The 60,802-nt window shown below is 37.1% G+C and overlaps 5 protein-coding genes across 11 annotated transcripts; 1 reads left to right on the top strand and 4 right to left on the bottom strand.

Moving 5' to 3' along the window:
• Positions 1-418: 418 nt before the first annotated feature.
• Positions 419-1,034, bottom strand: LOC131954983 (phospholipid scramblase 2; the record flags this gene model as incomplete). Its single annotated transcript, XM_059318852.1, is given in 2 exon segments — positions 419-496; positions 927-1,034. Coding segments are annotated over 2 exon segments (178 nt in total), but the record flags the coding sequence as incomplete, so codon positions are not given.
• A 4,167-nt stretch (positions 1,035-5,201) lies between these two features.
• LOC131954995 (phospholipid scramblase 1-like) lies at positions 5,202-13,744 on the bottom strand. Its single transcript, XM_059318868.1, has 9 exons — positions 13,732-13,744; positions 13,324-13,437; positions 12,240-12,317; positions 11,312-11,388; positions 10,212-10,342; positions 7,407-7,521; positions 6,714-6,816; positions 6,206-6,264; positions 5,202-5,764 (listed from the first exon to the last, which is right to left on the bottom strand). The coding sequence occupies exons 1-9, from the start codon at positions 13,742-13,744 to the stop codon at positions 5,720-5,722; spliced, it is 735 nt and encodes a 244-aa protein (XP_059174851.1). The 3' UTR covers positions 5,202-5,719.
• Positions 13,745-16,009: 2,265 nt separating this feature from the next.
• On the bottom strand, positions 16,010-21,783 carry LOC131954998 (heat shock 70 kDa protein 12A-like). The gene is made up of 5 exons (XM_059318874.1): positions 21,465-21,783; positions 20,834-20,997; positions 19,521-19,742; positions 18,966-19,140; positions 16,010-18,279 (listed from the first exon to the last, which is right to left on the bottom strand). Exons 1-5 carry the CDS (start codon positions 21,724-21,726, stop codon positions 17,225-17,227), a joined length of 1,878 nt encoding a protein of 625 aa, XP_059174857.1. The 5' UTR covers positions 21,727-21,783; the 3' UTR covers positions 16,010-17,224.
• Positions 21,784-26,270: 4,487 nt separating this feature from the next.
• On the top strand, positions 26,271-34,192 carry LOC131955000 (uncharacterized). Its single transcript, XM_059318876.1, has 8 exons — positions 26,271-26,513; positions 29,139-29,357; positions 29,793-30,052; positions 30,805-30,955; positions 31,715-31,798; positions 32,481-32,561; positions 32,894-33,010; positions 33,630-34,192. Exons 1-8 carry the CDS (start codon positions 26,391-26,393, stop codon positions 33,915-33,917), a joined length of 1,323 nt encoding a protein of 440 aa, XP_059174859.1. The 5' UTR covers positions 26,271-26,390; the 3' UTR covers positions 33,918-34,192.
• Positions 34,193-35,065: 873 nt separating this feature from the next.
• LOC131954982 (thymosin beta) lies at positions 35,066-55,101 on the bottom strand. 7 transcript variants are annotated; one of them, XM_059318844.1, is made up of 11 exons: positions 54,889-55,101; positions 49,728-49,876; positions 48,360-48,473; positions 46,006-46,119; positions 44,242-44,355; positions 43,873-43,986; positions 42,682-42,795; positions 41,271-41,384; positions 39,442-39,555; positions 37,020-37,133; positions 35,066-36,817 (listed from the first exon to the last, which is right to left on the bottom strand). In XM_059318844.1, exons 2-11 carry the CDS (start codon positions 49,840-49,842, stop codon positions 36,786-36,788), a joined length of 1,059 nt encoding a protein of 352 aa, XP_059174827.1. In that variant the 5' UTR covers positions 49,843-49,876; positions 54,889-55,101; the 3' UTR covers positions 35,066-36,785. The 7 variants fall into 7 exon arrangements, with proteins under 7 accessions (XP_059174827.1, XP_059174831.1, XP_059174830.1 ...); XM_059318848.1 differs by lacking the exon at positions 41,271-41,384; XM_059318847.1 differs by lacking the exon at positions 42,682-42,795 and having other exon boundaries at positions 54,889-55,100.
• Positions 55,102-60,802: the final 5,701 nt, after the last annotated feature.

Raw genomic sequence — 60,802 nt, forward strand, 5'->3', positions numbered from 1 at the left:
AACACCATGACATAGGCAGATATACACTACAACACCATCACATAGACATATTCACCACAACACCATCACATAGACATATTCACCACAACACCATCACATAGACATATTCACCACAACACCATCACATAGACATATTCACCACAACACCATCACATAGACATATTCACCACAACACCATCACATAGACATATTCACCACAACACCATCACCCTCGAAACTATCGCCTCAAGATATATTACCAACACCATTACATTAAAAATGTAGCTTAGCTGTTTCTCGGTTCTGTCTATGATGCCCTAACCCCCCTCCCCCACCATTTAAAAAACCGCAATCTTTCATTATTAGGCAATCAGGAAAACGCACCCCAACGCAACACCACTGCAGAAAGTAGCCTATATATAATTAAACCATTCTTTACTTTCGAATGCGTAGTAACATATTTCGTTGGCCTTGTTGTAGATGGTGTAAGCGTTCTCTGTTTCAAAGCCAAAGACAACTGTGGAAATATAAAAATGTTTAACAATGATACTGTGGGTATAAAATTTAGAAATTTATTCTTTGTTTTATTTATTTTCTTTGTTAAAAGAGGACTTTAAAAACTAGAATGTTCGGTACTTTCTGTGTAGTTGGGTACAAGTAGAGCTTTTTAAAACCCACACACCTCATCGGCGAGGTGAACTCTTCTTCACCTTTCATATAATCTCAAAATTTTTCTTGATCCCCATCACTTTAATTTTTTTTTAAAAACTTTCTTGTAAATTTAGGCTAGATAGCAGCCAATTTCATCTTACAACAAGGACCGTCCTTGCAAGGAGTTACAATAATAAATGACTCCACTTTCAAATAACTCTATAGTTCTTAAAACAGAGTCAGCTCTTTAACAGTGTTACTATAAATAAACGGTCACGTGCCGAGCCAGTACTCACCCTCCAACAACTCGACCTCTTGTTTGACGATGACCTCGTCTAGCAGGGTCAGGTACTCCAGTCCCGGGGGACAGGACGGTAGGGGCGCCACTGTCGGCATCCAATTTTTGTGCACTGTAAGATAGACCGCATGTAGTGCAGACCACAGCTTTTAAGACATTCCACAGTTTTTAAGACATACCACAACATGTAAGATAGATAACAATATGTAAGGTAAATCACAGTATGTAAGGTACATACAAATATGTAAGGTAGATAACAACATGTAAGATAGATAACAACATGTAAGATAGACCAAATTTAATTTTGTTAGACCACAACATGTAAGAAAAGACGGACAACGTCACAGATGTATAAGAGCATTGAACTGATCGACAGGGCATTACAATAACGATATGCCTTTACAACAGGGTATTGAACACATATCCACGACAGCGCTTAAATGTGACTCCAAGCCCTTCAACAGGGCACTGAGCTGTCCACTGTATCACGACATTTCACAAGAAACTGCCCAACTTTTCACCCTACTGTTAATGTTATCTCTCTGGCTTAAGAACAACGATTGAATCAGTTACGTCCATATAGGATCAGCACTGGTGTTTCTAGGCTAAAACGGTTAGACTCCAAGATCAGGTAGGAGAGCACTCCATTTCTCCATTAACGGTTAGCCTCCATTTCTCTATGAACACGATCGTGTCCTTCTGACGCGCGTTGGTTTTGTTCATAAAGACAAAGATAAATGTCGCATAAATAAACAATGCACTTGGTATCTCTTGGTATCTTAGAACTAGACTAATGAGTTGGGGGTTGGTCGTGTGTGTTGGGGGGGGGGGGGGGGGGAGGTGTCGACAAACGCCGACATGCAATTAGTACCGATATTGTTGGTGTGGGGGTGGGGGGTCGGCAAATGCGTACATGTAATTAGTGCCAATGAAGGTTGGTGTGTGTGAGGGAGGTGTGTAGGGGAGGGGGGTGGGGTAGAGTAAGGCGTACATGTAGAGAGTGCTGATGAGGGTTTGAGATGCTCAGACCCTGGCTGCTCCACAACTGCTTGTGTCGGAGACTCTTTAACATGGTCTACGTTTGAAGACTTCTCGGACTCTTCCGGTTTCCGGGGCTGGTCAGGTTTCCGAGACTGGTCAGATTTCCGGGGCTGTTCAGGTTTCCGGGGCTGTTCAGGTTTCCGGGGCTGTTCAGGTTTCCGGGGCTGGTCAGATTTCCGGATGTGGTCGGATTTTTCGGCCATTTACTAAAAACAAGTTGAAATATTCCGTTTTAAATAGTTACCTAGTCAAGTGAGACCGGGGAAGGCGGGACTTTCTTGTTTTTTTATAAAACTACTTCAAATAAAAGGGGGAAAATGCATGTAGTTATACACAACATTAACATACTGTGATCTCACATACATATACCGTGGTAAGATACACACATTATTTATTCCATATAAACTTGTAAGTATGTGTATATATTTTTTTCTGGATGTATTTAATTTTTGTACCCTTCACCCCATACACGGATTAACACATAAGTTATTACGATTCTCAACTAAACCGTTTTCCTCAGGCATATTTTGCAACGTTAATCTAAGTTAATGTTACTTCCCCCCCCCCCCTCCACGGTTATTGCTTTAAACTTGGATCAGATAATACTAACGATTTTTGTCTATAGTCGGTTATAAATACAGCTGGATGTAGCATGTTTTCTTTATCATTAGCAGGTTTACGTCATGGTGTCACCCCCCCCCCCCTCCACCCGTGTCGGGATTTGTCCACTTTGCTCTTAGAAGACTCACTCTAATTAATCATTTAATTAAGTGGAATTATCAATTTTCTGTATATATTTTGCTGCTTTTTGCCTGGGTGCCACCCCCCTAAATGGTGTCACCCGGTGCGATCCGCACCCCCCGCCCCTCCCTCGCGACGCCTCTGATATATATATATATATATATATATATATATATATATATATATATATATATATATATATATATATATATATATATATATCGCAGGTGTGTTGAATACCTGTGAGGTTAGCTGTGGACATGACTCCATATAGCATGGCATTATTTAGTTCCGACCGGGAATAAGATGACTCTAAACTTTCCAGTCTTGACTTACGTAGAAAACTAATCGTATACATGACATGAACTCTTATCCATATCTCTTGTATTGGTGATAATCTCACCTCAGAACAATTTTTATCGTAGCCCTTAGCCTGAAACAAATTATGAAATATGTTCGTAGCTCAAATCTTCCCCTAAATTAAAACGCAGACTAATTCAATATACGGCAATGTGAGTTGAGCTAATTAATCAGCCATATAACTTAAACATTTTATCTTTCTTATATGAAATTTAAACCTAACCCTTTAGTAAGCTTAGTTTCCGTGCAGCCTGATCCTCTCGGAACCCGTAAAGCCACCCTGGCTAATACGGGTGAAAAGAGGCCAGGAACTAAAAGGGGTCTCCAAGGCCCTCCGGCAGACATTTTGACCTGAAGCTGCGGCCTCCACGTGGCCACGGAAGGGTGCCCTACCCGGGTAGCTAACGGCAGCTAGGGATTTTTAGTCTGTGCATCCGTGCCGGCCGGCGTCCCCTGGCCGACACTTGGATGCCAGTCCGGAGAGCCTGGTACGTCTGACTCCCAAGACCCCCACATGGTGGAGCCGGGAGATTTGCCCGCATTGGACGGGTGAATCTCCGTTGCTGGCTCCAAATAGCGTGAGGGTGGAGAGATGCAAGACTGCCGGGAACCAAAAAGGGTCTGTTCGCGATCCCCAACCAGACGGTTTGACTTTAAGCTGCGGCCTTCACACGGCTTCGGACGAACTCCACTAGTCGGACCAAACCCATGACCCCCCCTAGTGAGTGCGGGATGGCTGGTGGTAGTGAACAGCAGCTAGAGGGTTTTCGATCTGGTCGAGTGGAACTGCTGTATGCGTTTGGCTCTTTCCGAAGAGCCTGGTACGTCGGTCTCCCAAGTCCCCTACATAATAGCGTGGGGGAGGAGAGGTGCAAGACTACCGGGAACCAAAAGAGCCCGCCGCCAGATCTCTCTTTTGACTTTAAGCGGCGGCCTTAACGAGGCTTCGGAATAATGCCACTGGTCCCACCAAACCCATGTTAAGTGGATGCGGAATGGCTGGTGGCAGATAACAGCAGCTAGAGGGTTTTGATCTGACGGAATGCCCCCCACGATCAAGCTGGGTACCAGGCGGTAGGACGACGTCCCGCGTCTGGTGGGTGGGAAGGAAAGCCCGGTGAGAACCGACGGAAGTAGCGACCGATGTGTGGGAAACACTGATGATCGGGGTTTGCCACACTGAGGCCTGCCTGGCTAATGGAAGTGAACCTTCTGAGCCGGTTTCCGTATAAGGAAGGAAGTAAGCTTAGTATTAAAAATATGGGGACAATCTCAAATGGTAAGATCTAACTTTACCTATTACTAGATCTACATTACTAGAAAGATAAGAACACCACTGCGCCCGTTCTGCAAAAATTAAAACTATTTTTCTAAATCCATTAAGTTCCTTATAAATCGCTTATAACAAAACTTACCTCTGATGAAAACTATACATATTTACAGTCCATTTAAATTGAAATTGTTTTGGTTTGATTGCTGGCTAAATGGAATTAAATTATTGTGCGGTATGCCTAGAATTGATGCAAAAAGGTGCGCTTTACTCAATACACAGCACCATAAGCTAAAGAGGAAAAGTGGAAGTCAAATAGCTGGTATTGAAAGTTGCTTGGACAATTTCTTTCGTTTTAGCCACTTTCAGATTGAAATAAATGCAACGACCAATGAGACTCATTTATGGCAATCGTCTCATTGTTCGTGTCGGATCAATTGGTCTGACATTTGACGCTTTTAGACTTGCTATACAAATATGGTAGAAGTGGCGTCACTTGGGCGATCATTTTTGTAGTTGTTTTAAACCTTTTCTGTATTTACAGCCCCCCCCCCCCCTCCCCACGAAGAAAGTCTACCGCCCCCCCCCCCCCCCCGACCGAAATGGAATTTATATAGAAAACATACTTTTACCAGTGTCCCCCCTCCCCCTCCGGAAATTGTTGACCGCCCGTCCCACCCCCAAAAATATCAAGTGCCCCCCCTCCCATAGAAAAAAGTCTGGAAGAAACACTGAACCTGTTCTGTATTTACAGTCTACATCAGCAATATAAACAACATGGTATGAGAACCCTCGGTTATGAAAAAACCAAACAACAACAAAAGCGACAGATTGTGAAAACCCATTAAATGTTATATTTCTTTAATGTTCTTCAAATAATGAAATATGAAGTCTTTGATGATCTTTTCCAGATAAGCCCCGCCACTAATGCAATGTACGGGTGAAAAATTAAGCTCCGCCACTTTTTGCGAGCTCTAATTTAATGTACGCACGCAACTTTGACCTATTTCTGATGTTGACATTTGAATATTTAAACGCACGCCATAAACACAACTATTTATCAGCACCCAGGGTTTGCGTTTATGTGTTTGTATTTATGTTAGGGTTAGAAACTAAAATTGCGCGTTTCACATCCAGTTTCAAAAAAATTATCTTTTAATGGTGGCGGGGATTAACTTTTTGGCGGTTTTTTAACTGTAAAAAAATACATCTGTAAATACTATTTACAAAACAAATGGCTTAAATGTATGATGTCATATAAATGTGAGTAAATAAACTTGTAGCTGTGTTGGGAGAATGTTGCTGTAGTGAGTACATCGTTGCAAGACGTTGTGCGACGTTTAAACACCAGCAGGTCGCTAACACAAGCAGTCGAGTTATTATTTGTCCTTTTTTTTTGGAGGGTCTTCGAAGAACATAAAATCCTGTGGGAAGAAAGATACGACATTTAGTCTTTTAGACAGTAGAGATGTATACAGTTTGACAACTGTTGTTGAAGTATGGTCCAGCTATATGGTAGATAGCTAACTAGCACACATATATAGCTAACTAGCACACATATTAGCTAAGTAGCACACACATATATAGCTAACTAGCACACATATATAGCTAAGTAGCACACATCCATAGCTAACTAACACACATATATAGCTAACAAGCACTCATATATAGCTAATTAACACACATATATAGCTAGCATACATTCAGCTTTTGAATTTATGTTTGAATAAGTTGACAGAAATAGCCAACATATTTTTCCTGTGTGCGGAAATATATTTGCGCAATTTTCGTGCACGTTTTTATCGATGCCACCCCCCCCCCCCCCCCCCCCCACCTCCCCGGTAATTCCACATACAACAACTTACAATCAAAAATACGCATCCAATCAAAGTCGCCTTTAACCTGACATCCAAATCAATTGGAACTGTGGGAGAGAGAGAGAGAGATAAGAATTTCCGTTACAAGATTATACATGAGCATTCGCGTGCTATGGAGTGGGTAAGGTAGGAAATAACCTCAAAAAAACCCATTGATTTAGGTAGCAAGAAAACAAATTTATTATCTCGTTTTAAATTTTATTTTGGCTTATATAAAAATAAATTAGAAAATAAGTTACCGTTATCTACTTGACTGCGGGATGTGCTAAAAAAAACTGACACGTCCCTCGGTGTAGGGTTAATATCCTGTCATGCCGTTTGTCGACATGCCACGCCGCGTGACACACATACTCACATGTCACGTCGCGTGACACACATACTCACATGTCACTCCTAATGACACACATACTCACATGTCACGCCATGTGACACACTCACATGTCACGACACGTGACACCCATTCTCACATGTCACGCCACGTGACACACATACTCACATGTCACGCCGAATGTGTCAGCATCACTGAAGGCCTCCTTGGCGAAATCCCCGCGATATTTCGAAATGGCGCCAATCTGGGTGCCATCCTGTACGCTCCTCACCTACGAGAGATGAAAAATGTAATTACAGCCTTCAGAAAAACGAACGTCCATAAAGAAAATAATTAACTGTTTGAAATTTAATTAGTCATCTATTTAAATTAAATTGTATGTCACATTGCATTGTCATCATCTCTTGACCCACGTGCCAAGTTTGAAAGAAATCGACCTGTTTCTGTGTTCGAAATTTCTCTCGCAAGTTTCGAAGTCATGAAGCAGAGTAAAAAGCATGACCGAGGAAACAAGTCAAACAAAAGTTTTTTAAAAACTAAGATGAGAATTATCTCGAAATATATAGTCCCAGATTAAGTTTACCCGAATCAAATTGAAATCACTCCACTTTGGCAGACAAAATTAGCTTCATACCATGAATAAATCGCCGAGTATTATTCATAAGATATTCACTTTTCAATTTACCAACATAAAAATTTAAATTGTTTTCGAGTTATACAACTTTAAAAAATAATATATATAATATAATATACAAAGTCAAATTGTTTTTACACATTCTTCGCCGGATTTCTTTTTAATTTACTTTAATCTTGAAACACACATACTTTCTGTTTAAAAGCCCTTAAAGGCACACAACTCACCTTGAACTGAATCGACTTGCAGCATAAAGTAAACTGGCAGAAGGGGCCGCAAATCTCAAACTGGGGGTTCGAGTTCTGGTCCATGATGATGAAGTGGGGTCGACAACATGAGCACCTAAACACAAACAAACCGACAACATGAGCACCTAAACACAAACAACCGACAGCATGAGCACCTATACACAAACAAACCCACAGCATGAACACCTAAACACAAACAAACAAACCGACAGGATGAGCACCTAAACACAAACAAACCGACAGCATGAGCACCTAAACACAAACAAACCGACAGCATGAACACCTAAACACAAACAAACCGACAGCATGAGCACCTAAACACAAACACACAAACCGACAGCATGAACACCTAAACACAAACAAACCGACAGCATGAGCACCTAAACACAAACACACAAACCGACAGCATGAACACCTAAACACAAACAAACAAACCGACATCATGAGCACCTAAACACAAACAAACCGACAGCATGAGCACCTAAACACAAAAAAACAAACCGACAGCATGAACACCTAAACACAAACAAACCGACAGCATGAGCACCTATACACAAACACACAAACCGACAGCATGAGAACCTAAACACAAACAAACCGACAGCATGAGCACCTAAACACAAACAAACCGACAGCATGAGCACCTATACACAAACACACAAACCGACAGCATGAGAACCTAAACACAAACAAACACACCGACAGCATGAGCACCTAAACACAAACAAACCGACAACATGAGCACCTATACACAAACACACAAACCGACAGCATGAGAACCTAAACACAAACAAACCGACAGCATGAGCACCTAAACACAAACAAACCGACAGCATGAGCACCTATACACAAACACACAAACCGACATCATGAGCACCTAAACACAAACAAACAAACCGACAGCATGAGCACCTAAACACAAACAAACTGACAACATGAGCACCTAAACACAAACACACAAACCGACAGCATGAACACCTAAACACAAACAAACCGACAGGATGAGCACCTAAACACAAACAAACCGACAGCATGAGCACCTAAACACAAACAAACCGACATCATGAGCACCTAAACACAAACAAACCAACAGCATGAGCACCTAAACACAAACAAACCGACAGCATGAGCACCTAAACACAAACAAACTGACAACATGAGCACCTAAACACAAACAAACAAACCGACATCATGAGCACCTAAACACAAACAAACAAACCGACATCATGAGCACCTAAACACAAACAAACTGACAACATGAGCACCTAAACACAAACAAACAAACCGACATCATGAGCACCTAAACACAAACAAACAAACGACATCATGAGCACCTAAACACAAACAAACTGACAACATGTGCACCTAAACACAAACAAACCGACAGGATGAGCACCTAAACACAAACAAACAAACCGACATCATGAGCACCTAAACACAAACAAACAGACGGCATGAGCACCTAAACACAAACAAACAAACCGACAGCATGAACACCTAAACACAAACAAACCGACAGCATGAGCACCTAAACACAAACAAACCGACAGCATGAGCACCTAAACACAAACAAACCGACATCATGAGTACCTAAACACAAACAAACACACCAACAGCATGAGCACCTAAACACAAACAAACCGACAGCATGAGCACCTAAACACAAACAAACTGACAACATGAGCACCTAAACACAAACAAACAAACCGACAACATGAGCACCTAAACACAAACAAACCGACAGCATGAGCACCTAAACACAAACAAACTGACAACATGAGCACCTAAACACAAACAAACCGACATCATGAGCACCTAAACACAAACAAACAAACGACATCATGAGCACCTAAACACAAACAAACTGACATCATGAGCACCTAAACACAAACAAACCGACAGCATGAGCACCTAAACACAAACAAACCGACAGCATGAGCACCTAAACACAAACAAACAAACGACATCATGAGGACCTAAACACAAACAAACCGACAACATGAGCACCTAAACACAAACACACCATAAACTTTAACCGACAAAGGTGACAGTCACACGCCTAAATATAAATGTATGTGTCTGGGCATACAACGTTGGATCTTGTCTCTTACCCTTACAACATACGAATGTTACGTAATGTACATGTTTTAAGTCAAGTTCGCTTTCAAACTTGACTATCTGTGCGGCAAGTAAAGGAAAGTTCACCTGTTTCTGTGACCTCGACCTCGACCTCGACCTATAAAGGGATAGTATGGTCAGCACTAGGCCCAGATTTGAACCCGGATTCGAACTCGAGGCTTTCTGGTTAGTAATCGTTTGCGCTACCATTCGTCTTAAATTTATCATCAGCAAACTTTATGAATGTGTTGGGTAGATTACATCTAACGTCATGGTATCTTGACCATGACCTTCGAGTAAACAACAATGGCGGTGTTTTTATAGTTTCGTTTCGTGTAGTTAATCGCATCGTTTCTACAGACGTAGATTATATCATTTTTATTATTATTACCCTTTATATTGACGACACTAAACCAGAGGCGTAGCGACCCTACCCGGCGCCCGGGGACAAACTTTTTGATATGCACCCCCCCCCCCCCCTCAAACTAACTTTCAATTTCCACCCCCCTCAACCTTTCAATTTATTATTCCAACCCATTTTGGCGCCCCTAAGCTTGGCGCCCGGGGACATAAGTTCCCCCCGCCCCCCCCCCCCCCCTCGCTACGCTACTGCACTAAACTTACTATTAACGTCCTTGAACTTTATATTGACGGCCCTGACCTTACCTCTGACGAGCCTTCCCTAGGCGAGTTCCATCTAGTGCTGTGACCTGTACCTCATCCTGACAGATGCTGCACCAGGCAACACACGAGCCGCACTTGAGGCATTTGTAGGGCCGATATATCGTGAAGACAGTCTAGGACATACAACATACAACATTTGTAGGGCCGGTATATCGTGAAGACAGTCTAGGACATACAACATACAACATTTGTAGGGCCGGTATATCGTGAAGACAGTCTAGGACATACAACTTACATTTGTAGGGCCGGTATATCGTGAAGACAGTCTAGGACATACAACATACAACATTTGTAGAGCCGATATATCGTGAAGACAGTCTAGGACATACAACATACAACATTTGTAGGGCCGGTATATCGTGAAGACAGTCTAGGACATACAACATTTGTAGGGTCGGTATATCGTGAAGACAGTCTACAACATACAACATTTGTAGGGCCGGTATATCGTGAAGACAGTCTAGGACATACAACATTTGTAGGGTCGGTATATCGTGAAGACAGTCTACAACATACAACATTTGTAGGGCCGGTATATCGTGAAGACAGTCTAGGACATACAACATTTGTAGGGCCGGTATATCGTGAAGACAGTCTAAGACATACAACATACAACATTTGTAGGGCCGGTATATCGTGAAGAAAGTCTAGGACATACAACATTTGTAGGGCCGGTATATCGTGAAGACAGTCTAGGGCATACAACATACAACATTTGTAGGGCCGGTATATCGTAAAGACAGTCCAGGACAAAACCTAAACATCATTTGTCCTCAAACACCTTCAATTAAAGCATGTAAGTCAACCACTATCACGCAACACCGCAATGTAACGATCCACCATTAATTAACACACACGTTTACAACCTACACTCAATCAACATTCACACAGCTGAATGAACAACCAGCAATGTACATCGCCTGATGACCAGCCCTCACACAACACCAACACAGCCAGCTGACCAAGACACACCCCCCCCCCACACACACACCCCATCACACCTTGTGTGACACTGCGTCATTTAACATTCACACAGCTAACTTGTCAGAAGGACCACGATCTGTCTAGAAGACCCAATATACCTTTTGAAAATTATCCTGCACAATGATTTCAAAACAGCGATTCGGCCCGCACCATTGTCGAGCGCAACAGTTAGACTCTGAGAAAGAAATGTTTCAAATCTTTGACTCTAATCTTAAATATACTATTGACATCCTTTTTTCTTCTGTTAATTTTTTTGGTCCTCAGACATTATCACCTAGACATAGCCACAACACCATCACTTACGTATTATATGTACAACATCATCATTTACATATTATATGTACAACATCATCATTTACATATTATATGTACAACATCATCATTTACATATTATATGTACAACATCATCATTTACATATTATATGTAAAACATCATCATTTACATATTATATGTACAAAATCACCATTTACATATTACATGTACAACATCATCATTTACATAATATATTCACAACAACATACATTACACACTATATTCACAACGACATCAATTACATATTATATCGACAAGACCATCACTTACACATTATATTCTCAACAACATTGATATTATAAAATAACATCAAATTCACCTTAGTGTACTCTCTACAACACCATCACCTAAATATATTAAACACCATTACTTACAAAGTATATCCATATCACCATCATGTACATAGTATATCGACAACACCATTACTTACACAGTATATTCACAACACCATCGATAACATATAATAACAAAAACTTCACCTACAACACCATCACCTAAACATATATTTAAAACACCATTACTTTCAGTGACGTAGCAAGGTGCGATTATTCCTGTAATGCCCAACCCCGTCTTCTACCAACTTAAAAAATTTCTTTAAATCGGATGCCTTTTCTGATTACACCAATATGTCTTGATGTCATGTTCGGCCATTACCAACCGCACCCCCTTGCTACGCCACTGCAGGAAATGTGTAAAGCTACACCAATATTTACTTTCGAATGCGTAGTAACATTTTTGGTTGGCCTTGTTATAGATAGTGTAAGAGTTCTCAGTCTCGAACTGGAGCATAACTGGAAGAAAAAATATTCATTGGAAGTTTCATTGAAAACAAATTCTGTTCTTAATCAACAAATTAAAAATCCCAATGGAACGATGGATCAAGGACATAATAAATCAATAGAGCATATTATTCCAAGGGGGGGGGGGGGGGAGATCAGTCCTTAACACCTATAAGGACATACACTGTGAGTTAAGGATATAAAAAAATAGTTTCAGTGAAAGCTTTGGTTAAGAGTGAAAAATTACAATGGAACTTAGGGTTCCTGGGTTGGGAGATAAGTTTTTATTAGATATGTGTTAGGGGGTTGGCCCTTTCTTCACTTGGCTTTGTTAAGGCCTGTAGGACTCCTTCAGTTTAAAACGCAACGACACAATGCCAAGTTCAAATAATACCACAGTTTATTTAAATATAGGCACACATCAAACTATTCCTTACTCTACTGTCCTACACTTTACTCCCACTCTCTCACTCTACCCTAGCTAAAATCCAAGTTCAACTTCACTATCCCTCAACAGTATCTATCTCCACCTGTTTTCTAAGACTGGACCTGAACCAACACACAAGACTGACCAACACCGCTATCTTTTCCCAGCGGCGCTAACTCCGGCCAACTCTTAACAATTGGTCAGCTGACCGTCGCACGTGACTCATCATCTAGCATCTCATTGGCTCCTACCTCAACTGCTTGACCTAAAGCTATTTCTTAACTGCTACATTTTTTTTTCTATGTTCTTTTTCTAACCTTGCCTAACTTTACGTCATCACATTTTTAAAAAAAATTATGTCCTTAACGTATAAGTAGATTAACATTTTTCAATAGAACCAGGGGGTTAAGGAGATTTAAAAATTGCAAAAGAAACAGAGGGTTAAGCAAACAAGCGATATATTAATTTTTTTTTTTTTTTTAAATTGAAAACAAATGTGTTCACACAAAGCGAGAGTCTCCTCATCTAAACTTGCTCGTATATTCATGTATAAAACAAATGGTTGGGGTGACACTTCCAGCCAGTACTCACTCTCCAACAACTCGACCTCTTGTTGAACGATCACCTCGTCTAGCAGGGTCAGGTACTCCAGTCCCGGGGGACACGTCGGTTGGGGCGCCACTGTCGGCATCCAAAGGGCGTACCCTGGAACATAGACATAGACCGCATATAAAACAGGCTATAGTGTTTAAGACATTCTACAACATGTAAGACAGACTACAACATGTAAGACAGACTACAACATGTAAGACAGACTACAACATGTAAAACAGACTACAACATGTAAGACAGATTACAACATGTAAGACAGACTACAACATGTAAGATAACATGTAAGACAGACTACAACATGTAAGACAAACTACAACATGTAAGACAGACTACAACATGTAAGATAGGTCGTACCACGTCACAGATGCATAAGGGCATTGCACTGACCATACACTCTCATGACAGGGCATTACAATAATGATATGCCTTCACAACAGGGCATTGAACACGTTCTATCCACGACAGCGCTTAAAGGTGACTCCATGCTCACTCAACCGGGCACTGAACACGGTATGGAGTTTATGGCCTTTGGGTAACTGGGCCCAATATAGCGTGCCTAGAATTAGTGATGACGGGGTTTTGGTTGGCCCAACATAGAATTACCTGGGATTAGTAACCGTGGAGTTTTGGTCAGCCCAATATAGTACCTGGAATTAGTAACCGTCGAGTTTTGGTCAGCTCAATACAATACCTGGAATTAGTAACCGTGGAGTTTTGGTCAGCCCAATATAGTACCTGGAATTAGTAACCGTGGAGTTTTGGTCAGCCCAATATAGTACCTGGAACTGCTGACGGTGGGGGGTCAGGTTGACCCGATGGCTGCTCCACTACTGCTTGAGGATCCGTCTCTTTAACCCTGGACTCATCTGAAGACGCTGAAGACTTATCAGATTTCTGGGACTGGTCAGATTTTCGGGACTGGTCAGATACTTTAGACATTCACTGGAAATAAGTTCGAACGTTTATTTCCAAATATCAATCTAGTTTGGTGTAGTGGGGGTGGAGGTACATTTTTGTATATTTTTTTAGCGCAATTTCCATTCTGGAGAATTGCGTTTATTAACTCGTCATTTCTGGGAATGGATGGATGGATGAATGTATGGATGAATGTGTGTCCGGGCTTTAAGTCGTATCTCCTCCTCAACGAAGCAATATCGATGACTAGTTACAAAAGCAATTATGTTAAGCAAGTTACAAGAATGAGCATAGGCCATAAAAATTCCGGGTTTCTTTCATGTATTTCCCGGAAAAGCCAAAAAACCTCGAAAAAAATCAGTTTTTGGCCCATATCTCGGCAACCAAGCCACTTAGCGACTTGAAACATATACCAATCGATTCCTGTCATAATTTAGAACAATATTGCCGAAAAAAGTTTTCAAAAATATCCTCTCGTTCGGTCACAAATTTTAAAATTACATAAACACCTACAAACCGATCGTTCTTCTAGCTTGAATGCACCCCAACATTATACGTCAGAGCTATTTTTAGATAACATAAGGAAATTGCGCACAAATGTCACTAGACTTTTTTAATTAACTTGTTTATAAAAGCTCTACACAAATTAAAAGGCAAAAAAAAAACCAGTCTAAATAAAATCTAATGTGTCGTATTTTAAAATACAAAATTGCAAGTAGGGATAATTAATTGACTACAATTATCTGACTTTAATGGTCTACATTCCTTATAATAAAGTTAAACCAAACCCATTAGTCATCTTAGCATTATCATTTTGGTGACAATATCAAGTGATAAGATGTCTAACTTCAAAACAAAGATAAGAACGCCACTACGCCTATACTTTAAAACTGTTTTTCTATACAAAGTTGCATAGATCTACAACAGTAAATGATGCCTAAGACCATGCTTACCTTTGATTACAACTTAAAATATTTAAAGAAAATTTACACTTGATGTTTTGCAATTGTACTGGTTTTATCGTAAAAATAATTTATTGTGCGATAAGGCTAGAGTTGATGCAAAGTGGTGCGCTACATACAAAGTGGTGCGCTATACACAATACACGACACAACCAGCTGAATAGGGGAAATAGAATCTTTCACCATCAACCAATCTATATTACACGTTTGTTTGTATGAGTTAATAAATAACAAGGGTCGCATAGTCTTTCTTATGACAGGCAACGCAGTTTTAAATTAAAATTTATCTTTGTTTTGTTAGATTTTCAGTTGTCTAGGTCTGTTCTTAAGGGTACAATGTAATGCTAGAATTATGAACTGACAAAATGAAGTAATCTGTTCTGCCTTTGAAAAAATCGTTGATTTATCGTATTAGCCTATTTATGTAGAGTATTGTAGAGTTTCAAACAAACAGATGAACTTTGCACAACACAAACTAATATCCCATTATACCGATCTCACCCTATATAGTCTTTAACCCCAAATGAATCCCTGTACTTAGACCCAAACGTAAGTCCTTTTTTAGGACATCCATTTATCACGTCCATGCGGATAGGAGGGGGCGGGCATAGAGGAGTCGAGTTTTGTGGATACTTGCAGAAGAAAAATTTGACAAAAACATTTTTTTTTATCAATAGCGTCTAGCCAAACTTGTTTGCATTGAAACAAATCAAATTACACGTTTTACTACACATTTGAAAACAAAAAAGTGAATATAATTTAAAAAGCAAAACAAAAATCTTGGAAGATATTTTTTTACTGGTTTGTGTATTCATTACTTAACACACAACAAACTAAATACATTTTCAGCCATTTAAATTCATCAATAATCGTACAATATTCATGTTTCAGCTTTTAAAGCCTGAACACGATATATAAACATAAAAAATATTAACCAGAATTCCAATAGATGTTTTGGTGATTTGTGGTTATACTAAACTATCAGGATAACAAATATTTTAATATATATTCCTTTTAGTTACTGTAGTTTTTTTTATTTATTACGAAAGAAAAAGAAACTCATACACAATAAAGCAATTATGTTAATTTGAAAGTCATTAGATCATCAACAGGATAATTAGCACAACCGTTGAGGAAGTCTCAAGAAAAATGTGAAAAAAATGTAATTGTACAAAAATAGAATTTTTACATTTTTTTTTACAACTTCCGGGTATTGTACCGTCATGCGCGTAGAGGGGTGAGCTTGGTGAAACAGTGACATCATTCAACTCGACGAGAGTCAACTACTGTCTATAAGCGTACATTGAAAGCTAAGGTGCTCTTACTTTAGCCAAGCCTGTTGCCAAATTAAAACCGTTTGCTAAGTAAAACAAAGCGTGTGTGAGTGTGTGTATGTGTGTATTTACAATAGTATGATAATCATGATTTAATTATTAAGACAAGCACAAGAAGTCTTGAGACAAAATAGCGAAAAAAGGCTGAGCACTTTTGTGGATGTTTGCACGTATTATAGAACACAAATGGGCGGGTTATTTAGTTTTGTACTTTTACATGGCGTCGCGTGATACACAGCCTTTTATTTTATTTTCACTAGAATGTTTGCGGTAGACTGATTCAAGGTAAAGTTCCCTTTCAAACCTGACGGTCTACGGGACAAGAGTAGAATTGCAAGTCTCGTTTGATATCGAAACTAGACTTGAAAGCCCCATAATCTCGATACATCGGTCCCCTATTATTTGAATATACACAAAACCCACATTAAAGAACATTCCCTTGCATATGTAATGAAAACAGATTCGCACATAAAATGCTTCAATCGTCCACACAGAAAAAAACTCATTTGTTGATTCAGTATATTATATAGAGCACATTTGTACATGTTATTTTTTTTTTATCAATGGGCACTGTTAAGTCACGTGACGTTCATGTTTTTGTTATCTCACGTGACGATAAACACGTGACATCATGACAACGATTTGGCTGAGCTATTTATAGACTGGCCGCTAGGTCGAGAGGAAGTCGATGTAGGTCTCGTGCCGCGTGGTACTCGTGTGGTCGTACCCAACGACCTTGATCTCCGTGCCCCCAAAGATGACCTCAAGGTCAACGGCCCGGTCACGCCCTCCCGTGGGGTCGGGCATCTCCACGACCAGGAACCCGCACTTCTCCACCCCGGGCTCGTCCGTGTACTGCACCTTCTTGCAGGTGGAGCGGAAGAACTCGAAGATGATCCCTTTCTGGTTGTTGATGATGGGCGTGTACGTCTCGCGCCAGATCTCGTTGTGACCTATGACCTCCCCGGCCTCGGCCCACGTCTGAAAAATATTCTTACACAGGTCCATTCCGTCCGAGTTAACGCGAAGGTCCTCCCGGTGCACGCCGTCATCGAACGGGAGATAACTCCCAACGCCGTAGGTAAACCGGCAGATTCTCTGACAGATGGCGCTAGGGTCGTGACCGAAAGCCACGGCGCCTTTCACAACCGCTAAACTTGCTTCCTCTGGGACTAGAATAGTCACCCGCTCGCCGAATTTCTCCCGCATGGCCGTCTGCAGACGAGACGATTCCGCGAAGCCGCCGACCAGAAATATATTATGCAAGTCTTTACATTTCGGCTTATGCAGCAGAGACTGAACGTGATCGTTGATCTGGTCCAACGCGTCTTTAAACAAAGCGTTGACTTTAGCAGACGACAGAACAAGTTTACCGGAGGAGAATTTGATATCGCTGCTTCCTTTCTCGGCGGAGAAGTTTTTTATCGCCTGCTGCACGGAGACGCCGTTGTGCTTGTAGTTGCAGAAGTTGTAAGGCAGGGACACGCGAATACTCTCGCACTCCCCGCGTTTCTTGATCTCAAAGTCTTGCAACAGTTCGACGAAGTCCTTGGGGTATTCCTTCAAGAAGGAGGCGATAAACTCCTCCCCGAAGATGGTTTCCAGGAGATTGTGGAACTGTCTGTCAATGATGGTCCCGCCCCAAGCCCCGCCTGTGGCCCGGAACAGCTCACGTATGCGGCCATCTTTGCGGATCTTGTGGGCCACACAGTCGATGGTTCCACCTGGAGATAGGCAAAGTACGTGAGGTAAATGAGGTAGATGAGGTAGATGAGGTAGGTGAGATTGATGATGTAGATGTAGGTAGGTAAGGTAGGTGAGGTAGGTGAGGTAGGTGAGGTAGGTGAGGTAGGTGAGGTAGAGAACGTGAGGTAAATAAGGTAGGTGAAGTAGATGAAGTAAATGAGGTAGGTGAGGTAGGTGAAGTAGATGAGGTAGGTGAGATAGATGAGGTAGGTGAGTTAGACGATATAGGAAAGGTAAATGAGGTAGGTGAAGTAGATGAGGTACATGAGGTAGGTAAGATAGGTGAGGTAGACGATATAGGAAAGGAAGATAAGGTATTTGAGATAGGTAAGGTAGGTGAGATAGATGAGGTAGATGAGTTAGACGATATAGGAAAGTTAGATGAGGTAGATGAGGTAGGTGAGATAGATGAGGTAGATAAGGTACACATTCTACCACATATTCATACCATTCGAATACAGACCACATATGCCCATAGATATCAAACATATCTCCTCATATATATAACACATGTATACCACATGTACCATATATATCTCATATATATATATATATATATATATATATATATATATATATATATATATATATATATACCACAAATGTATGCCACATATATATACCTCATATGTATACCACAAATGTATACCACACATATATATACCTCCAGCGTCAACCACCAAGTATTTTGTTCCAGGCTCGAAACTGGGTTTGGACAGAGCAGAATCCTTGTAGCCTACAAAATCTGTAGCCGGAAGATTCCGGCAGTGTAGAGAAGCAGCTTCAGGCTCGAGGGCTATGACCAGCTGTTCGCTGTTGGGCTTGTCGATGAGTCCACCCTAAGAAATATTCAACATTTTTTCAATCAAAGGGTACTAATTACTGAGTCCAATCAACTCTAATTAGTAATCAACTAAAATCGGGAAAGTAAAGCTTATTGGGAATGGAGCTGACCATAGGATTACTTCACACGTAAAGCTCAAAAACCAAATACGCTCTACTTGATCTACTCTAGGGACAGTCAGGTCTAAAAGAGCCATTCATTATTTGTTTGTTTTTAATCCTGCTAATATTAATAAACAGAAATTAAAATTGTAAAAAAAAAAAAGTAAACAGAACTTAAAATGTCAAATTGCATAAATTTTTGAGAGGCCCTTAAGCTGTGGCCTTGTTAACCCCATGTTCAAGTCGGCACCGCGCCTCTATCTAATGAACTCACTTTATGAGCAGCCTCGCGCATGAACTGTTTGGCGTTTTCGTCCCAGATGGCCGGCACGGTGAGCACCCACCGGACGGTGTCGGGGTGGGGGTCGTACCCCAGGTGTGTGCCGATGGCCCGCAGCAGGTGTTTCTTCATGAAGGTCAGGGAGTGGGCGAACACGTCCACGGCCGGCTGGGTTTTCCCGTTGGCGTCCGTGATGGTGATGTCTGTGGTCAGTTGCTGGACGGGGAAAGTTGATTTTTTTTAATAAGGGAAGATTTTAAGGTGAAAGTTGATTTTTAAAAAGGGAAAGTTGATTTTAAGGTGAAAGTTGATTTTTAAAAAGGGAAAGTTGATTTTAAGGTGAAAGTTGATTTTTAAAAAGGGAAAGTTGATTTTAAGGTGAAAGTTGATTTTTAAAAAGGGAAAGTTGATTTTAAGGAGAAATGCGATTTTTTTAAAAGGAAAGTTGATTTTAAGGTGAAAGTTGATTTTTAAATAGGGAAAGTTGATTTTAAGGTGAAAGTTGATTTTTTAAAAAGGGAAAGTTGATTTTAAGGTGAAAGTTGATTTTTTAAAAGGAAAAGATTATTTTAACGTGAAAGTTGATTTTTAAAAAGGAAAATGTGATTTAAAGGTGAAAGTTGATTTTTAAAAAGGGAAAGTTGATTTTAAGGTGAAAGTTGATTTTTAAAAAGGAAAAGATGATTTTAAGGTGAAAGTTGATTTTTAAAAAGGAAAAGATGATTTTAGGGTGAAAGTTGATTTTTAAAAAGGGAAAGTAGATTTCTAAAAAAAATAAGAAAGGGGAAGTTGATATTTTTAAAGTTAGGATAGGAAAGATGATTTTTAAAAATTAGGAAAAGTTGATTTTAGTAAATAAGAAAGGTAAAGGCAATTTTAAGATAAACTGCGGAAGCTCTGGAAAGCGGTTACTGCTAGAAATAGATTTTCAGAAAGGAGAAATAATATTATGTAAGGATATTTTTTTTTTAGATATAGATCTAGTAGTAAGTTTCAGAAAAGTTTCTTTTTAACTAGGTTTTTGTATATGAATGTTTAATATATAGTGTAGTCAGTTGCTGAAATTTGAACTTTTACCAATAAAAAAAAATTCTGTGCATAATTTATTATGTTCATTTTGTTTTATTTTAAGCAGACCTAAATTTTAAACCGCTTATGAAAATTTTTATTTTTTAAAATTATCTGTAAGACATAAGTGTTCTCTCAACTCAATAAACGTTTTAAAATTCTCGTTTAAATCTCGTTTAAATCTCGTTTAAATCTCGTTTAGATCTCGCCTGATGTACTAAAACAACGAACGTGTGTACCTTGTTGTTGTACAACTTCATCTTGAACCGGTCGAAGTAGTAGCAGGTGCAAGCCTCGTCTTCAGACAGCTCGTTGTATTTGGAGACAGCCTCGAACCCGAACGCCTCAAACTGACCGTCAGATTTCAGCAGAAGGCAGGTTGGCGTCTTGTGTAGCAGGAACCCTGATATGCGTGGAGTGGGTGGGGTTAGAGGAGAAGTTAAATGACTTTTTTTTTTTTTTTTTTTTTTTTTGTAAACGCATTAGTGTGGTTTGTGAAAATCAGTTTTGATTAAATAGAAACCTCTGTCTCTCTATTGACAGAGAAGTTAAATGATGCAGTTGAATAAATTTCTAGGAGATTGAACAATCAGTCTGAAATTTTCTTAATTGATGAATCATATTTGCAAAAGTTGAACAAGAAAAAACTTGTCTTTCAATTTTACATTTTTTAATTTTTTAAAAATATACAAAACAAAATTTCAAGTTATGCTTTACAAAGATTTTTGAAAATTTTTCTAGCTTATAAGCACTAAGTTTGCAATTAAAACCTGCAGTTTTTACATATACATGTATTTTACTAAAATAAAGATACTTTAAGACGAGTTATTTCCCTTTAGTTTGCTCAGGGTAATAAACCGAATTACCTACCTTGAGTCTGCCCCCAGTTTTTATTGACATGGATGGCCTGTTTGTTGGAAGCGAAGCTGTACGCGTACCCGCTGAACGTCGTACCGAAGTCGATGGCGGCGACGATTTGGTAGTCTGCCACGTCCTCGCCATCGTTGTCCAGTCTGGTGGACGCCATGGTCATCCCGGCGTCGGTTGCCGGCCCTTGGTCGTCTGCTGAGTGGGCGGGCTTGCTTTTCTTGGGCGACTGTTTTCTGGCGACAGAGTTCGATTCTGCCATCATTCAATCACTCCGCCGTCAGGTCTGTGGTTTTAAATTTCCAGCCCAACACAAAAGAGATGAGTCCTAACAAAATAAAAATAATCAATAAATAACTGGTGAAACTAGAGTTGTGTCCCCTGAGCTACACAGAAAATTATAAACAATATAGAGACGATAAACGAATCAACTTGTTCAAAATACCGACAATCTCTGAACGAAACCCACCTTTGTCTAACTCTAATTCAAAATTGCTTTAACTTGATCTGGGATATTGAGCTGAGCCTATCATAATTATTGTTTCGCAACATATATAGTCATAACTTTTATATTTAAAAATGCAAAATCAGTACGTCAAAAATGATGGCAAATCGATTGCACTACACAAACATCAGTATTTTCTTTTTGTTTTTAGCCCCATGAAACAGGAATCGGGAAATTTGTTTGTCGTCTGTGTGTGGTACTGAATACATGAGACTATGATAAGAAACAAATTGTCCCAAGTTTTTCAGAACCACAAAATTAAATAACACAATTCAAATAGCAATAGAGTTTGTGAATCCCAAGGACATGATCGAGTTGTCGAACTTCTCTGAAGCAGGAGATTAATCAAGCGGTACTCCTACCCGTGTTCTTAAGAACTCATGACTTAACGCAATGCCACTGCTTCTCCTTAGGATAAAGCCTACCAGATTATCTGAAAGTGAATGGTTGCTCTCCTACCAAATAATGAATAACCCCTATAGGATAAAGGATAAAACTAATAGTAACACTTAGTTCAGTAGAATGCTACTATACTTAGGCCGATATCAGGTCGCTATACCATTAGATCAATAAAATATCACTGTAACATTAGGCCGATAAAACTCACTATAGCCTTATACTCATAGAAGTTTGTTATACCATTAGGCCGATAGAAGGCCGCTATAATATTAGGCCGATAGAAAGCCACTATACTTTATTTCAGTAACTACTGAAATAAAACTTACTTAAAATAATGATTGAGAATGATGTTCGCTCACCCATACGGAAAGCACGTTTTATGCTTGCTTGTTCTGATAAAGTTTCATTATTAGAGTAAGTGTATAATGCACTGTTTTCGTTAGGCTGGAGTTGGTATCAACTAAAATAACACGTTGTACTAGCTATCTATCGTGTGATAAAGCTAAGAACACTATTCACATTGGCAAAAATTGTACGAAAATATTTTTTGTCACAAAATAAAATTACAAAAGTATTCTTAAACTTACCAAATTTGTTATTTTATTTTTTTCAAATAAAGCCCAACAAAATCACAAGCCTATTTATACAAGACCCGCGCAGATTATACTTTTATCTTAGATCAGCTTAAAGCTTTGTCATGGTGCCATAAACCTTTATAGCTCAAATCTTCGGGAATTCCGAGTCATTTTATGACTTGAGGAAACAATTCCTAAGAAATTTTGATATTAATCTATCTTGTTACTATATTTAGACTCTACGTGTTGACCCCTTACGTAATCAATATATGCGTATGTCACGAGTAAATCACTCTGATCTTCACAACGTGGAACTATATTTAGATACGACTTACGGTAAACTTGCGGTACACAGCCGAAATTTCCGACAGCAATTTGCTGTGTTGCCGCGCTCGCTTGCAAGCGTCACAGGTTAGAACCGTCTCCGGCAGCACAGCCCTGGCAGACGACACATGGACCCTCACATCGATCAGGAACCGGAACGTGTCCCCCACACAGCCGTCCAGCACCGCGGACCCACACTACAACGGCCGTGGGATGTCGGCGTGCCGGGTAAGGCGACCTCGATCGATTCTCTTCCTTCTAGCGGCGCCCGTGTCATGGCCATCGCACGATGCCGGTTCCGTGTATGGGATTCAAATATCGATCCGTGCTGGGAGGATCACGTGACCTTCTCGGTGTGTTTCGTTCCTGGGTTTCTTTGTGTCCTTAACAATCAATACTAGCGTCAAAACACGGTTAGTTTCGTTTTTATAGACATTGGCTGAATTATGGCCAACATTCCATTGTTCTTGGTATTGTATATATATATATATATATATATATATATATATATATATATATATATATATATATATATATATATATATATATATATATATATATATATATATATATATATATATATATATATATATATATATATATATATATATATATATATATATATATATATATCTTCTTAGTTCTTTAATTTTTTAAACTTACTGACAAGACAAAGTATACCAGGAAATATAAAGCTTAAAATGTCCAAACGTAATGGATACGTCTTTTCAGCCTGTGCACCGAACCCAATAGGCAACTACCCATGCATGCCACCGATGACTAACACAAACGACCCCCCCCCCACACACACACACACCCCTACCCGTAAATCTGAGTCACGTGACAATCCCAGAGTCGATCGATGCCCGTACAGAGAAATGTCCCCGTGCTGGGGTGCGCGTGCTAGGGTTTGAGGGTGAGTAAGAGGGGATTGCTCACACGTTGTGCATGCACGTCTCGGCCTCAGAGTGTTTTGTTCCCGGGTCTCCAGCCTCGACACATCCAACCAGCGGGTACGTCCTAATTCTGCATCTTTGTATTTAGTTCTCTCTCCTTACTTACCTTCAAAATAGAATTAGCTACAAATATTTTAGACGCATGTAATTGATTTAATTAGCGATAACATGTACGCATGTAATAAAACACGCGATGATTAGATATCTAATTCGGTATTTAATTTAATGTATTTCTTTCATTTAAAACGTCTAGTTTTTTTGTTATTTTTTTTTTAATTATTCATTTGCACGTCAAAAAGAAGCCACAATTTTTTCACCCCGTCCAAAATAAACTAGTTTCACATTTGTATGAAAGTTGAAATAACTTCAGCTTTGGAAAATGTATTTAAAACTTTGTAAAAAAAAATAGAAATAAATGATGTTAGTGGTTACTGTTGTATTTATATTATCTCTTATGTTGTACCTTAAAATTTTTGATTGGTTTTTTATTTAATTTTTTTGCCCGATTACCTCCAAAAAATTATAAGTACATTTTTTTAACGTATTGTTTTTATATTACTTGTTGAATTTTTTGCCATACATTTCGGTGTTTTTTTTTACTAGTGGCCAGATTTAATTTTTTAGCAAACCAAATTTTAAAATATGAAATTTTTTAATTCTAAAAAAAAGGAAACATGCAATATGTTCTGCAATTTAAGTGTATTTTTCGAAGAAAGTAATTTGATACCGTTTTTTTTTTACGAAAATTGGCGATGAAACTATGTGAAGGAATTAGTGTAAAAATGAAAAACTACTGTATAGCTATTGTGTGGTCTGTGTAATAATCTCACGACAGCTGTCTAATGTGTGTGTGTCAAGGTGTTTGACTGACAATGTTGGCTAACAATGATGTTGCCGTAACAAAGATGTCTTCCTCAATGCAACAGCACTTTTTTACTTTCTCGTATATACGAAGTATAGAGAAAGTATTGTAATCGTGCACAAAAATCATTTGAAATTTTAACAATTTTCACCGTATTATACCTCAGTCCTTCATCACATCCGAAGTATAGAGGACTTATTTTAATCGGGCAAAAATTATCAATCCAGATTTATCAAAATTAAGAGGTTTTATGCGTAATCCAGTCTGAAAAACTGGGCCTTGCAATTCTGTCCGTATGTCTCTGTGTGTGTGTGTGTGTCTGTCCGTGTGTAAACACGATAACTTGAGTACCGTTACAGCTAGGTTGATGAAATTTCATATATAAGTATTTTATCAAAATCGTAGATCCGTATCAACTTTTGAGCGATTTCCGATAACCGGAAGTGGTACTTTTTCTACTTTGAATTTTTCAAAAGCCTATAACTTGAGTACTATTTCAGATAGATAAATGAAATTTCACATGTAAGTAAAAGATCTAATTCTCTACCTTCTGTTAAATTTTGAGTAATTTCCGTTGACCGGAAGTAGTAATTTACGCTACTTCCGATTTCTCAAAAAACTAATGTAAATTTTTAAAGTACTAATAATATTGCGCACTATTATGCATTTCTTTATTTGGCGTTCACTTGGTGTGCAATTCTTTTGTCTACGAGATTTTATTCTATTTTTAAAACTTTAAGTATTTAAAATGGATTAAAAATCATGTCTATAGCCCGAGTTCCCTTCCCTTTTGTTTTATATAAGAATATTCGAGAAAGTTTAGGGGAGATCACTCCCGGTTTATTTTCCTCTTTTTTTTTTACGGTCAGAAAAATGTCTAAATTGTCGTCAGGCAAATTTTAGCATATTTTATATTTATCTATCATCTTTTTAAACATCCAAAATAAATCCCGCATTAATGCTCGTAAACGCATTCCCACGCAGTTCATCATCTTTAAAGTCTGAACCCCCTGTCCATCCGCCGCCCCCTTCACCCCCCCCCCCCCCCGCCCTTTTTTTTCCAGGTTGTTGCGTCATTTATGAACAACTGTTTACAAGTCTATTTATATCAATTTTTCTTGACCCAAAAAATCAACCTTTTTTTTTACTTTTTTTTTGTAACTGCAGATACTCCAAACACCGACTGAGCACCGCGGCCGTCTTGATCGTGATGGTCGTGTGTGTAAGTCAACAGGAACAGCAACTCTCCAAGCTCCTACAGTCCCGCCGCCCCCGCCGCTACACGGAAGAATAGGCCAGGTACAAACCATGTCGGGCGAGACTAAGAAGGACATCCGGACAGAGGCCAGAAACTTTAGTGCCAGCTTGACCAACGTTTTCCTGCTCAAGAGGCGCGACCCACAGTCCAAGAACTTGCTGGAAAAGGCACAGGTACTGAGATAATTTGCCAAAAAAAAAAACAAAAAAACATACGTTTTAAAACACAAAAACGATCAGCTAATACTATTAGCTGATCGTTTTTGTGTTTTAAAACTACATTTTTGTGTGAAGTTTTAAAGATACATTATAGTTTAAGTTCACAACTGCACCGATACTACTGCAATCCATGCAACTGACCATGCAATCGTCAATATTTTGTAACAAGGTCAATGTTTTGTAACACAGTCAATGTTTTGTAACACAGTCAATGTTTTATAACATAATCAATTATTCTTAACGTCATTTTTTTACAGCCAATACAATGCTCTCAGTGTAATTGATAATACCAAGTCTATATAATGTATCAATGAAAATGTAATATCCATGTAAGAATATAACATCTCGGTGTAGTTGTGCCACTCTGGATAAAGTACCTTTATCTTCCTGCTTCGCCCCTATACTTCACAGACTTCACCATTGTATATACTACACCATTGTATACACTGCACCATGGTATAAACTTCACCATTGTATATACTACACTATTGTATATACTACACCATTGTATATACTACAGAGGCGTAGCGAAGGGGGGCGGGGGGGGGGGGGGGGGACATATGTCCCCGGGCACCGACCTTAGGGGCGCCAAAATGGGTTGGAAAAATAAAATAAATTGAAAGCTTGAGGGGGGTGCAAATCAAATCTTGAGGGGGGTGCAAATCGAAAGTTTGAGGGGGGTGCAAATCGAAAGCTTGAGGGGGGTGCAAATAGAAAGTTTGTCCCCGGGCGCCGGGAAGGGTCGCTACGCCTCTGATATACTATACCATTGTATATACTACACCATTGTATATACTACACTACTGTATATACTACACGATTGCATATATATATACTACACTATTGTATATTATACCACACCATTATATATACCACACCATTATATATACCACACCAGTGTATACACAACACCATTGTATATACTACACTACTGTATATACGACACCATTATATATACCACACCATTATATATACCACACCATTGTATATACCACACCATTATATATACCACACCATTATATATACCACACCATTATATATACCACACCATTATATATACCACACCATTATATATACCACACCATTATATATACCACACCATTATATATACCACACCATTATATATACCACACCATTATATATACCACACCATTATATATACCACACCATTATATATACCACACCATTATATATACCACACCATTATATATACCACACCATTATATATACCACACCATTATATATACCACACCATTATATATACCACACCATTATATATACCACACCATTATATATACCACACCATTGTATATACCACACCATTATATATACCACACCATTATATATACCACACCATTATATATACCACACCATTATATATACCACACCATTATATATACCACACCATTATATATACCACACCATTATATATACCACACCATTATATATACCACACCATTATATATACCACACCATTATATATACCACACCATTATATATACCACACCATTGTATATACCACACCATTGTATATACCACACCATTATATATACCACACCATTATATATACCACACCATTGTATATACCACACCATTATATATACCACACCATTGTATATACCACACCATTGTATATACCACACCATTGTATATACCACACCATTATATATACCACACCATTATATATACCACACCATTGTATATACCACACCATTGTATATACCACACCATTGTATATACCACACCATTGTATATACCACACCATTGTATATACCACACCATTGTATATACCACACCATTGTATATACCACACCATTGTATATACCACACCATTGTATATACCACACCATTGTATATACCACACCATTGTATATACCACACCATTGTATATACCACACCATTGTATATACCACACCATTGTATATACCACACCATTGTATATACCACACCATTGTATATACCACACCATTGTATATACCACACCATTGTATATACCACACCATTGTATATACCACACCATTGTATATACCACACCATTGTATATACCACACCATTGTATATACCACACCATTGTATATACCACACCATTGTATATACCACACCATTGTATATACCACACCATTGTATATACCACACCATTGTATATACCACACCATTGTATATACCACACCATTGTATATACCACACCATTGTATATACCACACCATTGTATATACCACACCATTGTATATACCACACCATTGTATATACCACACCATTGTATATACCACACCATTGTATATACCACACCATTGTATATACCACACCATTGTATATACCACACCATTGTATATACCACACCATTGTATATACCACACCATTATATATACCACACCATTATATATACCACACCATTGTATATACCACACCATTGTATATACCACACCATTATATATACCACACCATTATATATACCACACCATTATATATACCACACCATTGTATATACCACACCATTATATATACCACACCATTATATATACCACACCATTATATATACCACACCATTGTATATACTATACCATTATACCTCCCATCCAGCAACTGATAGAGGGACTGCTAGCGGAGACCCCGCGTCCAGTGCCGGCCACACCCCCACCCAGAGCGACCCGTGGAGGGGCGGGGATGGGTCAGCTGTGGGTCAAGCTGGACGAGCTGAAGCGAGAGAACGACGACCTCAAACGACAACGTGCTAGATCGTCGGACGAAAAAGCCGGTTCGCCTAAATCACCAAAGTCACCGAAATTTCAAGCACCGACAGTAAGTTTTCATTTTAAATAGCATTAATTTTTACTCTTTTACAATTTTTGGTGGATTTTTGGGCAAAGTTACATTCAAATTTCGGAAGCATTTCTTTTCAAATTTACTAACTAGTCTGTTACTGAAAAGTATTGTAAAAAAAAAAACACAAAAACAAGAAGAAAAAAACTTAATAATAAATAAATAAAAAAAGAAAAGCTTATAAGAAAAACAAGGGGCAAGAGCACTATTACTAGTCGCTAAGCATACTGATAACCCAAATACCTTAATATAACTATAACCCTTATAAAATGACAATTAAATACATATTTAATTTATAATAATCTAGGGCTTTATGATAGTAAGCTACTGATTTCTTTTAATGAAAAACAAAATGTTAAATGTCGAATTTTTTCGCAAAAAAAAATAAAAACAATGCCCAAATTTTGTCACCAGCCTGGTCAGATTGAGGCCGTGACCTCTGACCTACAGCGAGCTCGGGCCGAGAACGAGACTCTGAAGAGCCAAATCGAAAAGCTGCAGAAAACACTGAAAGAACACCAGACCGTGAACTCTAACCTCAGGGACGACTGCAAGAGGTCAAAGGCCGCGCTAGAGGCTGCGCAGAAGTCGGCCATGAAGGCGCGGGAAGACACGAAGAAAATGGAAGCCAGCCTGCAGACGATTAAAGCTGAAAACGATATCTTAAAGCAGAAGTGAGTTTTCTTGTGCATCAGATTATTCTGCCTTATTTGAAACACTCGAGGGTCTCATGGTTTAATTTTTTTGATGAAGATTGATCTTTAACTCCCCGAATCTGTCAGGGTCGTCCATAAACAACGTTACACTTTTTTATGCCCCCCCCCCCCCCCCCCGCAATCTTTTTTCCCCCTTATTGTGACATACCGTCACACACAACAATTTTCCTTTAAAATGATATACTTTAACCAACCCCATCCTTCTTATGATTTTTTTCATTAAGGGAATATAACCAAGGTAGATTAATTATATATAAAATAATAATTGAGTAGTTTCCCCTTAGTACGGAAACTTCCTTTCTAGCCACAAGTTTGTAGCAAATTAAATGGACCAACATTACGTCCTGATTCATTGATCAATTTTCTTAACAATTTACATAAATATGCGTTGAGCGTTGTAAAAATGTAAGAAACAAATCCTGAAATTTACTTTAATAATACTTTATTTTTAAATGTACTACTAAAAGACATTCCTAACCCTCCCCACTTCCATCCCGCATCGACAATAAAGTCCGACACCCCCCCCCCCCCCTCTCCTACCCACATCCCGCATAATCATCAGTCCTCATCCTCCCTTTCCTCCTTCCCCCCCCCCCCCCCCCCCCCCCCCCCCCGTATTTGCTCCAAAGTTACCAATTTTTTTCTCACTTCAGCGTACAACACACCCAGTTAATGGATGTCAGAATTACAATTTCGTTTTTTTTGTTCAGGTCCTCCCAGCAGGTCCACTCGACGCCCACCAAACCACCGGTCAGCAGCCCCAAGCCCCGGGCTAGAACTGACAACAGGATGACGGAGAACATCAGCGAAAGGTGTCGACCCAGCAACATAGCAGTCGCATATACAACATTAGAATCACAGGTAGCATTGTTATACAATATTAGAATCATGGGTAGCATTGCTCTACAATATTAGAATCATGGGTAGCATTGCTCTACAACATTAGAATCACAGGTAGTATTGGTATACAACATTAGAATCACAGGTAGTATTGGTATACAACATTATACTCACAGGTAGCATTGTTATACAACATTATACTCACATGTAGCATTGTTATACAACATTATACTCACATGTAGCATTGTTATACAACATTAGAATCACGGGTAAAATTGTTATATAACACTAGAATCATGGGTAGCATTGTTATGCAACATTAGAATAAAATGTAGCATTGTTATACAACATTAGAGTCACGGGTAAAATTGTTATACAACATTGGAATCACGGGTAGCATGGTTTACTGTCCCAAAATCTTGTGTACACACTTAAATACACAAAAAACGAACAACATAATTTCATATTTTAATTGAAGCTAATGGGATATTTTAGCCGATCAAATACATATCTAATTAAATACTGGGAGTTGGCTTGAAGAGATGCCTTACTCCCCCCCCCCCCCTCCACTATCTACCCCACACCTTTTGTTCTCACTGAAGGATCTCATTAAAAAAAAAAACTCAAGATATATATAAACAATTTTCATACTGGTTTTTTTTTTAAATAAACAAGAATTTTGTTTTAATGTTGAAACCGATGGCTGTTTTATTTGTCATAATATAATCAAGAAATATTTTTAATGATGTTGAAACTGATTGTTTGTTTGTTTGTTTGTAGGAGTGGATGGATGCTAAAGAACACTTGGAGGATAACTCGTGTGAAGAAGATGTGGCCACACAGCATCTCTGTGATATTCTAATGGTAAATTATACTGGTACCTGTCTTTAAAACATGGGCCCCCTTGTCACATAACAGGGAGCCCTGTGAATCTTGGGGCCCCATGACTCTAGAGACCCTATGACTAGGGGACCTGTGACGCTAGGAATCCAGTGAATCTATTGACTCCAGGGGCCCAGTGACTCTAGAGGCTCATGACGCTAGGTGCCCATGACTCTAGGGACCCAGTGACTCTAGGGGCCCAGTGAGAGACCCAGTGACTCTAGGGGCCCAGTGACTCTATGACCCAGTGACTCTAGGGGCCCAGTGACTCTAGGGATCCAGTGACTCTATGACCCACTGACTCTAGGTGCCCATGACTCTGGGGACCCAGTGACTCTAGGGGCCCAGTGACTCTAGGGGCCCACTGCTTTGTTTAGCCCAGAGGTCCAGAGGTTTAGGTTTAAGTTTAAATGTCACTTATTATTTCTGAAAACTTCTATGCTAAATGCGACAGCATTGGATTAAAAAGCAGTGTTATCGTCAGAACTTTTTTTTTGTATGTTCAGTCATAATGAAATTGAAGTTAAATATTATTATTTTACTTTTTACTATTATATTTTTACAAAATTCCATAAAGGGAAACTAACATGTTTTTTTAAGAGTTATCTAGCTTGAGTAAACATTAATGTTTGATTATTTAAAATTAAATTATTCCCCAACACAGAGTTCATACAGTGCCAGCTGTGCAGTGTTAAAAAGTGTTGAAAAGATCATAGCCTACATCCTTGCCAACCCCACATCAGCAGTAAGTTATAATTCCTAATTAAATTAACTTATGTCAGTTGTAATTTGTATTTATCTCCAGTATGTTTTATAATTTTTACTCTCATAACTGTGGTCAGGATCAAATAGAACACCAAGCAAGGGGGGAAAATGTTAGCTGTACCATAAAATAGTGGACCAAACTTATTTCAGTTAACAATGTTAGTAGACAGATCAGTCATTTAACATCTCTCTGTATTTGTACCATAAAATGTTGGACTAAACTTATTTCAGTTAACAATGTTAGGAGACAGACAAGTCATTGATCATCTCTCTGTATTTGTACCATAAAATGTTGGACTAAACTTATTTCAGTTAACAATGTTAGGAGACAGACAAGTCACCGAACAGCTCCCAGAAGACTTGGCTGACCTGGTGTGTCAGAAGCTGAGAGCCAGTGCTGACAACATAAGCACCAGAGACTTGAGTGAGGTAAGTCCTTCGATTCGATCTACATTTTAATAAACATTTTAAAGGGAAATAAATATGCGGTACAAAAAGAGGGAATATTTAATGGGTTCAGTCCCTTTGACCAAAAGTGATGGGGAAAAAATGTTTTATACCTTTTAATAACTACCAAACTACCAATTTTGAAGTAAATTGATACCCAAGTTTTAGAAACAATGGAATGGGGATTCATGTTTAGCTTTGATCTTTAGCATATCTCTAACCTTTATTTCTTTAATTTTAAGTCTTTTTGTTTACTATTATTGTTTAGCTATTTTTCTTTGCAGTTATTCAAGAAGTGGGATTTATTTTATTTTATTAGTAACACTTTATTATATAAATCTTTTTTGGTGTGCAGCTTAATAAAAATATTTGACATATTCTCTAAAGTATTACCTTAATTAAGAATGTAAAAAAGAAAACTTGGAAGCCAAAAACAATATTTTAAAAATATTGTAAATAATTCCTTTTTTGGTTTGCAGCTTAATAAAAATATTTGACATATTCTCTAAAGTATTACCTTAATTAAGGATGTAAAAAGAAAACTTGGAAGCCAAAAACAATATCATAAAAAAATAAATAAATAATTCCTTTTGGTTTGCAGGTGACCAAAAGTAAATGCAACTGCTCCGCCTTGCTGTCCTCCACCTGGTCCAGCAACTCCATACAGAAGTACGTCTCCGAGTGTGGGGCTCTCACCTGGCAGATGGCCATCCAGAGGCCGGCCATGAAGCTCCTGGTCACAGACGCAAGGTTTGACGAGTCCAAACACAAACTTTGGTGGTCGTGCAACCAGGCGCAGGCCAGGAAGATTGACTATTTTATCTGGCCAGTTTTGTATGATTACGAGGGAGGGAACTTGATGGTCAAAGGCTGCGTACATGCTAGCTGAGGGAGAGAACTTGATGGTCAAAGGCTGCGTACATGCCAGCTGAGGTGTCCCGTTGTTGTACTGTGTACAGTTCAAGCCGTGCAATGTATATGTAAGATCAATATCACTGTAAGATGTGTAAGAAATATCCTACATTACAGCACATGACTTATGCACCAACCATGTCTAATTGTGCCAAAAAGATTTTGTATTGTTGAAAACATTAAAATATTCAATCAAACTTCAAAGCTCTGTAATGCAAATATTTTGTACAAAAATATTTTTTATCTAATAAATTGTGTAAATATGAAAAAAAAATTCTGCTTTTCTTTAACAAAATGTGCTTGTACTGTACAAAGATTTTAAGTTTGCGATATTATTAAATCATTGATTTAAGTTAGGTAATTGGTTTGTCTAGGTAAGTTACAGGTTGTAATACTGTTGGGGGCTTATAACTGGCGTTCCCTCTAAAGTGCGTGGCTATGCAGTTGTAAACCAGTGGCACTATCAATGTTATCTAACACAACATTTTATTACCAATTTCAGAGCACAGCATAAACATAATAGGAATACTTGTTGCACATTAGCTTTCACCCTTTGAACCAATGATGGTTTTGTCTTCTACTATAACTGAACAAGAATAAGACATTTGACCATGCCACAGAAATAAGCAAATGATCTGAATTCTTTCTCAAGTCCTCAGAACAGATTTATAACATAATAATATGACTGTTCTAATTACCCCTTGTGCAGTCTAGGGCCTCAACCATTTCACTTTATCCAGTCACCTGTTGTGTAGTTTAGATGTAGGGAAAAGTAAAAGCAATTGTATTTTATGATAGCTTCACCATCAAAATGTTTCCTAAGGCTAGAGAAACAGATCAACTCAGCGTAATAAACCCAACCAACTACAGTGAGAGTGAAATCATTTTATAGCAACAAAAAGCTGGCTCATTTGTACTGGAGATTTTTTAAACCCTGAGTCACCACAAGATAGCTGACATTTTGATACATGTAGCAGTGTGGGGGTGCAACATGTCAGACAAGCCATCAGAAACTGCTTATCTAAGGGGAATGCTACAGGAAATGGAAAGTTTTTCTCTCCAGTAATTTTATGATCACTATCACAAGTAAAACAGTAAGAAAATATAAAACCAACACAAAACAGCTTAGAATAGAAAAAAAAAAGTTTAATACAAAAGATAGAGCTTAAGTTAGGTACCACATTTTCATAAAGAGCACAATGTGCGTTAAGTCTAGTTTTGTTCTTCATAGTTGTCATCATCAGCCAGAGCAATAATTTTAACATCTTTTAAAACCAAATTTTCTAAAAACTCCAATGCCACTCTAGATTTCAACAATTTAAAATAAAAATGCTATACTGATCACTTTTTAAATTTTATAAATAGAATTGATCGGAGCTTCACCCTTACAAAAACATGCACAAAATGCATTCAAATAAAAGGCAGTATATTATTATTATTGGCATATAGTAAATAAAAAAAATTCACTTTAAGCTTAGATTTGTATAACAAGTAATAGAGTCCCTTTTATAGAGGAAGAATGGAAATTATATGGATATGTTATATAAGAAGACTGAAAAAAATGTACATTTTTAATATAATGCCATAACATTTCTTTTAAGTTTTGGAAAAAAAATAATGTTTGAGTTGCCTCATGCATAGTAAATTTTTAATAATTTTAAATGCTTTAATGGTGAAATATGTTTACCACTAGTAATTACATTAGCACCAACAGTGAAATCAAAACAATAGTTTACTTAACCAACAAATTAATATAAAAATTGGAGGAAATATCATACATTTATGTTTAGTTTTTAAGTTTAAATTTGTGGAATGTTAATTTATGGTCTGCTATAAAATTCGTTTCAAAACATAGGGTCGAAAAAAGTTACAAACTTTTCTAAAACAAAAAATTATCCACACTATTGGTGATTATAACTTCTAAATTTGGAAAGCTAAGTGATTGATAGGGGCAATAGAGTTTAGTTAGAGAAACAACTTCTACCTCAACACCCAGTTATTTCCAGTGATTGAGATAACCTAATGTGCAAGGAGTTATTGTTCTTGTGTACTAAGTGATGGGAAAGGGGAGGCTATGCTAGTCAAACAGGACAAGTGAGTAGTAGGCACTTATTTACAAGCTTGTCTTAACAACACATTTTCTGTACAGAGTCAACAACCAAACAGTCAATAACTCACACTAATCCATTAAAAACTTATATAACAAAATTAAACTGATCCATTAATAATTTATATGTCATCCAAATTTTTATAAAACCCACCTAAAATTCTAGGAGTCAAAAAATCCAAAAAAATAAAACAAAATTTTAACAAGTTTTTCCTGGGACTAATGAGTTAACTGTTTGTTTTTTGACATGGACATGACCATCAGTTGATGATAAATATGGTAAGAAAAACGGCCTGCTGGAAATGACACTGTGTACAATGACAAATAGTGTGCACTACGACTAAAGTGATCAGCACATATCTTAATTAGCATAAATAGTATCAAATTTCTACATTAGATAATCACCTAAGCTAATTATTTTTAAAGTTTTGTTTAGTAATCCTCAATTAATCCTAACACTAAGCTTTTAAATATAATTTTAATGCATTATTCTGTGATCAATCTAAAATGGATGCTCTGAAAAATAATTTACCCTAATTTTAATTTCTAATGCGAAAAAATTAGTTAAGTTAAATTCAGAAAAAAAAAATCCTTTGATGTAGCTAGAATTTCATCGTAGAGGCAAGTCTCTGTCCTACATCATCATGTACACAGTGCAGTAGATGGTACAGCCTGCTGCCGATTCTCTTTACAAAGTCTTTGTAACAAAGCTGCTAGAAATATGGACTGGATATGTTTCTATTTGGAACTTTTCTTCTCTGCAAGAATCTCTGGAGAATTATAAAAAATATCAATGTGTAAAATCAAGAAACAAAACCTGCTGCTATAAAGTATCCACACAATGGGTATCATTAGGACATAGATAAGTAGTTACTAAGACATGTTCACCTAAACTTGGTTTATAAGTACTTTTTTAAAATCAGCTGATTACTTTTACGGCTGAGACAGAAAATAATAAAAGTGTTGAGGTACCTTCTTTAGTTGGCAGAGGATTCTTCTCATCTGTCTTAGCAGGCTTCAGCTGGTTCTTCTCAAACCCTTCAATAGAGTTACGCAGCTCCGTCTCCTTTTTCTCTTGATTAATTGCTGTTTGATTAGATCATTTAATTTCTCTTGATTAATTGCTGTTTGATTAGATCATTTAATTTCTCTTGATTAATTGCTGTTTGATTAGATCATTTTATGTCTCTTGATTAATTGCTGTTTGATTAGATAATTTAATTTTTCTTGATTAATTGCTGTTTGATTAGATAATTTTATGTCTCTTAATTAATTGCTGTTTGATTAGATCATTTAATTTATCTTGATTAATTGCTGTTTGATTAGATCATTAATTGCTGTTTGATTAGATCATTTAATTTTTCTTGATTAATTGCTGTTTGATTAGATAATTTAATTTCTCTTGATTAATTGCTGTTTGATTAGATAATTTTATGTCTCTTGATTAATTGCTGTTTGATTAGATAATTTAATTTTTCTTGATTAATTGCTGTTTGATTAGATAATTTTATGTCTCTTGATTAATTGCTGTTTGATTAGATCATTTAATTTTTCTTGATTAATTGCTGTTTGATTAGATCATTAATTGCTGTTTGATTAGCTAATTTAATTTTTCTTGATTAATTGCTGTTTGATTAGATCATTTAATTTCTCTTGATTAATTGTTGTTTGATTAGATAAATTAATTTTTCTTGATTAATTGCTGTTTGATTAGATAATTTAATTTCTCTTGATTAATTGCTGTTTGATTAGATAATTTAATTTCTCTTGATTAATTGCTTTTTGATTAGATAATTTAATTTCTCTTGATTAATTGCTGTTAGATTAGATAATTTTATGTCTCTTGATTAATTGCTGTTTGATTAGATAAATTAATTTCTCTTGATTAATTGCTGTTTGATTAGATCATTTTATTTCTCTTGATTAATTGCGGTTTGATTAGATCATTTTATTTACTATAATCAAATGGTTTCATTAATTGCTGTTTGATTAGATAATTTTATTTACTATAATCAAACGGTTTCATTAATTGCTGTTTGATTAGATAATTTAATTTACTATAGTCAAATGGTTTCATTAATTGCTGTTTGATTAGATCATTAATTGCTGTTTGATTAGATCATTTTATTTCTCTTGATTAATTGCTGTTTGATTAGATCATTTAATTTTTCTTGATTAATTGCTGTTTGATTAGATAATTTTATGTCCCTTGATTAATTGCTGTTTGATTAGATAATTTAATTTTTCTTGATTAATTGCTGTTTGATTAGATAATTTTATGTCTCTTAATTAATTGCTGTTTGATTAGATCATTTAATTTATCTTGATTAATTGCTGTTTGATTAGATCATTAATTGCTGTTTGATTAGATCATTTAATTTTTCTTGATTAATTGCTGTTTGATTAGATAATTTAATTTCTCTTGATTAATTGCTGTTTGATTAGATAATTTTATGTCTCTTGATTAATTGCTGTTTGATTAGATAATTTAATTTTTCTTGATTAATTGCTGTTTGATTAGATAATTTTATGTCTCTTGATTAATTGCTGTTTGATTAGATCATTTAATTTTTCTTGATTAATTGCTGTTTGATTAGATCATTAATTGCTGTTTGATTAGATCATTTAATTTCTCTTGATTAATTGTTGTTTGATTAGATAAATTAATTTTTCTTGATTAATTGCTGTTTGATTAGATAATTTAATTTCTCTTGATTAATTGCTGTTTGATTAGATAATTTAATTTCTCTTGATTAATTGCTTTTTGATTAGATAATTTAATTTCTCTTGATTAATTGCTGTTAGATTAGATAATTTTATGTCTCTTGATTAATTGCTGTTTGATTAGATAAATTAATTTCTCTTGATTAATTGCTGTTTGATTAGATCATTTTATTTCTCTTGATTAATTGCGGTTTGATTAGATCATTTTATTTACTATAATCAAATGGTTTCATTAATTGCTGTTTGATTAGATAATTTTATTTACTATAATCAAACGGTTTCATTAATTGCTGTTTGATTAGATAATTTAATTTACTATAGTCAAATGGTTTCATTAATTGCTGTTTGATTAGATAATTTAAGTTACTATAATCAAATGGTTTATTAGAAGCACAATAGGTTATTTATTGTTGATCAAATGTTTAGCCTTGGAAATCAAGATGTTAATTATTTTATATATATTTTCACTCAATAAATATATTAAACAAAGATTGAAATCCTACTCATTAAATATTAGAATACTAGAGAACAGAGTATTGCTTTACTACACAAATAATACACACATACATATTTAGTTCATTACTTCTAGCTTAGAAGGGGGGGGGGGGGGCTGGTAAACCACCACATCATTGCGTTTGACAGGTATCAACATAACTAAATGGGTCCCTACCTTCAGTAGGTGGCAATGGATTTTTCTCCTGTGTTTCAGCATGTTTGAGGCTAGTTCTCTTAAAAGAATTGATTGAGTTCTTCAGTTCCTGTTCCTGCTTCTCTTGAACTATCACTGTTAGGGGAGGAAATAAAATGTAATTTATATTAAAATCATTTCATGGAAACTATCAAACATGGTGCTGAAATCCTGGGATCACATTACACATGCAAAAACAGCCAAGAAAAAAAAATGTAAGTTTTATAATACAAATTTAAATGAAGTTTGAGTTGCATTTTAATAATTAGAAGAACATGTTTATTGACTAAGTTCAAAATTGTTTTTCTGCAGGAAAATTTGAAACCATATTTTTTAAAATTATGTGTTACATTTTACTTAGAAAATAGCAGATTTTAAAAAATGTCTTAGTTATCAAGTTAACAAGAATGGAATGTTTCTTGGTTATACAGATGAACTAGCAAAGAAAACAAAATGGTGAGACACAAGGGGAGATCAGTCCAACCATCAAACAAAAAAAAAGTGACGACATCAAGCACTATGTCAAGTCCTCATCTAAAATAGCAGATTTTAAAAAATGTCTTAGTTATCAAGTTAACAAGAATGGAATGTTTCTTGGTTATACAGATGAACTAGCAAAGAAAACAAAATGGTGAGACACAAGGGGAGATCAGTCCAACCATCAAACAAAAAAAAAGTGACGACATCAAGCACTATGTCAAGTCCTCATCTAAAATTACTGGCAGCTGATTATTTGTTTTGTTTATATTTTCTTTTTAACAGTGAAATGTTAGGATTAATTATAAGTATGAGTTGCAGCAACAAAGTGCTTTAAAAGTTAAAGACAGCAGATGCTTAAGGGATGGTGCACATATGTAACATGAATGAGCTTGAAGATTTGGGGAAGGGGGCGGACTTTTATATTGTAATATTTCTGCAACATTTGAGATATTAATAGTTAGCTTTTCATCAGAACTGGCTTATATGATGATTTCAAATACTTTATTTTAAGGATAAGTTGTTGCAGTAACTGATCGGTTGTTTGATTTGGTGGGGGGCATGACAGGGATGATCTTTATAAATATCAATTTTTATTAAGGTAGGGGGTGGATAAGGGTTATGTTAATATGTGCACAATCCTTAAGGTATTTTTATGTTTAAATCAAATAAATTATATTTTTAATCTCTAGTTCGATTAATAGCAATCAAACAGCTGACCGAAACTGACTGTTTAAACTGACACTAGAGGCTGATTTTTAAAGTTACTGAATATGTCTGTAGAGGTGGGTATTGAGAAGGAGGGGATGGGTAGGTTTAACAGAAGATGAAACTTTGGCAATAGGAAAATAGAAATTCTTTAAGTTAAATAAAAGGATTTTAATCTATTTTTGATAATTGCAATTTTTAAAAATTAATTAAATCTAATAAATGTAACTAAAAATCAAAATAATTAAAATTGTATCCATAATAAAAGCATGCACAGAATGAAAGAAATATTTAATCATACAATGGATCTTAATACTAATTTTAAACAAAAACGTGTGGAAGATGCTAGAAGTTACAATGATTACGTGACAAAATATAAACATTCTTGGTTAGTTTCATCTGAAAAGTACCTTAGTATTTGTAAACAATATACATTTATTTTAAGTAATCATATTATGTCCAGATTGGGCAACTGGCTAACATTAATTTAAAAAAAATAAAACAAACTAGCTGTTTAAGATTAAAACTCTACTGATGGGATGAATCTGAAATTAAGTGTCAAGGTGCAAGGTAGCAAACAATGAGTCAAGCAAATGAGGGTCAAGCTTTGGGTTCAGAGGTTATACCATCTTCTGTGGGCAGGATGTCCTTGACCTCAGTTTCAGTGTGGTGGAGATCTTCCTTATGGAAAGACCCAATTCTCTCCCTTAACTCTTGTTCCGTTTTTTCATGTTGGATATCTAAGCCAAACCAGCAAAAATCCAGCAATTAGAACAAAATACAATAAATTGATCACACTTTCATTAACTGGTTCAGAATGGGATGTTTGTAATAAAAGATTAAGAAATATAGTCCAGAATAGCATACATAATCAGTTCTAATAAGAAACAAATATATTTAATTTGCTTTGATGCCCCAAAACAACCTTTGAAAGAGAATGTTGAGTAAAATTAAAGATTAAAGACTTGATGATATTTGTTATAACATTTGTATATAATTTAAATTATATATGAAACAAACAAAACTGGGAGGGAGTTGGGGGGGGGGGGGGGTTAACTATCTTTACTGAATTAGGAAAAAATTGAATGTGCAGTTGAGCTTAAAGAAAAAAGAGTGCGTTGGACTGACTTTTGTTGCTTCTTTTGTTACGATGTTAGTAAAGAAAGATATACAATTTGGAAACTAAAGTTCTGCACTTTTTCTTAAAATATTTAAGCACTGTGTTCTTTGAAATCAAATCGGAATCTTATTGATAAAAGACAAATTTATAACCCAGTGGCGTAGCCAGGATCGTCTCAAGGGGGGGGGGGGGGGGGGGTTCCAATTTTTACCCGGGGACAAACTTTCGATTTGCACCCCCCCCCCCCCCTCAAACTTTTGATTTGCACCCCCCCCTCAGACTTTCGATTTGCACCCCCCCCCTCAAACTTTCGATTTGCACCCCCCCCCCCTCAAACTTTCGATTTGCACCCCCCCTCATACTTTTTATATATACCGAGGGGTCTATGGGGGGTTATGACCCCCCCTAACCCCCCCCCCTGCCTACGCCACTGTTATAACCAATTATTAACTAGGACCCTAGTTTAAGGTTTGTGATGGTCAACAAGTGGATGAGAGAATCAGTCTGGTGTGTTGTGAAGGAATGAACACAACAAATGTTTAATCTCTATAGTAACACACATACATCAACACAACCATGCACCATCAATGTGGCAAGCAATCTTTAAGCAGGGCTCTGAAATCTGGCCTATCCTTAAACAACCATTAGTGACCTTCACCTTCTTGCTCCTAACAGTGACATTTATTTTTTAACACAGCTGTGTGCCATGTCTGAAAATAACCTCAGACCCTAAACATGGATGGTTTGGGGAATTTATTTATTGCCTATGTGGTGAACTGGCCAGGCTAATCTATTTTTGTCTGTAGGGGATGAAGTTAACGAATGTGCCAATTAGTTTCAGACCCCTGCTTAAAGTGTGGGGGATGAGATGGGAGAGAATGTACAGGAGGTGACATGATGGAACAAAGGGAATGTACCATCCTCTGATGGCAGAACTAGCTTCACAGCTGTTTCAGTGGGGTGAAGGTCTTCCACATGGAAAGATCCAATTCTCTCCCTTAGTTCCTGTTCAACTTTTTCATGCTGTATGTCTGCACATTGCAGTAAAAAAATTTTAATCATACAGATTTAAATTGTAAAATTTTACAGATATTCCTACACATCTGTTACTAAAAAAATGTTATGAATTTTCTTTAAAAAATTGTTTTGGATAAACTGGTTATAAAAGGCCTGGCTTTATAATCAGAAATAAAATTTAACAAAAACTGTCCATGTCAAATTTAGCTGTGATTAGATAGTAAGGATGTATTTACATTTAATACTTAATAATAATAATAATAATTATTATTATAGACAAATTTTGAATTAACATGTATATTTCTACTAAATTTAACTACAATAAACATTTTTTTCAAACAGGTTAGAAATAAAAATTAGTTTAGTGCACACAATGTTTTTTACATTGTAAGTCAGTTAATTCATAACATATAGTGATATACTTTGTTATTAGACAGACAACATGGTGTGTATCACATCCCTGAAGACTTTCACTGGCAGATAATACATTTTAATAATCTAATAAAAACATGAATTCAAATTTACAAAACAATTTCAACTTTAGTTCTACAAATCCATCACCCAATGTTAGTTGACTCATCAAATTGTTCAATAGCGCCAGGGGTTATAAGTCAAAAAAATATTCAACTTTAAAATTCAACAGATTTGGAAATAGAACTTCAGACATATTACGTAACTCAAGTGCTGGTGGATTAAGTGCTGGATAAACAACTGACTGCTCTGGTTATAGGACACACAAAAACTGTATAAAATGTATTTAGATTGAATCAATACAATACTTCGTTCCATAAAAAGAATGAAATACTACCTGGTTGTAGTCATGTTGAAAAAAGTATACATTTTTTTAAAATTCTGCATCTAATTTTATAATTATTTTAAGGGTTAATGAAATAATTTTAGTAGTTGTATTTTAGGGACAATAGAACTGAAATACAATGGTATCATAAAATATTAAGTTTTCAGTTAAGAGAAAAACTACACAAAACAAAAACGTGCAGAGATGAATTTCTCACACATCACTCAACTAGTGCAGCTAATACATTTGTGAGTAGAAGCAAACAATCTGTTTAATGAGGCTAGTAACTGTGTACCCTCTTCGGAAGGCAAGACAACTCTCTCCACTGTCTTGATGTGGTTTAAGTCCCCTTTATGAAAAGAGCCAATTCTTTCACGTATTTCCATTTCTACTTTTTCATGCTGGATTTCTGTCATCAAGATTTGATCATGCATTAACAAACAAAAAAAAGCCAGCTTGGCTCTGATACACATCAGATTCACACAAAAATGTGTGCCTGCCCTTGAAGCTGATATTAAGGAAGTTATCCACATTAAAATATGATTATCCCCCTTTGTAGAGAAAAGATTTGTTTGAAGCTAAAAAAGAAATTATTAATGGCGCAGTAAATATTTTTAACTGCTACAAAAACCCATGCAATGAAAAGACAAAAAAGGGAGCTTACCATCAGGGCTAGGGAGGACAATCTTCTCGTCTGTGCTGGTGTGTTTCAGCTGGTCTTTGTTGAAGGTCCCAATCCTCTCTCTTAACTCGGCCTCTGTCTTCTCCTGGTTAATCACTGCAATTAGAAAACATTCACTCATCAAACACTGTGGTCACAGCAACAACACACACAGGGTAGTACATTTAAAGCCTGAAACTTCTAGAAAGTTAAATAATAAACACTGCTGACAACATGCTGCTTCTAAATATACATCCTGATACATGTGTAGAACATTTCTAAAAACCCAAAACAGATGGTATTTAAAATGGAAAAATGTTTCTCTGTGGAATAGTTAAGACCACCGGAAGGTAGTTGACACAGGCTGGACTTCATAAATGAAACATTATAAACATGAGAAACAAAATTGGTGGGAGAAATGATGAACTAACTATTCAACAAATAAATGGGTGAATAATCTGCACTATCACTAATCCTACAGACAAAGAGTCAGTGTAAATTGTAGGATGGATGATAGTAAAGGTGATCATTGCTACTGAGGAAAGTTATTCATATTAAAAATATTCAACAATAAATAAAATGACTCTCAAGTATCAGATCAAATGACAAAACATGAGACATTCCTCAAAATTAAATAACTCAACATATTTTTTTTAATCTTGCGAAATATTTAACCTCTTTTAAAATAAAATTGTAAACTAGGAAGAAAATTAAATAAAAAAAACAGTGTAAGGTCAAAATAATGTGTGTTTCTTAAACTGATGCAGGAAATGATTCAGTCTTGTAATATAATACAATAACAGTTCCCAGCAGTATAAAAACAAAGCCAATCTTTATAATAGGATACAAAGTTTTACATAGATAAACAGATGAATCATTCAGGCTAGATAGGTTTCAGGATGTGAAAGACAAAGATGACCATTCTTTATGTATTCATCACCAAGCTGTGTACATGTCTAGATTGGTAGATTCAAATTAAACTCAAGTCCTTGCCCACTGTGTGCAGAAATACAAGTCATGCTAAATAGGGAAAGTGCTCTGTCACTATAAAAAACATGTCTGTTGGGAAATACAAGACAATCTATCGAATTGGAAGAAAGATTGTCACTAAATGATAATTCTGTTTGGGAAATATATGGTAACCTATCTCTTGCTAAATGGGGTAAAAGATTCTGTCAATTAAAAAAAAATCTCTTCTTGGAAAAACTAAGTCAAAGTATCTAATAGTCATGCTAAATAGGGAGAAAGATTCTGTCACTAACAAAATACTTTTGTAGGAAAATAAAAGGCAACCTATCTCATGAGCATGCATGCTAAATAGGGAGAAATATTCTGTCACTAACAAAATACTTTTGTAGGGAAGTATAAGGCAACCTATCTAATAAGCATGCATGTTAAATAGGGAGAAAGATTCTGTCACTAAAAAATACTTCTGTTGGGAAATTCAATGCCTCTTGTACAAAGTCATGCTAAAATGAAATAAATTTTATCTTGTGTTTTAGTAAATCAAGTTTACCCCACAACCATGCACGAATGGAACTCAAAACTAAGGATACATTCTGATCACTTAAGAAAACAAAATTAAATCCATTAAAGAATAGTCATGCTATTGTAGAGTGTGCATCAAATGAATATGTGCTCAATCCAATCCATCTGTAACAACACAAACCAGAAATAGAAGAATAACTAGCTGAATATGAATTACATAGAAAGCGCCATATGGAGTAGATAAGAATGCGGAACATTCCCTTGAGATCTGGGACCTACCATCCTGTGTGGGCAAACAACCTTTCTCCAGGGACTCGGCTCGCTTTAGACTTGTCCTCTTAAATTTGTTGATGTTCTCTATGTGTTCCTGGTGTTGTTTCTCCTCCGCTATGACTACATGCAGACACACAATCAACATTCAGCTCAGGTCACTAGCTAACTGATACAGGACTTCCTTCAGTTAATGCCCCACTGTCTTTAACATCAATTCTTTACATTTGAACACAGATGTATCCAATACCCCACATTTAATACTAATACTACCTCTTTTCAAAGAAATTTTAATGTAATACCCGAACCCAATCTATCTTTAACAATTATTCCTTAAATCTGACATGAAATATAACAAGTGCCCAACATTAATTATATACTGAATCAACTTCTATTCAAAGATACATTTAAAACATTTATCTAATAATGTGCATTAACTTTATACTAAATCAACAGCATACAGATTTAACAACATGAAAATATTTTTTCATTACACTGAAAATTAATGGTATTTTAAATACATTTGAACCATGTTTAATATTAAATATTTGTTAAAAACAAAAAGTTTTGTCAGAACTGGTTTTATTTAGCTCAATAATAACAGTTTTATCAGTAAAACTTAGTCATGCGATTACTTCAGAATAAACAACAACAAAAGATAGGACCAACATGGAGAAGTTGTTAACATTTATAACTTGTCAACAATGGCTGCTAATGATGTACTAAATGACAAGATTATGATAGGCTGATGATACAGTGGTACTGAAGCAACAAGTTTATGGATACACAATATGGTGTGAATACTGAATACGTAGCCTACACTGTGTAGCACCTGATCCCTTCAAGCTCATCTTTAGTCTTAATGACATCAGGAGTGTATAGGATAATTAACCCCCAATTAACCCCGTCATCTTGCAGGAAATTCGCATTTTAAAAAGAATTATTGGTAAACTAGTAATATCAAATTATGGGCGCAAATTAAGTTCAATCAAGTAACTGTGTTTTCTTATTTTAACAGTTTCTTTTTTAAATATTGGAAAACCAAAAGAATACCTAATTCAGCAACAAGGGGGCAAAGCTGTATAAGGTACAGACTAGATAAGCAGTTTAAAATCTATGTGGTTTAGTATTCACTAGGTGAGAATGGGTTAGAGCAAGGGGGCAGAGCTGTATAAGGTACAGACAAGATAAGCAGTTTAAAATCTATTTGGTTTAGTATTCACTAGCTGAGAATGGGTTAGAGCAAGGGGGCAGAGCTGTATAAGGTACAGACAAGATAAGCAGTTTAAAATCTATTTGGTTTAGTATCCACTAGCTGAGAATGGGTTAGGTTGCAAAATGTCAAACCAACCACCAGCCAGCTCACACTGTAACATTCTACACAGGTGAGTCACCAGCCACACCACAGCTTGTGGTCAATCCCAGGTCATACACTATTGTGTGTGTGTACCCTGCTATCAATAGTTTAGAATACAGATACTGATAGCTGGTACACAGCTGGGAACTGTAGTGCTGATCCAGCGCTCCAAGCTGATACAAAAGATAATTCTAGAAATGCAAGCTGGTACACTACTTAATTCTGATGAACGTACAGATTTTAAATCATTTTAATGCCACAGATGCATCTCTATCCCAGATTATTTTTTGTACTAATAGGCTTTTATTTAGGAGTGAAGTAAGATTGTAACAATTGGTTACCTCCCATGTAGCAGTGACAAATGGTTACCTCCCATATTGTGTGAACTAACTAACTCAGATTTAATGACAACACAGCAGGGGATATAGCCCAGAAGTATTGACTACAACAGCAGAAATGCTACTATTTAGTAGTGGAAAAAGTTGATTTACAACAAGCAAATAATTAACTACATGCATCTAAGTGAAAACAAAATTTCAATTAGTTTTTGTTAATGATTAGAAAACAATGCCAAATGTCGGCTTATTAGTGAAAGGCGTAAAGTCGGGTTTAGAAAACTTGTTAATGTTTACACAGAGTGCACCAAAAGCTGTGGTCACTCCAGTCACAAGATTTGGAGAATTCCATTATCTCAATCTCTAGAGAGATATCTTTTGTTGATTAAAATACAATATTTTTTTTGCTATCTGTTAAATATTCCTCTTAGTATCTAGACCAGTGAAATTATAACTGCTAAAATTCATGTTTTTTAATCAGCTTTATAATTTTATAACTGCATTTCTTTAATCTAAAATAGTGCAGCTCAATTGGGATCACTGCGTTGCTGTTCATTTTAAAATGAAAATTGTGGCCAAAAAAGTCATTTAAAAATATAAATGCAGACACGCCTTAGACAAAAGTGCTAGACTGGAGTGACCGTATCAGCACGGGAAATGGCACAACTCACTGCCAGTGTCAGGTAGAATCCCCCGCTCTTTAGTGCGTGTGCGATTGAGGCAGGTGGTATCAAACTGGTTGACCCCATCGATCAGATCTTTGTGGAACCGCTCCTGAGCGACATCTACAGCATGCGTCATTCAAGGGAGAGAAAATTAAAACATCCACAAGGCTACACGGTTGAGCAAACAAGGCACCAGAACAAATCCACACAAGAGGGTTAGCATTCAATAATCTTACAAGCAAATTTTTAGATTTAAGCAACTAGCTCTAGACACCATGATTGGCAAAATAAAAAGATAAATGCAAAACACATTTTCCAAATAAAATGTACACAAAGTAGCTTAATGTTTTCTTTCTAAGGGAAATAACTGACACCAAGGAAAGGATTATACAGCTAATCTTTTATAGCTCTGCCCCTAAATGTTTGCTCCTTAATAATCAATGTGGTAGAACTAGAAATCCTCTCCCCATTAACTAAAGACAACTAGCTAGATGTTGGATAACAGCATGCACATTCACAGATGTATGCAGCTTTTGACATTTGGAGGGGGGGAAAATATGCTTATTAAGGGTAGTTATAAAAAGGATGCCTAGTTAGTGGTGTGGTGAAATTACTTGAAATGTTGGGGGTGAAGTGAAGATAATAAGCTGTTGTGATGAGTTGACTTCTTTAAAGGAAACAGATGGGAGCTAAACACAAGGGGTGTGTAAGGGTTGAGGTAACCACCGTCAGGTGTGTAAAGGTTGAGGTAACCACTGTCAGGTGTGTAAAGGTTGAGGTAACCACCATCAGGTGTGTAAGGGTTGAGGTAACCACCATCAGGTGTGTAAGGGTTGGCTGGCAAGTCAGGTGTGTAAGGGTTGAGGTAACCACCATCAGGTGTGTAAGGGTTGAGGTAACCACTACACTGTCTAGACATGTGAGGGTTAACCTAACCATACAGGTATAAGCAAGAAGATTTTCAACCTAACGCTGAGGGAAGTGGGTTAGGCTCCCATAATCTTGAAAAGAGGGGAGGGGTTAAATAGATATCATTGTAACGATACAGCTACATTTAACAAAAAGACAAACATTTAGGTTCTGCTACAAACATAGATGTTAAAATATAATTATGCTTGTTAATGACCATTCTTCTGCCATTAAAATAACTTAATGCTGGTAAATCCAAAGTTGGACGTTAAAAAGGACTAGGTTCTGCTATAAACATGGTAGCTAAAACAACTGAATGATGGTAAATGACCAAAACAAGGACATTAAATTAAGTGAATGACGCTGGTAAATGACAAAACATGGACGCTAAAATAACTGAATGACGCTGGTAAATGACCCAAAATGGACATTAAATTATGTGAATGACGCTGGTAAATGACCAACCTTCGGCTGAAGGGAGTGGGTTCTTCTCCTCTGGCTTGACATGGTGCAGGGTGCTGGCGTCAGTATTGCTGATCTCGGCCAGGAGGGCGGTGGGGGCTGTAGGAGTCTTGGACATGGCTGATTACTTCCTGGGTGATTACAAGTTAGACCTGTCAAACAGAGAACACATTTCTTTTATCACTTTATTCTAAACAAACAGAGAACACATTTCTTTTATCACTTCATCTAAAGCGACACCAGTGTAAGATAAGTTCTAAGACAAAATAAGTCAAGGTAAAAGTAGGATTTACGAACTTTAGGGTATGGTTTAAAAATGTTGAGAACTACTGCTGTAATTTACAGCTAGGTAAGGTTTATTTCTTTTACATTGCCCCCCGCACGCAATGTTCAACTTGGCAGAAATGAAAAACCTGGCCATTTTACTCAAGTCATAAAACAAATCTGATGACATCAAGGCCTTGTTTTAGAAAGCCATAAATGTTTTCTTCGAATTAACCATACAACCAAGTTATCGTGTAGTTATAGTGGATGAGTGATTATGTCTCGTACAAGATTGTCAGGAGATATAGAATACAGAAGCTCTTCAATCTACTGAGGTAGAAGTATTGCTAGAACACACTACAGCTAAATTTACAGACTGTACATTATTGCTTCCTGATTAAAACAAGAGAGCATTCCTCAAAATAGCCTTTGCTTTTTACAATAAACCGATCTATGTAGAAATGTTTATACTTCCTACTAGAGTGTGTGTGTGAAGATCAAACATGATTTCTAGAAAATTATGATTACTGAAAAATACAGGCCTAGTTTAATTACTATTTCTCAAACAGCATACCAACAAGTTTTGAAAAGTTGATAATGGCAAAAAGTGAAACTTATCCAATACTAGCACAAACCCAAGTCTGAACATTAACCCTAAATGTATAATTCTCTGGGACAAAAAGCTGAATATGTTTAAAAAATGTAATGCAAGGAAAGGATTAATCTTTTCTATGATGAAGGAAGTTGTTCACAACACCTGCAGATGTGGCAGGATGGTGAAACCTGGTCACAGAGATTGAAACAGACAGGATGGTGAGACACAGGGATGTTTAAGTAATTTACTTCCAATTTCCTTGTTTGGTTCCACACATTTTTAAAAAAGGAGTGTGTGCATACAATAAATCAAGAGATCCCTGACACGAGGCAATAACACAGTTAATGGTCAAATATTGCTCAATGGTAACATGATTAGGAAAGAAGACCGACTAATAAAAGAATTTTTAAATTATTGCTCAATGTTTCAAACTTAATATCCAACATCTAGTTTTCTTAAATTTTTAGAAAATAGACTATGTTCTCCTTGATTAGCTAGCCATACACACACATTTGTTGGGGTTAAGCTGTCAATGTTGATAACCATTCTTCAAGATTCTGACTTTATGACCTGCTAAGTTTAGAGGTATGGGGTTGATAAGGGTCTCAGTATCAGAAAAAAGTGGGTATGACTCATTAGAATTTACCTTGTAGTATTTATTCAGTTTTATTATTCTAGATTTTTAAAAATGTGCCAAAGATAAGATGTAAGACAACAATATCCTACAGCAATATTTATATTACTGTTACTTATACAAAGAAAGCTGAATGACTAAACTATACTAAAGTTGTTAGATAAAAAAGAACAATGGTATGCCAAACATGAAAAAACTGGCCACATCTGCCAACTAATATCCCTAGCTAATATCAAGTGCTTCAACTATTTACACACCATCCACATTCCTTGACATCAGGTCAACACATTTTTTAGCCTAGTGACTGTCCTCAGTACTTCCTCCCCCATTGTTGTCTCCAGTTCTCTCCCCTTTCTTCCCTCCCCCTTCACCATTAAACATGACAAGATCTTGAAGGTTTACAGTATAGGCTTACATTAGGTCCAGTTCTTTTTTTTTAAACAATACTTGTTTGAAATGTATTTTATTATTATAGCAGATATCAATCCACCTTAAATAAAAAGCTAGGTTAGTGAGATCAATGGAAAACCTAGTCAACAGCTGCATGGTTCATATAGCCCCCACCCACACACACACACACACCTCCACACACACAAGCACAGCCATCACCTGATCAGTATCTCAAATTGACAATGCAACATACAGGGGTTGCAGTGGCAAACAGTATCTCACATTGACAATGCAACATACAGGGGTTGAAGTGGCAAATGTGTTTTCCACATTCTCAGCTAACTACTCTAGCACGGACTTCTTTAGATACTTCACAGGAGTATCCAACATGAAGTGGACAGAGGACTAGCATTACTGTTTGTGTAAAAATAATTCAACCCACCAACCCTTATTACTATCACATACTTAAAATTACGATACACTAGAATGATGAAAATCTCCGGTGGTCTAAAATACTGAAAGAACAGTCACATCGCCATCTATAATACACTGTGGTAAAATAAGAGCAACACTTAAGTAAATGCCACCCCTCCCTTCTCCTCCCCCCCCCCCCCCCCCCCCAATATGGTTTGACAACCAAAACTGCTGACTGGGGTGAAATGTGAAACAGCCGTTTGTTATTCCTGTAGGCTTTATGAATTTAAAAACCAATTCTGGCTTTCAGATTGGTTATCAGATTTAAGTAGGTCAAAGTAAATTTAGCTCATATGTGACATATTGCTCGTAGTGTGATATGGGGGTGGACAAGTCCCAGCAGAGACATTTAAGTAGTGTGAATAACGACCTGGTAGAACCTACACGTGTAGACAAATAGTCTAACGGATGCTTGGTGCTACCCAGAACAATTTAACTGACGTTGAAAGCTGGGGAGGGGAGAGGAAGTCTTGTGCGTGTAACACCGTTTGAGACCTGCTGGTTGCGTCACGTGATCCAGCGAGTAAACAAACCGCCTGTTGCGTGTATGAAGAAAAAAAAGTCAGTGGCGGTGATCTCCCTGTGATTTCACGTCACAGACAGGCCTATAATATTACAACCACGACGACCACTAGAATCGTGAAATAAAGCACCATCGCCGAGGACCACTGAAATAAAAAATTAAGCACCTCAATCAGGGGAAAACCAGTTTTCTGCCAGCGCATTTATTGCCTGCTGTGATTGAGATCGATGTCACACAATAGCCGTTATTAATCGGGTGGTTTAGATTGGTTTCAGAGTAGCGTCAGATGTTTCCATAGACCATTTACTTTTTTTTTCTATCCCCCCCCCCCTCCCCTCACAAAGACAACACGGTTTTTGTTTAACACACACAACTTTTTTTTATTACACGCAGCGCAATACTACGCTCCACACCATCTCGCTTTTTTTTTTTTTATTCGTTTCACTAAAAAGTAATTCAGTACTGGGGTAGACGCGGCGGAGGGATATTTACACACACTGGAATGTGATGAACGAGTCGGTAAACACCGCCTGAATAGTTGGGCCCTATACACAAGGTAGTGTCTGACACTTGGCCAACGACGGAAAACGGACCTGGCAACGAAAAAGTTACTGGCAGCTTCTGCTATTTTTATTTTTATTTTGTGTGTCAATATTTACCAGGCTCCATTAAAAGCATAAAGTGTAATGTGACGCACGTCACAGGTGGGGTGCGCCCCATGTAACAGTTTTTAAGCTTTTACCAAAATTACAGGGAAGAGATCGGGAATGCAAAAAATAATGTGTTGCTAACCCAAGGACACATATGGACAACACTAAATCCGTTCTGGGGAGCACAAACAAGAAGCAGTGACTGCATATTGTAAATGTATACACAAAACACACACATATATATATATATATATATATATATATATATATATATATATATATATATAGTATCCCCCTCCCCTCCGTCACACATCGTCACAAAAAACCAGACCCCCCTAAAATGACGTCACACCTCAGCATACAACCCCCCCCCCCCCCCCCCCCCCAAAAAAATTGCATTTGAATTGTTCTTAAAACATCGAAATTTTCCAAAAACTTGTCTAAACTCTCTCAACATAGAGTATTTTAATCAATTTCTATTACAATTTATTAAAACAGTTTTCTAAAACGCGAAATAATGGCTCAAATTCGTTTTCTAACATTGCTTTTTTATAATGCAAAAGTGTGACGTCCCACCATCAGACCCCTCCCCCTCATCACACACCATCACAAAATTACAGACCCCACTCCCCCTACGAGTGTGACGTCATTTATGGACGACCCCATTTAACAAATTATCATAACTGTTACATACATGATAGTGTGTGGTATCATGCGCATTAGTAGGTTCATATACTTTGAAGAAAAATATTTTATTTAACATCACTAGATTGATGTGTTTATTTGTTTAAGCTTGAAATAAATACTGGAGATTGAGGTCAAGGCCGGCATAAAATAGTTTCCCACACATTGTACCCTGGCCACGCCCACCATTTTTTTATTGCAGGAGAGAGAAAAAAAACAGGCGTCACGAAAAGGTCAACACAAATCACCAAGTCGGTAAAACCGTAGGCTAGAGAACACGGGTGAAAACGTGAGTCATCTAGAGCTAGTCCTAGATCTAGAACCATTTAACACGTCTAGCAGTGTCAACTGATAAAATATTTAAGGTTCAGTGGTGGACACAAAATTTTAGAGATTATCGTCATGGTGAGACAGTGACTGATACTTTGATATTATTATTAACTGGTAACCGGCAAGTTATCAGCTCATTAAATCCACACTAGTTCTAGTCTATAGGACAGAATACGCCCACAATTTATTTAAAAGCGAAGGAAATAGATCTAGAAATCTAGATCTAGATTTCTAGAGTCTATATCTCTAGGTAGATTCTTAGATCTATTTCAAATAAGCCATTAAAAATTAACTTTTAAATTTAATTTAGTTAATTAAATTATTAAGTCCGGGCCCTTACATCAATCACTAAGCCTAGATCTACAACATCAATAAAAAAAAAATTATTATAGTCGTCTGCAGAAGCTAAAATTTAGTTTTAAAATAAAAGAAAGAGAAAATATTAAAATATTTTTTTTAAAACAGCTCAATAAAACCCGCACATTTGACTCTCATACTTTTGGTTAGGCCTAACAGCGCTGACCTAGAATTCAGATTTCTAAAAATTAGGCCTACAACTTTTATTTGTGTGAAACAAATTTATTTCAGATCCAAAACTACAAAAACAACATTGTACTTACTTTAGAAAAACTGAAATGGGCGCACACAATAATTGCACACACTGTTCGCGGAAATGTAAACCAAGCAATGATTTGATGCACTTTTCAAAACGTCGGGAGACTTCTAATCTAGCACAAGGCAACTTGACTTGTTTACAAGTTGGCTAAAACTGCGTGGCTTCGCGCGGCGGGACGTTAGAAAACCGCGTCACAGTGCAGCGCCAGTTACAGACGGACCACTGGCTCGGGGATTTATTTTTATCCCAATTGCCAGATTGTATTTTAAAAGGCCAAACAGATGTGTAAGCTTAGTGACTTAGTGTGTTGTTTTGCTTTTTATCGCACTTAGCGAATAAATACGCGTTGATGTTTTATGGCTATTTAATTGTAAAACTTGTCTTACTGTTAATAGTAAATCACTAAATGGCTGTGTAAATTTACACGCACAAAACCATTTATGAAACGACACACTAGTAGTAGTAGTAGTGACACTTCATAATACTAAAGTTAAATTTATATCAAATACATAGATCAGAAGCTCATAAAAATATCGCAAATCGTATAGATATTTACAGTTTTGGGCTCAAGGTGTCATTATATATGTTTGGGGTGGGGAAAATATAACAATGTCAATCAAAGTGCGTGTTTTTGACAACAAGCTGGCTTCTTTTCGTTGTTTACCAATAATCATTCTACTGTTCTTAAAATAACCAACCTATATCAGACGACAACAAATCTCTCTCAGTAAGCTACGGTCGATATGGACTCAGCACACTTGTGTGAGACAGTCAACCTCTCGCTTTGTGTGAGCTAATTTTCATTGGATAGAAATAATTTAAGTCACGAAGTTTTTAGAATGCTGTTACATTTTGCATAAAATATCTAACAACCCTACCCCAGGTGTGTGAAATGTGCTTTACGTTAGGCTATTTAGTAATTTACTACAATACATCCTTGATTAAAGTCTAGTTGATGGATGGGGAATAAGTTCATTAGTTTAGTAATCAAATAATTAAAGGTAAAAATCTAGTTGGGGGGAAGGGGGGGTCGAAGGCTTCGTGTTGACTTCCAACTGTTCCCATCCCTTTTCTTTTCATGAGGCCTCAATGCGTAAGTTTATTTTTAATGATGGCTGCCGGGGGTGTGTTCGCCGGCTGAAAACTTTCATCCAATGAGAGCACGGCTTACATAGATTAGGTTATATTACTACTTACACATTGATTCAACAGCACATCTTTCGCTACTTAGATCTCACTTAAAAATTGATTTATATCTTCTGCCCTTTGAGATATGACGGGTCCACATTTAAAATTGGATGTGTGAATAAATTAATGCCTCAATTTCTGTTTGATCAGCTTAATGAGCAGTACATCAACCCAATTTTACGAGACAATTTTAAAAATAGAAGGATTTTGTTAAACAATCCTAATTTGCATATTCTGACTCATTAACTGGGTGTGTGAGATCAGAAAGGGGGGGGGGGGGGTTGAAGATTAACTAGGCTTAACGTTAGCGTCATGTCGACAGGTAAAAAGTACACGAACTCGTTGGTCGAACTTTTACACGGGATTCTTTCACATGTCACACTAAAGTACGTGCAGAGAGGGGGTGGAGAGGAGGGGGGGGGGCATTGAAGCAAAAGGATAGAGGATCAGTGCTCGTAAAGTCACTTAATTTAATGTTCTCCAACGTATGACAGGTACCTATCTGGGCTGGGTGAACTCAGTGACATCAAAGATACGAAGCTGAATAAATCTGTTAAGTATTTATGGTCGTGCCCCCCCCCCCCCCCACCACCACTAAACGTGTATGAAGAGGGGATAGCCAATTGCCAACCTACCCGTAATTCTGAAAATCAAATATTTTTATATTCGTCATATTTGTTGCATCACTACGTGCTGTAAAAAAAAATCATTGACAAAATCTAGAAAGTCTCCAGGCAAGTTAAAATAGTGTAAGCCATTGGAGTTAGTCTATCTAGAACGAACACGTGACACATCTTTAGCCAATCGTGACTGTGGTAACGTGACACGGATTTCCTGGTGGTCAGTGTGTTAACCTCTGACCCCCAGGTGTTAGGAATGCAGGCGAACGCTTGTTGTGCCCAGATTAGTGACCCCGTCTACGAAAATTCTTGGTGCAGTGATTCACTTGTAAATTGTCAATTTGGTCCTTGTGGATTAGTCATACCAAAATATGTTTACAGATAGAGTAGTTGATTAAAATATCAGCCTAAACATAACATAACCCTAGAGTAAAACAAGCAAGATTAGGTCTAACCTTAAATAACCTTAGCCCCAACTATAAATATTGTAAGTATCATTTTCTTCGATCAATAATTAAAGCGCAAGTGCAAACTTGTAGCCAAAGATGACCCCCCCCCCCGGGTAGCACCCCACCTAGTGACGCCACTTCTCAGTTGTATTAGAGAAACAGTGCGTCATAGACAATCAAGGTAAATACAAAGAGACAAGAGACACAGCATTAGCACTGCCGACACTGGTAATGTTATAGGTTAGGATTCGTTAAACTCATCGCGGATTGGTCAAGCAGTATGACTCAACTACAATGCATTTTCAGTGATTCACTTTAGTCATGTCAGCTAATCATGGGAAGTACATGACTTAAGTGGCACCTATCATTAACGCTACACCTACAGTTAATTCATATGTCATACATTACAAGTTCAATCTGTAGTCATTAGTCAACGTCATTTAAATTCAACATGGTGTCATGTGTCATACAAGTACAGCATGCGGTCTTAACTCATCTCTCGTACATATTTCAACCAGCATTCCAAGTCATCTCTCATACAAATCTCAATCCACAGTCCAAGTCATCTCTCATACTAATTTCAATCCACAGTCCAAGTCATCTCTCATACTAATTTCAATCCACAGTCCAAGTCATCTCTCATACAAATTTCAGTCAGCAGTCCAAGTCATCTCTCATGCAAATTTCAATCCACAGTCCAAGTCATCTCTCATGCAAATTTCAATCCACAATCCAAGTCATCTCTCATACAGATTTCAATCCACAGTCTAAGTCATCTCATACAAATTTCAATCCACAGTCCATCTCTCATACAAACTTTCAATCCACAGTCCAAGTAATCTGTCACACACGTCCAACATGCAACCATTCAGCACTATGGATTTATTGACAGTCTGTTGACCGTTTGATGGATTACAGGAAACAGACACTTGATCACGTGTTAGACGCTGGTAACAGGATTCTAGAACATTCTGGCCAGGAAAAAACTCCACGTCGGAGTTTTTCTTTTCCCCCCTGTGTGGTGTGTGTGTATGTGTCCGTATGTGTGTGTGTTTAGATTTTGGCACGTTTTGTTTTAGGTATGGCGCTCAACAGGCTAATTATATTTGCTTTCGTTTAATAAGATTTTAAAGGACGGAACACGTGTTACGACCCAAATGATATGCAATGTTTCTTTCAGACTTTTTTCTCCGGGGAGGGGGGGGGGGCTCTGTCTGGAAGAAACACTGATGATATGTTCGTGTAAAAATATGGTTTCAAGCCATATTGTCAGGGGGAAATTCGGGAGGAATTTCGTATTCATTGGGTTTTCGTTTTTTTTTTTTTCTAGAATCAATCATAACAGTACTCAGCTTAGATATAGGCATAGGACAGTAGCGTACGCAGGGGGGGAGCAGGGGGAGCGGCCGCTCCCCCTCTGGCCATTTTCAGCAAAGTGGCGCCTTTTTGGAAACTTTTTAAACTCTAAGTTTTAAACAATGATATTTGTTAAAAAAATTGTTGGTCGGCACATCTATGTAAATCACAAGCTTTCTTTTCATGCAGCAATTAAGCATTATTGTACTAGTTTAGTAGTGTCTAAATTTACAACACGTATTAACAGCTGCATCAGTTTGCTATTCTAAAAATAAACAATAACGATGCATTGCAAAGTTTAAAAAACCTCTACGGTAGTACCACTTGGCAAGAGGGGTGTTAAGTTTAAGGCAACTATATAATGTATTTGCTTACGAATAATTGAATTAGAAAATGTTATACATAAAACTTCACACATAATTACTTTATATATACAGTTTGAATCGTGTGATTAATTTAAAAAAATTACAATGCAGAAACAAATACAACTGATGTGGCACCTCTATTTAAATTTACTTATGAGCAAACTGCGTAGTGGTGGGGAAATTTTGACGTCATCACGATGAAGTAGTAGTATTCTTACAGTTTGTGCGATAGTGATTACGATTACAAATTATATGAAACAGTTACAACCTCCCTCCCCCATGGACCCCTCTGTAAAAAAAATATTGTCATAATACCACTGTTACTTATTTAAATGTATTTCTGTAATATATATTTGTGTAATATATATTTGTGTAATATATATGTATGTTTAGAACAGTCATCTAAAAACTGACGCTATGTTCACTCTGAGTTGGTTATCTCCCCCCCCTCCCCCCTCACCACCACAATTGTGTAGAGCGACATCAATGTCACACCTAGGTATACACCGGGTTGGATAATTGACCTAAAGTGAACGGACAGTGGTGAATGAAGTTGAACCCACCCCCCTCCCAACCCACCCCGAACTGATCTGTTAAGTACATGTAGAAAAACGGGTAATGATGTACCAAAGTACCATGCCGCCAGAAAATTAGCTTTTTAAACGTAAAACTCTGTGAATATATATATATATATATATATATATATATATATATATATATATATATATATATATATATATATATATATATATATATATATATATATATATATATATATATATATATATATATATATATATATATATATATATATATATATAATACACATATATAGCACGTGTTAAAAATTTGGCGCCTTTTTTTGCTCTTTTCGCTCCCCCTACAACGAAAACCTGGATACGCCTCTGGCATAGGATGACTTAGTTGATTAGCTCTTACTTTGGAGGACTACATGTTGCTGAATCAGTGCCGTACCAAAGGTGAAGGACTATTTCAAGGTTGTAGACCTAATACTCTGGGGGACCACTGGGATGGGTACCTTATCCCAAATTATGGGACCACTGCGATGGGTACCTTATCCCAACCGAGGTCACCACTGCGACGGGTACCTTATCCCGACCTAGGTCACCACTGCTGTGGGTACCTTATCCCAAAACGTGGAACCACTGCGATGGGTACCTTATCCCAACCTTGGTCACCACTGTTATGGGTACCTTATCCCAACCTAGATCACCACTGCTGTGGGTACCTTATCCCAACCTAGATCACCACTGCGATGGGTACCTTGTCCCAACCTAGATCACCACTGCTGTGGGTACCTTATCCCAACCTTGATCACCACTAATTTGGGTACCTTATCCCAACCGAGGTCACCACTGATGTGGGTACCTTATCCCAAATTATGGAACCACTGCGATGGGTACCTTATCCCAACCGAGGTCACCACTGCTATGGCAAGTCATCACACTGGTGCTCCACCAGTCATTGAGGCCGAGTGTGCACCAGATTCAACCCACGACCACCTTCACCAAACAGACACCACAAAAGACATGCAGCATCGTGCAAACAGAGACGTCACGTGACCCCTACTCGCGGGGACAGCACAGCACGGCGGCCCTGGCTACACGCGTGTCACACACGTCTGTGTGTTGAATGGGAAGAAGGGTGTCAGTAACACGGAGTTGTCAAGATGATATTAGCTTTCGCAGACTCGCGTGTGCATGGTAAAAAAAAAGGGGGGACTCAAAAGTCTCGTTGGGACCGCACTTAAATTTCCTATGAGGTTGGGGACAACGATGGTTTGAGTATATATTTTCTTTTCAATTATATTTGTTCATTTTGTCGTCGCCCCCCCCCCCCCGACTACCCGAGAGATGCCTGAAAGAAACCTTGATGAATTTTAGCATTGGGTAGTTCCGGTTTACGAAACTTAACTGCAG

This window comes from Physella acuta, unplaced genomic scaffold (genome assembly GCF_028476545.2).
Source record: "Physella acuta isolate Inbredline_101_S28 unplaced genomic scaffold, ASM2847654v3 ptg001046l, whole genome shotgun sequence".
NCBI classification, from domain to species: Eukaryota; Metazoa; Mollusca; class Gastropoda; family Physidae; genus Physella; species Physella acuta.

Bases quoted from the DNA above. Each gene is read 5' to 3' on its own strand.
- LOC131955000 (XM_059318876.1), top strand. From the start codon at position 26,391: ATGTCGGGCGAGACTAAGAAGGACATCCGGACAGAGGCCAGAAACTTT. The intron at 26,514-29,138 runs GTACTGAGATAA...CCTCCCATCCAG, and splicing joins ACTTGCTGGAAAAGGCACAG to CAACTGATAGAGGGACTGCT. The intron at 32,562-32,893 runs GTAAGTTATAAT...AACTTATTTCAG, and splicing joins TTGCCAACCCCACATCAGCA to TTAACAATGTTAGGAGACAG.
- LOC131954995 (XM_059318868.1), bottom strand. The intron at 7,522-10,211 runs GTAAGGTCAGGG...GTTTGTGTTTAG, and splicing joins CTAGGGAAGGCTCGTCAGAG to GTGCTCATGTTGTCGACCCC. The intron at 5,765-6,205 runs GTAAGTTGTTGT...TTCTTCCCACAG, and splicing joins TTGGATGCGTATTTTTGATT to GATTTTATGTTCTTCGAAGA.
- LOC131954982 (XM_059318844.1), bottom strand. From the start codon at position 49,842: ATGTCCAAGACTCCTACAGCCCCCACCGCCCTCCTGGCCGAGATCAGC. The intron at 46,120-48,359 runs GTGAGTTGTGCC...GTCTGCATGTAG, and splicing joins GATTCTACCTGACACTGGCA to TCATAGCGGAGGAGAAACAA. The intron at 39,556-41,270 runs GTATAACCTCTG...CTCCCCTAACAG, and splicing joins CATCCTGCCCACAGAAGATG to TGATAGTTCAAGAGAAGCAG.
- LOC131954998 (XM_059318874.1), bottom strand. From the start codon at position 21,726: ATGATGGCAGAATCGAACTCTGTCGCCAGAAAACAGTCGCCCAAGAAA. The intron at 19,141-19,520 runs GTGAGTTCATTA...AATATTTCTTAG, and splicing joins TGCGCGAGGCTGCTCATAAA to GGTGGACTCATCGACAAGCC. The intron at 18,280-18,965 runs GTATATATATGT...GCCTATCTCCAG, and splicing joins CTTGGTGGTTGACGCTGGAG to GTGGAACCATCGACTGTGTG.